Source organism: Chrysoperla carnea, chromosome X, assembly GCF_905475395.1.
Source record: "Chrysoperla carnea chromosome X, inChrCarn1.1, whole genome shotgun sequence".
Lineage (NCBI taxonomy): Eukaryota > Metazoa > Arthropoda > Insecta > Neuroptera > Chrysopidae > Chrysoperla > Chrysoperla carnea.
In genome coordinates this window covers 12,918,500-12,973,663 of record NC_058342.1, presented here as the reverse complement: position 1 = coordinate 12,973,663, position 55,164 = coordinate 12,918,500, and the positions used below count along the sequence as shown (strand labels likewise).

At 29.2% G+C, this 55,164-nt stretch overlaps 1 protein-coding gene across 1 annotated transcript; it reads left to right on the top strand.

Annotated features, from left to right (window-relative positions):
* Positions 1-11,631: 11,631 nt before the first annotated feature.
* On the top strand, positions 11,632-21,329 carry LOC123302409 (ADP-ribosylation factor 6). The gene is made up of 5 exons (XM_044885334.1): positions 11,632-11,778; positions 12,147-12,259; positions 12,344-12,507; positions 15,782-15,920; positions 20,904-21,329. Exons 2-5 carry the CDS (start codon positions 12,178-12,180, stop codon positions 21,044-21,046), a joined length of 528 nt encoding a protein of 175 aa, XP_044741269.1. The 5' UTR covers positions 11,632-11,778; positions 12,147-12,177; the 3' UTR covers positions 21,047-21,329.
* Positions 21,330-55,164: the final 33,835 nt, after the last annotated feature.

Sequence of the window (55,164 nt, the reverse complement as noted above, 5' to 3'; positions counted from 1 at the left end):
TATCTGACTTTGTTTGATTATTAATGAATATTGTTATAATTCTGAGAATCTAGAGACTATCTTTTGCTATAAATAAGCCACATACTTTTATAGAGTAGGAGTTGCAAGTATTTGAGTTTTCAAAATATGAGGGCCGCATTTTATCTTTTTTTTTGTTCTGAAAAGCATATAGATTTATATTCCGAATGTTGCCCTTACTGCTCCAATTTTTTTATATCTCTTCCTTCACAGGAACATACAATTATTAATTTTTTGAACCAAGTAAAGCTACTTTAGGTTTTTAAGATATTAACAGTTTAATGTTTGGAAAAATTCCAAAAAAGCCATTTTCAAAGCTGAAAAACGAGGATAAAAATTAAATTTATGAACTTATCAAAATTCTAAAGGTATCTTTGAACATCGTTTAATAAAGTTCTGAAGAAAATTACTGGTTACTTTATTCTAAAAGCTTATTTTTCAATTCTTAAAAAGATGTTTAATTCCCATGAACAACAATGTGTAAGACAGAGATACTAAGCATTTCAGTCTTACACATTGTTATTAACGGGGATTAAAACATCTTTTTAAGAATTAAAAATTAACGCTTTAAAATTAAACAATCTGTAATTACCCTCCAGAACTTTATTAAGGGACGTTCAAAAATAATTTTAGGATTTTGATAATTTCAAAAATTTAATTTTTACTCTCGTTCTTCAGCTTTGAGAACGGCCTTTTTAGTGTTTTTCCAATCATTAAACTGTAATTTTCTTGAAAACGGTCAACTTGAACTTGTCCAAAAACCTAGAGTAACTTTACTTGGTTCAAAAAATTGACATTTGACTGTATCTGTGAAGGGGGAGATATAAAAAATTCGAGCAATAGGGTTTCTGGTCACATCCGGAAAATAAATCTATAAGCTTTTCTCGACAAGAATCAATTAATAAAATTCGGGTATAATATGTTTTAAACTTAAATATGCCGGTGGATAACCCGGTAGGATATTGTTTTAACTAATTTTTTAAACAAATAAGTAATATTGATCGAATTGCTTTGGAAAATTTTATCATATAATTGGGGTCAAAATTAACAAAAAATGTTCTTAGACCTTTTTTGAAGCCCTTTCGAGTAAAAAAAAATTCGGCAAATTTGAAAACACGCGATTTTAGGCACAAAAATTTTGGGCCTAATTGCAATTAAAGTGCTTGACTGTTAATCGAGAAGAGAGTGCGCGAAAAACCTCCCAACAATAACGATTTTCCATTCTATACATGCTAGAAAGATGGAATTTGCACAAATCGACTCGAAATAAAGTTAAATTAACAGAAAAGTTCGAAAAATTACATTTTCCACAATACAGCCTCCCGCAAAATCGTTTTTTTTTTTTTTTCAAAAAATCTGATTTTTTCAATCACTTTTGAAATGTGAAAATCGTATAAATCGCGTTTTTTCAAATTTTTTACTCGAAAATCAGTGGGGGGGGGGGTTTAGAGAAAAAAGTCTAAGAACATTTTTTGTTAATGTTCACAATTATATGATAAAATATTAACAATATCCTACCAGGTTTCCCACCGACAACTTGTACTTTTACGTTCAGAAGCATGTTTTATAAAGGAGCCTGCAAAATTTTTACATGAAAAAATTAATCATGCTCAATGGCGGATTTTGAAGTATCTTATGTTTTTGTAGTAAATTTGCGTTTAAGTCACTCCTTTCCTTAATCCATATGCAATATACAGTGTACTGTATGTATATAAGTGGTATATAATTGGATAAATTTGTTGATTTTTGTTAAATTGATTTGTTTATTTATCTCAGAAAGTACGCATCGAATAATCAAATCGGGAAATTTTTTCCTGACAGATTCAGCCGTATATGCTCTACTACAAGATATTAAGATGCAGGAAAACTGTTCACAGTGATTTACTACCTAGCGGTTTAGCTGGAGGAGCACTGGAACGATATGACTAAGGTTGAAGGTTCAGCTCCCGCTTAAGTATGGGGATATTTTACAAATACGTGCAAATATTTGTATCGTGTTGAGAGTTATTTATTTCTATTCTAGAAACCAGAAATGAAGTAGAAATGTCTCCTTCACTTGTAGTTTAGCGAAAACTGAGCCGAACGCAATTTATTTATCGATTCAGAATTTTAAACTCCAAAAAACTCTAGAATCTTTTTAGTGTTTTTGTCTGATCTCTAATCTGGAATCGATTCAACTCGGCTATTTACAATATTTACAATTGAAGAAAAATGATAATAAGTGTCAAAAAAGTTAGCGCTAACCATCACCGTTAGAAAAATGACAACTTGTCAGATAAAAACTCTTTGAGTTTCGCGCTATTGATAACGACAAAAATACACTCCAAAGTAAAAAAAAGTAGTTTCGAATTCATTAAATTTGTGAATAAGATGAAAATCAAGAATACGATTAGAAAACCAAATCTATTTTTCGAAATATCGACGATTGAAATGAAAATTTATACATGATTATAGCGTTAAATGTGAATATTTGAGTCGAGTTACATTAAGTTTAATAATGTTGGGTTAGGCTTAGTCGCCTCAAAAATTATAACCATTATAATTTAAACAACGCTATAGTTAATATTTAAGAAATTTTTATGTAAATATTCGATATCTCAAAAACGACGAAAGCTTGAAAAGTTTATTTTTGATTTTTCTCAAATGGAATCTTTACTAACAATGGATGAATAGATGACATAAAGTATAACATAATTATTTGCTAAATAAATTTGGTTAAAATAATCAAATTTGAAATTTAATATCTAATAATAAAGAAATTAAATTATCCTTAATAATATATTATTGCATAAGAATATTTACCTGAATTGAATAAAATTCCAGGCATATCAAGTTGAATAATGGTCATTTGAAATAAAATCCAATGTTCCAAAAAAAATTTCTTTCTAAATTGGTAGACAAAAATATCACAATCGAATTAACTATTACTAATAAAAAATCTGTTTTCACCTAAAAACGCACTAACATTTCATTATATTTTGTAATAATTCCTAAATTTACATTTTATTTTTTTAAGTATAAAATTATCTAATATATTTTTTAAAATTATTGTATATAAATTTTAAACACATATTTTGATATTAATTATAACATTTTTTATTATTATTTAATATATAAAATAATGTTTTATTCACTAGTGTCAACCGGTCGATAAATATTAAATTAGGGTCAGTTGATTTTCCATGTATTGTAATACATACAATTACATATATATGTGAAATTGTTTATTTGGGGGATGAAAAACACATTTTCTTTTTTCTTTTTTTTTTATTATTTAAAACACATTATTGAAAAAATCAATTTGATTGTAAGGAGTTATTAAAATAAAATATTTTTAACAAATATATGTATATGTAAAATATATATTTTTAAATAATTTTGTTTTATTTTTTAATGTTCTTGTATTAAAATTGTATTTAAATGGAATACTGTTCCATTTAAAGAAAGCCACTATGTTTTTTAGAAGGAATGGCAGTGTGCGCTGCGACGGTATGCGTCGTTTATCCACTCGGTGTACAAATATATACGCGTATTCCATCTATGCAACAATTAATGTGAATGAAAAGTATGGAAAATCGTATTTGGTTACGATAACGAGCATGCATGGAGGCGGAAATTTGAATTTTTTCTCATAAATATTAAAAACAGCAACGGTGAGAATCGTTCGAAAAAAATGTAAACAGGCCAAATATTTTTTTAGTAAAGAGAGCTCACTAGAAATTTGGTAACAGCGAAGTCAAAAATTAATTATTGTAGAAACCTCTTTAAATCGAATTACATATAGTCGTGTCATTTTAGCATTTCATAGAGAGTTTTTTGTGCCTCATCCTATCAGGCCAGTTTTTTTTTTTATCAAATAATCAGGAAGATCCATATATCAAAATCTACATCTAATTTTTTGCCGCCAGAAAGCTTTGGTATTTGCTATGGGCCAAATGGGCCAATCAATACAATTCAATCAATACAAAATGGGTCAAAAAAGTATACTCAGTTGTTTTGGGGGTCACTGATCACGATTCCGTAGTAAGAATGGGGATATACTTCCATCTCCCTCTCAGAATTGTTCACAAAAAAAGTATACTCGGGTTTTTTGCAGTCGCTGATGATGATTTTGAAGTTAGTATAGGGTTATACTCCCTCCTCTTGGAGTTAGTCGCGATTCGATGGTTTTGTAATGTACACGTCATGCTCTTTTATTTGGTACTCCATTTGGGTATATTTCAAAATATTCGATTTTTCATCTCCATTGCTGTGTTGGGCCAGCGGGAGGGGAAAAAACGTGGGGGGGGGGATATTCGCATTCTACTTTCAGAATCGTGATCAGCAACCCCAAAAACCCCCGAGTATACTTTTTTGGTCTGGCCCATTTTGTTGCATATTTTCAAGGGTTTAAAATTTTCAAAAAACACCTCAGAAATGGATTATAACTTAATGGCTTATTTGGCCCATAGCAATGGTCAAACTTTCTAGCGGCAAAAAGTTAGATGTAGATTTTGACATATGGACCTTCTTGAACATTTTTTGTACATAAAAATTCTTTATTTTAGCCTTTTTTGATTTGTCTAATAGAGGAAGACTACAATTTGTGTCATTGAGTTTTTCGAATTATCAAGGTCTAAAGCAGTGGTTTCCAAAGTGGTGTGTATTTACCACCAGGAGTTCACGATGACCTATAAGAGATCCATATGAAGGAAAAAAAGTATTGGGATCTTTGAGATATAAACAGGGCTCCACGATAGTCGATCAAATTTAAGCAAATTGCGACTTTAATTTTCACTTTTCATTACTGGAATGACCCAAATACTCAGGCTGGTGAGCCGATTTTCGTGGAGAATTAAATTCCACGAAAACGACCTATGATTTTCCGAGTATTATTTTCTGTTGAATCCGAAAATCAAGGTCATTTTTTCGAAATATGGTGCAGTAAATTTTTATAAGCTATTTAATTGTTTATAACGCTACTATTCATGCTAGGAAATGATTTTTTTTAACTAAGAAAAAGGATAATTTTATTCTCCAAAATTAACCACTCGAAAGAACTTTCCAAAAATATTAATTAGATTAAAAGTTATTCAAAATTTTCGGGAGAAAACCAGGAAAATAGCTCTACGACGTCTCATTTTCCACCTAAAAGTCTAAAAATTTATTTTAAACATCATGCCATACCTAAATATTGTTTAGTAGTTACACCGCTTAAAAATCATGAAATTTTACGGAAAAATTACTTTTTTAATTGTTTATTACGTATAGTTTAGTAGTAAAAGCACCAAGGCAATTTTAGGTTTAGGGTTGAAATGGTGAATTTTTTAAAACTTTATGAATGTAGATGAAAATTAGGATTACAATTTTTGGATATCTGCCTTGGTTTTTCGAAATATCGAAAGCTAGATAATGAAACAAAATTTTCAATTATTGATATTTTGAAAATTACTCCAGATGTCGAATAATTTTATTCATACTTTTCGTCTTATATTTTCAATTTAAAACATAATTCGCCTTAAACAAAATTGCCTTAAAATAAAAAGAAAGCATATTTTTGTAGCACTTTTCTTATTTCTTTAGACTGTTTTTTTCAGTTCAACGCGATATCATCCTTATTTCTTTACCAAATCCCATGATTTATCCTCCGTTTTCAAACTTATCATGCTGGGTGCTGACGAAAAAGAGACTCATTATCTAAAAATGTATCGCTTAAGAAAAAAAATATTAGAGAAATACTATTCATTTAATTTCATTTCATGAGTTCATTATGTAATTTGTATGTCATATCTGTAATAAATTTTCCTTTAAATAAAAAGAAAGTAAATTTTTTATCACCTTCATATAGTTTCTCTAACCTGTTTTTAGCCACGGGAACCGTACTCCGAAATTCTGCTCGGGTCGAGCTGGATTTTACTTATTACTCATTATGTAATACCTACTTGGGGATACTTTTATTTTGATATCAGTCTGATTAATAAATCTATAAAAATTAATGTGTTTTTTTATTGTTTTTACTCCTTTTCTTTTAACTCGTAGTGTCTGCCCGTCTGTTTGTCCGCTTGTCTGCCGAAAAAAATTTGAAACGATTTTAACTCTTTTTCCCATGATCTAATCGAGTTGAAACTTTGCAAGCAAACATTACAAATAAAAAAAAATTGTTAAAAAATATTTAAGAAAAGGAAGCGAGGGTAGATTTTTTTCACATTTCACTACAAATTTCACACAAAACCGAAAAACATGACAAATGGTCCCCGAGACTTCTAAAAACATCAATTTCAAGGTGTAAAGAATCCAACCCTTTCTATGACTCTAGCAGAAATATTTATAGAAAAATTTTGCCCTATAAAGTTTTTACATGGCTATAAAAAAAAAAAAAACCTTTTATTGGGATTTCTTATATCTTCCATGTAACATACATATGTAATATATATAGAAGTTTATATATGGCAAGTATTTAAATTTACTACATATTTTGTTAGTCAACATAGAAAAATTGAAAAGACCTCGCACAAATTAGATGTAATCTGCATTTTGGTAAAACTTTTTCAAATTTTGGCAAATGATAGTTCAAGTCATTCTAAAGAAAAGTTCTCATGGTCACAGGTCAGGAAAATGATAGGATTTCATGTTATAGCTAAATTAAAGTTGGAAAATGTACTTATTTATACAGGGCGTTCTGTTATTGACTGCAGATCGTTATCCTATAAAATAAGCTCATATAGACGAAGAAAAAAGTTATTTTCCACTTTTGGATATGAGGCCTACTTTGCGAGATAATTAACAAAATAAATTAATATATCTTAGGGAATCACAGTTCAATAACATTTTGAATGAAACCAATAAAACACTACTTAAAGAGAGGATGTGTTTTATCATAGTGGAAGGCGTCTCTAAATGCAAAATTATTACAAAAAAACTCTATTTGGCTACTTTTGTTATTATAAAAACTAACCCATTAAAACCCACACTACGTTTCTTGGTAAATTAAATGTTGTACGCAACTAGTCGTGCGTATATCACATACGTTAGGCATATATTTGGCAAGACGGACAATTGTCCGTTTTGATAAATGTATGCTGAGATACACATACACCGACACAAACCAAAGTATGTATGTTGTGTGTTGAAGTTGTAAAGTAATACAATGTTTAAGATTTTGTATTCTGTATTACACTATTTATTCCCCCCTGCCCCGTACCTATATTAATATATAATTTGATACCTCCCACATCTAACTGGCTATTGGTGATTTATATTTTAGTTTTCTTTATAAAGAATAACAACAAAATATTTTTTTTAATATTCACTACCCAATTAAATCAATTATTGTTTTATGATAGTCTCCTCTAAGTGACACCTACTAATTTAATGAATTTGATAGGTTTGTGAATTCATAAATATTTCTATTTTCCCATAGGCACATCGCCCGTATCTGGCCTCAAATCGAAATTTGGTAGAGAGTTATTTTGTTCGTCTTTATGAGCTTATTCTGTAGGCCAACGATCTGCAGTTAATAACAGAACGCCCTGTATAATATATGCCTATGAGTGTATAGGCAAATATGTATACAGATTTGTATAACTACATGAATACGTGTGTTTTTTAATATAAGGGTGTTGTTTTTTAATTCTTGTTTTTTTTGAAGAATATGTTACGAAATTCAAAGAAGAAATGTTAAATGTTCAGTGGATGGTTTTTGACAATTAAATTACAATAATTTTTTATATAAATGAGTACATTTTCCAATTTTAATTTAGCGATAACTTGAAATCCTGTCATTTTCGTGAGTGGTTACTGTGGGAACTTTTATTCAGAATCACTTAAACTCAGTGGCGGATTTAGAGATTTGCCGCCCGTAGGCTATTCAATTTTTGCCGCCTCTAAATTTTGATATCTTAGTTCACAATCATATCAATTATCTATCAATAAAATTGCAACTTTATGATTTGTGCTCCATTATCCTCATTACATCAACTTTTCCCGTATGGTTAGTATCATCGAGAACTATGGTACCGTGTTAGATCCTTGATTATTTTTACAGCAAAGAATTATCAAAAAACAATATTTTATGCAAAAAATATCTCAAACATGTACCAATTTTAAAGTAAGTTAAGGTATGTGTTAAAACTATACAATACTTATGTAATAGGAATAAAGCTTACACAAAAAATCTAGATTTGGCCTAGTTGGCTTTGTGAAAAAGTTAACAAATGTAAACATTCAATTTAAATAATTCGTGTACGACATAAGCGCTTAAGGCATGATCATTTGGATTTTCCAAACTTTTTCTTACTACAAATAAAATGTATCCATTTTCTAATCCGCAAATTGTCTAACTTCATATTTAGTAGAGGGAATTTTTTTATGGTCATGTTGCAATCGTTCAAATATCAGTTATTCGATTGATTTAAACAAAAAGACTATACTTATTCTGAATCTCTATAAGATATCGAACTAGTTTTTTATTTAATAAAAATTAGTCAGTATTTTTTACGCATAAAGAAATAACTTTCTGGAATAGAATTTGACAATTTGCAAACTTGCTGCAGCAATCATGATTAGACCATCGATATTGTATCAAGATTGAATTGTGTAAGGAGATCTCATAATTATTAGGTACACGGAGAAAAAATTATAGTAATTATCAGTGAAGAAAATATGTAAAAATAACTAAATTTCGACTATAATATGGAATCGCTATTGCGATATTCTAAAAATTCATTATCATTACATTATAATCAAAAGCGTTTAGCAATTGTTTATGCAGAGATTTTGAGATATTTATTATTTAGCACTGTATATAGGACTATATTTCGGTTTTTGTTGAATATTTTAATTCCTCTATAATTTTTGAAATTCGTATTTTGTGTGTGTAATATAATTTTTTCTAAATTTTGTCAATCGAAATAAAAAATTTATGAACTAAATTTGCCGCCCCTTAAAATTTGCCGCCCTAGGCTCCAGCCTACTCAGCCTGCTGGTAAATCCGCCACTGCTTAAACTACCATTCCCCAAAACTTGAAAAAGTTTGACTGCAGATTACATATAATTTGTGAGAGGTCTTTTCATTTTAAGTTTGGGGCTATAGTTGACAAAAGCAGATTTTTTACAATAAAAAACAATTGAATATCGATTGTGTTATAACCGGATACTGTATATCACAAATAAAAATTTTGTTGGCGATGGAGCCTTTTTTTTTTAATTTGAATAAATTTGAATAGGTCTAGATTTCGGAGAGTCTGAATGTAATGTTTAGAGGCAAATTGATTGAAAATCGTTATATAGGTTGGGTTAGACTCAAGGATGTGCCTATTGTAGGTGTCAATTTTCTAGTAGTACTTACCGCTCTTTTATGTGAATATTGTATGCTTTTAATTTGAAAAGATATTTCAATAAAAAACATAATTTAAAAAGTTTTAATTTTTTGTATAACGTAATTATTTTAATTTTATTTATACTACGAAACCCTCTCCTCACTTGATTGAAGAATCCAACTCACTTTGGCCAATTTTAGGGCTCCGTAGCATTTCCAAAAACAAAATCTTTAAAATATCGGTTTGTATGCCTGTCGCGTTGGTTTTATAACATGTTAAAACTGTTATAACTCTTTTATATATCAACAGCATTTATTGAATCGCACTCCGCCGAGGTATGGTTGAATAAGTTTAATAAATTTAAGAAAATATGTCAAGTAACTTTTCTCTTCAAACGAATATTGCAAAAATTGTGAACCACTTCTTATATTAAAATCATGTGAGGAGTAGTATGTAATGCTCGATAAAAAGTTTCAACCAAGTAAATCTTATATGAGGAAAAAACCCAAAAATAAGTGAAGCCGTACTTTGATTTTAATTATGTTATCAGTAATGAAATTTTCATGTAAAACATGATAAAACTGATAACAAGATAATATTTAACATTCGCAAATTTTTATACAAAATTTACACAATTTATACAAAAAATGAATTCAAAAAATTATTTGTTTAACTCAAAAATTGGAGTCATATTTCTTTATATAATTTACCACGTTTTTGTGTCTAGTATTTTGTACGTTTTTTGTATTTTAGAGGTACACTAAAAACATTTTCCAATATATTATTACGTATCTTTTTTGAAATGTTTTTGTTCAATATTCCATAACAAAGTGTCTCAGTGTGTATTGAGCACTATATTTTATTTATGGTATTGAGTTTGAGAGCATTGAAACCATAGATATAAAACCATTGAAACACACTGACACATCAAATACCTCTAAAAAATGTCACATAATTCTAAAAAAATGTATATTTGGTAATTGATAATATAAGTTTCAAAATTTGCCAATAGATGACACTTAACAACATAAAAATTTCAACTTTTTTTAAAAAAAAAAAGCTGATCGATTTCAAAAAAAAACAAAAACAAAACAAAAAACTAAAAAAAAATTATGTAGCATTTCTTCTTCTAGAAACATATTTTAATTCAAAACCAGTGAGAAATTTATAGAAATTACTATGAAACTGTCCTTTAGGTAATATAATGGATTGAACATTAGAATTTTAATTAAATAACCGGATACAAAAGTAGGTATACGTAGGTATTTAAAAAATAACAGTTAAATATGACAAGGGCTGAAAACTCAAAAAAAGTTTTTTTTTATGGTAAAATTATTTTTGTTTTAAATAATGTAGTAAAAAGGAAAGTTTTTTTCTACAAAATCCCATCAATATCGGTTTTTTTTCTTGAGGACATGAAAGTAAATAGTTTTATACCCTCGCCCATGAAGTGATGAAATGTAGGCATAATTATTTAAACTATTAAAAATCAGTAATTCATTTTTCAAATACACCTTAATTCATTTATAAAATAAAATTGGCAGTTTAATCGAACAAAAAAAAAAAAAAAAAAAAGTTAAAGAAATTTGATAAATGGTATTCGTAAAATGTTTAAAATAACACCCATTTCCACCTATATAAAGTATATAGACAAGGACTTCATCGTATCAAAATTATAAGCCCTTTGCTAATGTACATTTTTATATTTCGTAAACGTCGAACTTAGATTGGTTGAGATAATATTCACAAACTTCAATATACCCTCCAAAATAGTTATGTTATTTATCTTTACAAGTTAAAAACAAAGCATTATTTTTCTATGCTATAAAAAAAATGCTAACAAATTTTATATTAAAGAATTAAAAAAAAAAATTAATTAAAAGAAAAGTGGTTTCTCGCTGATTAAATTTGCTCTATTGTTTTCTAAAAAAATGCGTGTAGGGTGAGGAAAAATGCGAGGAGTTTTTGGGCAGATCTTCGATAAACGCATTTTTTAGAAATTAAATTTTTTAGATTTCTTGGTTAGTATTATATAAAGTATTACAAAGTCGTTTTCGTAAGGATAATATGGGATCTTTTAACGGTGGTAGCTTCATTAACATAGCGGATATTATATAATTCGAGTGTTCTTATTTGAAAACGCTTTATGTGGAATAAATTGGATAAATGAATATACACATAACGGTAAAAAATAATATCTAGTTTTGATACAATGAGCTCCTGCTCTAAGATCTTTTAGAAGAATTGAACTACACCTAAAATGTACACACAATATTATGTGAAGTATGCTGCTATTACACTAAAAAGATATTCGCGACCATTGCACTCTAACTTCAGCGATGTGCGTCTGTGAACTATGTGTCATCAACGATCAACTCAAATGATTTTTTTAATCGAAATAATTCTGTTTTTATACAATATAACTAAATTGCAATTTTAATTAAATTGTCAATGTGCCAATGCGGTAAGTGTAATAGTCCACAATTATAAAAATATAAATAATATCATCAAATCAAATAAATAACTGAATCCGCATATTCAAATGTTTCAAATGGATCATATGCAATATAGGACCGCCCCGGATATATGTATTCACTTAAAAATGACAAAAAAAATGTTTTTTTTAACATATATTTTGTAAATAATGTTCGTTTCTAAGTGTGATTTTCATTTGTTGATACATTGAATACAATTATAATTGTCTAAACCTACCTAAAAAATTAAATTCGTATTTAACCTTATTTCGATTTTTTTTCTCGTTAATCTAAAGAAATTCTTAAATATTGTTTTAAAAATTATACAAATTTGTGTTAAATTTTGTGGTTATTACAGATTACTGCTTTGAGAGCAGAGTGCAAAGAATATGGGGAAGCTGTTGTCAAAAATTTTTGGCAACAAGGAGATGAGAATATTAATGTTGGGCTTAGATGCAGCTGGAAAAACTAGTATCCTTTAAAATTTTGTGAAATATGTGTTTTTGTTTTTGAAATTAGTGATGAAATATTTATTCCTTAATTCATTGTTTTTAGCTATACTTTATAAATTAAAATTAGGCCAATCTGTGACAACAATTCCAACAGTAGGTTTTAACGTAGAAACTGTCACGTATAAAAATGTCAAATTTAATGTTTGGGACGTTGGAGGCCAAGATAAGATCCGTCCTCTCTGGCGTCATTATTATACTGGAACCCAGGTTAGTATCCATATTTTAAAAATTCATTATAAGTATAAACGATTGCGAAAAAAAGACGAAAATAAGTTTGAAAACACTAAAAAACCTTATAATGCTGATTGGTTTATGCTAATTACTGTTATTTTTTTAAATTAGATAGAAATGTATGATTTTTTTTTTTGCAAAATTGATGTTTTCTTGTTAGAAAATATTTACAAGATGGGTACTTTTTCATTTGATTAAATGAGCAAAAAATACACCATTAAAATTGACAAATCTCGGTCACTTTTGAAGATAGAAACTCGAAAAAAAAAATGAGAACAATTAAATCAGCTAATTTGTAAAAAAAAAAACTGATTAAAACTATCAACTACACTACCCCCCCCCCCCACCTCCCAGGAAGGGGCCGATTTTTTGGTACGAGGTTTTCACAATCTAATAATCAACTGTATCTATTTCGTATAAAAATATTGAAAGCCTATTAAAATTCTGTTGATAAACCTTTTAAAGTGTTTTTTCTTTTGAGAAAGAACCTTAAGAGTATCGAAAGGCTTATTAAAAAATTGACTAATATTCGTTTAAAAGTGTTAATGTTTTTTAATACGATTAAAAAGTGGGTAAGGTTATACGGACTTTATCGTTTGTTAATCGCGAATCTCACTTTAACATAATTTGGAATAGATATTTAGCTTGAACAGACTCCATCCCCATTAAAACCATGGCCAAACCGTGTACCAGTGAATGAACGCAATCACGGGAAAAATTATTAATTTTTCCTCAAAAAAATTAAATAATATTCTGCCCACGTTAATTATCTACTCCAAATTATCATAACGTGAGACTAACGTTGAACACACGATAGTATCCGTACATCCTTTTCGTTAAAAGATTCGGTGTTTTTTTTTTTTGACTAAATCAATGTTTTTATAAAAATATCATACAAAACTACTCCTTATTTAAAGAAAATTTTTTGAAATTTTAAAATATTAATAAACAATTGTTTGGTTAGTCGAAGCTTTCTTAAGTTGGTTTTGATCTAGCTAATTTGTAAAAATTTAGATTATATAAATGGCTCTCGATAATTACAGTCTGAAGAGTCTTAAAAAAAGTAATTGGAGTTAAAAAAACTTGCTTTTTAGGTTAAAAAATTGACTTCTACTTCTGAAATATTCAATAGTTTGTCTATTTCAGATAAAATATTCTCATCTCATAAGTTTTCCAAAATGGATAAATATTACTAGTTTCCTACTGAAAACCATGACGTATATACTCACTATAAATTAAAAAATATGTATGTTTGCATACGAAGCTGCGCTACTATTTGCTTAAAACCTGAAAATTTTTTTAGTAATAATATCCTAAATACTATACAATAATAACCTAAATACTACATATAGTACAATGAAACTAAATACCTAAAAGTAAAAAAGTGTCGCATCTTTGAAATAGATACAGTTGATTATTAGATTGTGAAAACTTCGTACCAAAAAATCGGCCCCTTTCTGGGAGGTGGGGGGGGGGGGAGTGTAGTTGATAGTTTTAATCAGTTTTTTTTTTTACAAATTAGCTGATTTAATTGTTCTCATTTTTTTTTCGAGTTTCTATCTTCAAAAGTGACCGAGATTTGTCAATTTTAATGGTGTATTTTTTGCTCATTTAATCAAATGAAAAAGTACCCATCTTGTAAACCATTAGAGAAAGAATAAAAGTTTAAATGTAAAAGTTATTCCATATAAAAAAAATTAACAACTTTCATCATTCGGAAAAATAAGATTTAATCTCCAGTTTGTGGTTAGCCACGGATATCGCACTACGAAATCCCCACGAGTCGAGCTATGCAAATTTGTATTTTAAAATAATTTACGATTGATAAAAAATACGAGTTTTTGTTGTTAGCTAGAAAATACCATTGAGAAACTGGTGTTTTTAATGTATTCAAATTTTTAAAAAGTTAATTAGTAAAGGAAGCTTTTTCTGAAATTCTGACACAATACCAAGTGTAATAAATATTTTGAGTAATATTTTTGAAGAAAACATTCTGTTAACCTCATGTGATTTAGTTCCATTCATTTTTCATGTAATGATTATATCGATTAAGAACCACTCCAAATACATTCGTTGAATTTACTAAAACTGATCATTTGAGGATTGGTTATAGTAGTTGTGTTCACACACATACTGCGGTCAGTTAAGCATACAATAGAACAGGAGTCAGATATATGCTATCGAAACGGTTATGATTGCCGTGATATTTAAATAAATTTACGAAAGCTGAAAATTTCTTAATATCCAATTTTATTTCGAGTATCTCTTACCACTCAGTTATTTTTGTGTAAAAAAATCACAAATATTTGTATATTACGAATTTAATATAAATTACAAATGTAATTGAAAATTGTAATCATTTTTTCTGTCATAAGTTCTTAATTAGATACTACAAATCGAAACAGGAAATGATTACAAATAATGATATTTAATTTATGCAGAACAAGATACGAACAATGAGTAAAATATAGGGTGTTCCACTTAAAGTTCATATTTCGATATTGAAAAATTATTAATTTATCGCATTATCGCAGGTAATCTTTTAATAGAGAAAAACCGTGAATTATCAAAGAATATGACTCAACAGATAATTATAATGGAAATATTAGAAAGTTATTTCTTATCATGGTATTTTAATTGTAGTTAAATTTATTTCATTAATGATAATTATATATTTGTTACCCAACCTCTATTTAATTAAAGTTGTAGCAGATATTTTTTTGTCTTTTTTTAATCTCGTATATTAAATTTAAGGTATTTCCAACATTGAAGCACATTTGACAGATTTTTTTCATAAAAAAAAAAAAAATTAAATCATTTTAAAAAACTTTCTAACTATAAATAAGAAATTATAAAATATTTTGATCTTCTCCTAAAAAAGAAAATGTTTTATGTTTCATGGCATTTTCATTGAAAGTTGTTTCCTTTTTTATCTATTTTCTTGAAGTTTATGAAAAATATGATTATTTAATTTTGTAAAAGCTCCACAGAAATCCACTCCAACTAAAAAAAAATCACTGAAATGTGTTTTTGTTGCTTTACCAAATGGATAGTTAAAAAAGATGTATGTCGTTAAGTGTACATCTAATCGAAATATTTTTCAATCCGAATCTTCTGGATTTTTCTTGTTAGAATTCTGTCCTCTAGTATTGCCCAAACACTCTTTGTTTAGAGAACATCCTAATCGATCAAAATTCAATATCAATATTACCTTATTTATGAATTATTAATATTTTTATTTATAATTTAGGGATTGATATTTGTGGTGGATTGTGCTGACAGAGATCGTATTGATGAAGCGAGACAAGAATTACATCGTATTATAAATGATAGAGAAATGCGAGATGCCATTATTTTAATTTTTGCAAATAAACAAGATCTTCCTGATGGTAAATATTTCACATAATTTTAATTTATCAACGGCAATCAATGAAAACTCAAGGTATTTGAAATAAAATTTTGAATTCACCCACATGCCACTTTCATCCAAGTGTCATCAAATAAATGACAAGTAATATAAATCTATAGAGACGAAGAATGTAGAAAATAATTACGATTAGCTGATTTATACTGATGATATCTACATTATAATCGAAATAAGTAGTTATAAAATTGTTCCAGGATAGGAATGATGAACCTTTATGTATCAACGTGCCACTTTGTCTAAAGCAAGTGCTTAATGAGGCCATAGACATTTTATAGAACCCGACTCGGTTGATTAGAAAGTGTGCTTTTACTATGCGCGCGCATAGAAGTTCGCTCAAGCTAATTTTGATGAAATATCATAAAATATAGGAAAAAAAGTTATTGGATCTTATATTTTAGGGTATTCTAAGCATTTTTTATGTCGTTTATATATTTTTTTCTAAAACTCACCGTTTCTGAGATACAAGTGATTGAAAAAAAACCTAATTTTGATGAAAATTTGATTTTGTCGAAATTAACGAATATTGTGTTATTTCGATCAAATATTTGAATAGACTTTTTTTCATCTCATCGTTTTTGAGATATAAGCGCTTTACGCTTTTTTTAATGCTTATATCTGGAAAATGGTGAATTAAGGTAAAACATGACAAGACACAAAAAGTTCTTGGTTCTTTTAAATAAAATATTTGCTCACAATCATACGATAATTGACAATTTTGTTGATGAAAAAATTTTAGCTTAAAAATGCGTCTGTTTTTTACAACGCTTATATCTCAAAAACTTTGAGGTAAGGCGAAAAGATTCAATGACAAAAACTGTCTAAAATCATCCATAATATAATGTACAACAAGTTTCAAGATAAATATATGATCCAAATAACACAATAACCGTTAATTTCGACAATATTCCATTTTCATCTAAATTAAGTTTTTTTTTTTTTTTTCAATCACTTGTATCTCAAAAACGGTGAAACACACTCATCCGAACAATTTAAGCCGGGTACCATAAAAAGTCATATTGTTTCATAGAATTGCAACCTTAAATGCTTCATTTCCTACAGTTGACGCAATTTCGAGTCAACCAAAAACAGCTATACATGCAGATTTAGTGACGCCCGAGCTTTCATCAAGACATAGCGATATAATCAGACCGGAGTTAATGTCAATCTGATGTTGGTCTGTTAAATTTTTTTGATGCGTTGACTTATATTATAGAGTAGTCATTTTAGACGTAAAAAGTGTAAAATAAGAAATTTTTGTATGCCGCAACCTTTTAGGCCAATTAAAAAAATAAAAAATTTTCTGGAATGTCCATAGATCAAAATCTACACCTAAGTTGGTGCCGCTAGAAAGTTTGGCCACTGCTATTGGTCCAATAGGCCAATTATTGGAATCCATTTCTAAGGTGATTTTTGAAAATTTTGAAACTTTGAAAATATTCAACAAGTCGCTGATCACAATTCTGTAGTCAGAATTCCGATATACCACTCCCTCTTGGAGTAATTCGCCTTCTGCTAATTCAAATCAGCAACATTATGTAAATATTCAACGAATGGGGCAAAAAGGTATGCTCGGGGGTTTTTGTGGTCTCTGAAAACGATTCCGAAGTCTAAACTCGAATATACTCATACACCTTCCAGAACATTAACAGAAATTGGCTCGATTAGTCGAGGTACAAAAAAATTCATTTGAAATGCTGAAATGACAGCTCTATTCATCAAAAAGTGAGGGCGTGCATGCTAACTAGACTTCCTTCAATAACTCTTCGTCTTGAAAATAATACTATGTCAAGCAATGAAATTTGCAGCCCAATAACTTGCCGCGCTCGTATGACAATTTTTGCCAACATATTTAATCATAGACGTTGATTGTTTATTTCTGTCTTTCATTGCATTTACAATTAATTCCTTTTGCCAAATTTCTGATTTTCTTCCAAATGCCAATTTTTTTCACGATGTAACTAAAATAACAATCGAGCGCGCGTTCGTTCGTAATATAATACTTCATAGCAAACTTTGTGATCGGTGGCGTGAAATTTTATTCTAGTTTTTTCAGTTTTAATTTACAATATTTTTAAATTAAAATCGCTGCCAATAGTTGCGTTCTTTGACCAAATCATTTGAAAATAACCCTAGAAATGATGGATACTGTCTGTTATCAATTCATTTTATAACTCCATAGTTATTATGATCAAAATGATTTGGCGTAAGAAGGCAACCATTTAATAAATTTGAAAATTTTGAGTAAATTATGGAGTCTCATTTTTGTAGTAAATAGTTTATTTATTTTAAATGTCACACTTAACGCAGTTAAGTCTCGATAATCAGGATTCAGCAAAAACTAGAGATGTCCCAATGACTGGGCTTTTAAGCGAAAATTCATTGTAAAAAAAATTAAGAATTGCAAAAACAGCACATATTAAGGTAGTACGAGGTCCAAGGCAAATTTAGACTTGTGATTGAAATTGTTTGATCCTTATTTTCAACTTAGATGATGAATTTTGTTATAATTTTATGAATGTAGACGAAAAATAAGAATTTTTCGATATTTGCTTAGGTTTTCGAAATATCGAAAGCTTCATAATTAAGCAAAATTATCGATATTTTGAAAATTACTCCAGATATCGAAAAATGCTAAGAATTTTTAATCAATCTTCACCGCTTTATGATGAAGATTGAAAGACTGATAAATATCATCAATCAATTTTCAATGAAATTTGGTAGCGTAAAAAAATTATAATTATTCTACAATAAATCCAATTCAAGTCCTCGAATGCTTATTGTATTTTTTTTGAAAATGTGCCCAAGATTTCCGTATGAGCTTTTTTGATGAATATTAATTAATAGCCTAGCCTTTTTACTAAATGTTCAACACTAGCGACCTGAATGATATTCAATAACGTCTAATACAACATTTGATGAACCGACTGGCTGATGTTTTGGCCATTCATACAACAGTGCAAAAAAATTAAATATCAGACATTAGAAATTGTTTATTTAAGGAATTTTTCGGATCTAGAAGCCTCAGTTGTAAAAACTTTTCATATGATATTGATTAATATTTTAAATTAAAAATTAAAATTCTTCGAGTGACAGGAAGTAGGGGCTATAAAAAAAATTACACGGTACTCTGATTGATACGATTCCAGCCCTTTTAGTGACCTGAATTTAAAAAATTATTAATTATTAAAATGTGGTTGTCATAAAAAAAAAAAAATTCACAAAATGGCGTCGAAATGAAAAAATAAATTTTTTTAAACCCTCTTTTTTACCTTTTCGAATTTCTTCAAAATACACAAAATTGAAATTTTTTTAAATACGAGGTTCAGGTGATAGAGAGATTTATAAGGAAGAATCCCACCAAATTTCAAAGAAATCGGTCAAGTAGAACTGACTGAAGTCATGTCAACCACCACCAAAAATGTAGTTTCAAGAAAACGCGTTTATAGTTGGAGAGACAATTCCAGAGAAAATCCGCTGTATCTCCGAAAATCTGTTAAAGGACAAATTCTTAAGGATGAAACCTTAAAATCGACTTTTTCAAAAAATTTCTAGGCCAGAATACTGCCATAAGTAATTGTAATATTAAATTCGCGGGATAGGGAGTTTCGCAGGAAGTAAAACCGGGATGAGCTTTGTATGCATCACTTTACGTAAAATCGATACACATATTCGGTAATCAGCGACCTAAAAACCTTCAGAAAGCACTTTAACTTGTCGAAAAAATCGATCAAATAAAAAAATTATTTAAAAAATCAAAACAACCGACTAAAAGAGTTAAATATAAACTGAAAAGAAAAAACAAGTACAGCAGTTTACATAGCGACTTTAACTGTCGGGACCCATTAAAATTTACCCCGGCTCGAATTTTCACAATAATGGGTCTCGACTGTTAAAGTCGCTATGTAAACTGCTGTACTTGTTTTTTCTTTTCAGTTTATATTTAACTCTTTTAGTCGGTTGTTTTGATTTTTTAAATAATTTTTTTACTTGATCGAATTATAAATTGTCAAAGCAAAATTGGCACTTTTTTACTGTCATTTGCTGCATGTTCTAAAATAAATATCGCACACAAATCTTCCTGGCCTAAGTTATTGTTCCAAAAAATTTTTGTCAACGTATGTTAAGAAAAATATAATAAAATAATAAATTCTCCTGGCCTAAGTTATTGTTCAAAAAAATTTTTGTTAACGTATGTTAAGAAAAATAAATAAAATAATAGGTTAAGAAAAATGGATTGACGTCAGAATCCCCGAATTCGGTGGATGGTTTGGTGTCCAATGTTCCACTCATACATTTTCACAATATGGCGTCTGGTGGTCGCCATATTGAATTGTTTTTACTGCCATATCTTTAGTAGCACTCGCAAAGTTAACATAAATCGACTGACGTCAGAATCATCAAAATCGGTCCAGGCGTTTAGTCCCTGGTGTGGCACATAGAAACACATATACATTCTTTTTTCACAATATTGCGTCTGGAGGTCGCCATATTGAATTTTCTTTACTGCCATATCTTCACTAGCACTCGCAAGGTTAAGATTAATCGATTGACGTAAGAATCATCAAAATCGACCCACGCGTTTGGCCTCTAATATGTCACATAGGAACAGACAGAGACTGATAAACACATTACCACTCCTTTGCGTTGCCCAGTCAAGTAAAAAGGATCATAAGGAAATAACTGTGGGCATTTTTGATAAGATTTCAAGTGCTTTTATTGAATTTATTGTAAAATTTAATTTTTTGAATTTTTTTTCAGTTCCTAATTTCATAAAAAATTAAGGGATAACAGAAAAACCGCAATTTCTCGATTGTTTCAACCTTCCATAACACGTCTTAAATCTTTATTCATTTAAAGTTGCATCGGAAGTTATTTATGAATGAATTGAATTTAATCTTTAAATAAACTTAGTATTTGAAATAATAAAGTATTTTATATATTCTAGCAATGAAACCCCACGAAATACAAGAAAAACTAGGCTTAACTCGAATTCGAGATCGAAATTGGTATGTTCAACCATCATGTGCAACAACTGGCGATGGCTTATACGAAGGACTAACATGGCTCACTTCAAATCATAAGTTATAGTTAAATGCTGTACGAGAAGCAAATCAAAAAAACAAAAAAGTAAATATTACAATTAGCCTCATCATTCCTAGCACCACTGGTTTTTTTCTCTTTTTTGGCAAAAAAAAAAAAAAAAAAAAAAATGGATCAGCTGTTGGTATCCTCCTACCTAACTAAATCGTATATAGTGATAAATGGAATTATAAATTACAAAAAAAAAAAAACAAAAAGTGTGTGCTCCTATTTTTTAGGTTTATTTTATGTGTAGTTAACAAAACTAAAACATTACAAAAATTATAAATATTACAAAAAAAGAGTAAAAATACAAAAATAAAAATCCAAATTCACACTAGATGCGTGAATTCCAAAATTATTTCGAGTTTACAAGAAAAAAGAATCTTTTTTATTCTGTCATCAAATTTGTGCAATAATTAAAAACAAGATAGATTAATACCAGAATAAAACGTTTCAAATATTTTTCGTTAATTATTTATTTATTTATTTTGGAAATGAATCATAAATACAAAAGAAAAAAAGAAATGAATTCAGGATGGCGAACGATCTGGAAACATATTGAGAATATGCAATTTTTAGGAAATTTTGGTCTCAGTCAGTAAAAAAGATAAAAATCTAACCATGAGATTAGACTCTAAAAATCGCCAAATCAATTTTAATCACAAAATCTTGATTTTTAGTTTGATTTCTCTTAGCGATTTTTATGAAGAATCGAAGTGAATAGAGCATTTCGTTAGTTTATGTATGCACTCATTGGTATACAATTTGGCCCAAATATAAGCCCATTGCAACCAGGGACATTAGAGTCAGGCCATTAGTAGTACTCAGTAATGAAAGCTATTAATAAACTGTCTCTCTAGAATTGCTGGGTGCAGAAAAACAATCTATAAAACATTCAATTGACTACCGACGACCAATAAAGTCAAGCAGGTTAAATCTGTATAATGATCATGTGATTTACTGGCAGCTGTTACTAAATGTAGCTAAAACAAAATACAAATGTCGGTGCATATATTATTATTATTAATAATATAAGTTTAAAAACAAGAAGTTATATTAATTTACATGAATTGTAACGAATCTTTAATTTAAACAACAAAAATGTACCCTCGAAAATAACTCCTTGGTCTATTATAACTTTAAAATCAATAGACTAACTAATTGAAGCTACACTTTTTACATCCTGAAAACGGTAAAAATATTTCAGTAGGATATTTCTTTTCATTTTTGAGTTATCGTTATGGCTATATCAAAATTTTGTTTGTAGCATCAATATTTCTAAGTGTTATATACTCCAATATACAGTGTGTGTGTGGCATTTAAGATGAGACACCCTCACATTTTCGTTATTTATAGGAATGTCGATTTGAAAATTTGCAGTCATATAGGGACGATTCTTAATATTTTGCCTAGCGTCAAAGTTGGTTAGATATATCGAAAAAAGTTACTTATAATATTTTTTTATACCCATATACCGATTTTCATGACAAAATTCACATTTTTAATTTTTTCATTATTTTGGTCTTTACTAAAAATTATTACAAGTTTATTGAAATATTTGAATACATAACACTATGAAATTATCAATTTGACCAGGTTTTACATTCCATAAAACACTAGTTATAAAAGTTTATTTTTTAATTTTATGACTAGTGTGCTAAGGAATGTAAAAACTGGACAAATTGATAATTTAACAGTGTTATGCATTCAAATATTTTAATAAATTTGTAATAATTTTGAGTAAAGACCAAAATAATGAAAAAATTAAAAATGTGAATTGTGTAATGAAAATCGTTATATGGGAATAAAAAAATATTCTAGGTAACTTTTTCTAATAATTTTTTTCGATAAATCTAACCATCCCTGATGCTAGACAAAATATTAAGAATCGGCCTTATTTGTCAATTTGTAGTAGGCAGAGTTCGGTTAAGTTCTGTTGTCGGTTAAGTATTTTTAAAAATGTGATACATAGTATGACTGTGCAAAATTTCAAATCCATATTCTTATAAATAACGAAAATAAGAGGGTGTCTTTATCTTAAATGCGACACACTGTAAATCATATAAAAATACATTCAGTCATATGGCTGTCAGTAAAAATTAGAATACGATAAAATGGCAAAACTTATTCCAAAATTATATATAAAACTACTATAAATGAAATAAGCTTCAATCTTCGTGTGTATTCCAACCTTCCGGCCAATCTTCTCTCGCTTTAATAATTAATAACGAATCATACAATTTTTGGAGCTTCTTTGACTGAGCTGTGGAATATTTAAATTTGATTATTTTTTGCGGAGATAGCTGAAATTTCTTTATAAGTATGGAATTTTATGCTAAGAAAGCCTACCTAGCGATAGAAAAAAGATCTGTATGTGTTGGCTCACATAGATACATATTATTTAACGGAAATGTTGTTTACAATATTGTATATTGCCTACCGTACATGCATATCACATTTAAGATGTGTTAATAATACAATTTTCGAGAACAAAAATTTTGTAAATGAATTATATAAAACATTGAATAATTTTTTTAGTTTAATTTGAGTCACTATGCCGTTTAAGTATCGTTGTAGGGTGCCAATGTACAATTCTTCTTAAAAAAAATGGCACAGCACATTAAAATGTAAAATGAAGTAGGTATCTTTTTTCTTTTCATTCAATGAAAAAATCAGCTGAATTTATCAAGTGCGGTTTATATTTTTTTTTATTCGTGGAGCTGTTAGCGTTAAAATCCCATATATCTGTATCTTTGGTGAGTGAATTAGGGCTCAATTATGTACCAATGAGTGTAATTATGATACTTCAAAAATAGTTCGAGGAATTCTTTCCTGGTAAAGACAGAGGATTTCATAAATATCAATTCGAACGCCATCTTGAAATTCATTTTTAAATCATTCCATTTTTTTTTTGTTTTATAAAGATCATTTTTAATTCAATATCATATAACGCACAATTTTGCATTCTCATAATTTTGTTCACTAAAATAATATAAAACAGAACTCTTTCCTGCCAGAGAGTGCCACTTTAAAACATGACTATTTTGTCACGGTTTTATAAAGAAATATATTGTTTTTTGGAAAACATTTCGATCTTTTAGTATATAAGGTGGTCTATCAAAAACAAAACGGTTTTTCACATTTAATTCTCTTGTGAACTTTACATCCATTCTCATTATATAGGGCTATGTTAGATTTCGGGTTCTTGGGCTTGAACATATAAGTTTACATCCCCGACATCAATACCTGATATGATGAAACATTTTAGCGAGAATCGAACCCATGGTTTTTTGTTTTTAAGGCATATATTGCTGAAAAATTTTTTTCCTTGTTGAAGAAGGAATGCTTTGCTTTTTTTAAACTCTTTCTCGATATAATAATTTGATTTTTTGAAGACATTATGCTAGAAAATGAAATAGCTTATCATCTGATACGTTACAGTGGGACAGGCCGCACTGCGTCCAACTCAACGAGGGCTAGATACATTTAGAATCTGCTGCAGTCAGTAAGCACAAATTCTTTTCTTGGAAGTGAAAGGGAATAGGGAAAACAATATTTCGCAAGATTGCATTGAAAAACCAATGAAATCAAACCAATATACCTTCAAATTAATGTTCTAGATATAAGCCACCAACTAATATTTTTGACTCTAATATCTGTCATAAAGAAATATAAACAACTTGGCAGGGTCGAAACCATGCCGTTTGGTATTTCGGATTAGCACTTTAGCTTTGAGAAACAAAATGTTTGCAAACGTGTATTTTATATTAAGTAATGATGTCAGAAATATTTGTTTTCCTAATGTAATTCAATTTCAATTTGTCTTTCTTCGAAATATGATTCGAGTTGAAACTTGCTGCTTCATTTGAATCCCTCTTAATCAATTAAAAAAATGAAAGGCAGTTAGTTGTTAGTAAGTCGTTTAATTTGCTAAAGACTTCTAGGGCACCGTCCGCACGTAGAATATTTATATAAAAGTATACAGCTAACCAAACACTATGGGATTTTAATTCTAAGAAAGACTATCTAGCGATAGAAAAAATAATTATGTGTCGCATAGATATATCATATTTAAAAATATTGTTATTGAATTATACAAAATATGAAAATAATTTTAGTTTTTTTTAAAAGTTTGGTCACTATGTTGTTTAATACCGTTTAAATGTGCCAATGTGCAATTGTTCAAAAAAATAAATAAATAAATCGTGACTTAAGTATATAAAATTATATATGTACAAAATTTATATACGAACATAAACTACGAAGTGACAGCTCATTAAAATGTAAAGTTAAGTAGCTATCTTTTCATTCAATAAAAAAACAGCCGAGTCTAAACGGTATGGTTTTCATTTCTTTTACTCGTAGCGCTGACATTTTAGTGCTAAAATCCCATAGCTAATATATTTCGAATCACAAATCTATCGTTTTAGTTCATACATTGCCATGTTTAGTTGTAACAAACAATTTCTTAAGAAGGTCTTTTTGTATCCAATATTTGCATTCTAGTGTAAATTTTCATCTTAAGCAACGGAAACTTCTTCTAAACGTTTTAATTTTTTGATGGATCACCCGCATATATAAGAGTTTATTAAAGGTCACTAGAGATAATAATTGATAAAACTGTCACGTCTCGTAACGTTGTATCGGGCAGAAAAAGGTTTAATAAACTAGAAAATCGAATATTTTGGAACAAATTTTAAAAAGTAATAATTTTTTGAAGCAAAACATTTGGGATATTTTTTAATGACAAAAATATTTTTACAGACAAAAAGAAATCATTTTGATAATCGGGTTAAAAAACAGAGTGGCCACAGACTAAGAATAATTAGAAAATTTGATTCAAAACGGGGAGTTGTGGAAAAATTTTAGTTCGATTTTATTAACATTAGTTGACTTATGTAGTAAATTGTAAATTTTTTTTCATTATTTTAATTAAGATTGTACGGTCTAAACAGAGTTTTCCCTTAGTTTTCGGACATTCAGTATTAGATACAGAACATTTTCTCCTATCAATTTTCTCGACTCATTAATTGCGCATAATAAAAAATAACTTCATTATCATTAAATCATCATTATCGTGCTAATTCATCATAATTATCAAATAATAAAAAGCTGTCACCTTTTTCATTCTTTATCCTTGCATTTACCATTTTCAATAGAAATTTACGGATCTACAGGAAAGAATGTGGAACACAAAGCCTGCAAGAAAATGTATGAGACAAGGCCAATACACGCCAAAATTTTGAAAGACTAGTGCCCCAAATATATTGGTTTGTTATTGAATTTACAACCACCACTTGCAAGATTTCTAAATTAAATTGACGGCTAATTATAACCGTTAAATACTTTGAGGTGGATGTAACTGCAATATATATATATATATATGGCCTCTTCAAAAGACCATGGAAATTAAAGCTAGCCACCATATGTTAACACTGTTTCGCAGTGTGCATTCATGCTGGGGAATCCTCAAGTACACAAAGATCAGGCAATAATCTTCAAAAGACATAGGCCGTAAAATACGCACGCAAATATTGGGAAGAAAAAAAGTTTGCCGTCACAATTCGTAAAAGAAGAGAGACACTCCCGAAAAAAATTGGCACCAAGTTAAGGGGTTTTTTAGACAAAAAATAGACGTCTTTTGAATTGTTTTTCTGGAGAAACTTAATTTTTTTATGGCAACAAAAAAATATAAATAATATTATGCAAGTATTAATTAAGGAGTTTTAAACTTTTTTGTCGATTACAAGCCCATGTTTACAGCACGTTGAAGATGATAGCTCTAAAATGAGTTGGTTCCAGTCGTTTTCCATTCTAGCTTTTCTTTCAGTGCTCTGAAATAAACAAAAATTTAGTCAATTGTATCAATATCGTCTTCTATCCCTCAAGTGTCAAAATTAGTCATAATTAAAAAAAAAAAAATAATAATTGCATATTGTATTAGTGTGAAAAATGAGATTTTTGTTCAAAAATTACTTATTTTTTGACTGATTTTAGACATTTGGGGGCTAGTTTTAGCTATTTTCAACAAGTTGTCTAAAGATTAAAGTCGATAGGTGAAAGAATTATTTCAGAATCGTGATAATATTTTTGTAACGTGTTTTTTATGTTGTTTTAACATTTTAAAGTTAAAAATTTTTTTATTATTCAGACAATATACTTATTTATCATTAGTTAGCTATAGCTGGAGTATGTATTAACCTAAATAATTCCTCGTACGCTTCTTCCTGTTCTGCAAGTTGCTGTTTTGTAGAAATAATTGTTTTTACGTGTATTAAATATAACAATCTAAAAATTGGTATATTATTTATAATTTCAAAAATAATACAAATTTTGATTTATAATTTTTGGGAGTGTATTCTAAACACATTAAATAATACAAAAATGAAAAACAAAAATTTTAACTGAAAAACGTCTTAATATTTTTCTAGAAATCAAAATACTATGACATATTAAAACTATATACACTTCCACAGTTCTTAAAATCGGTATAAAAATTCGCAAGTGTCAAAAACTTTATAGAGAGCGATTGTAAGATGCAAAATAATGGATCATGATCACAGTCTTATAATATATACAAGTCATGTAACTTTTGAAAAAACCATGGGTCTCTTAATGAAAATGTTTTAGTTACATTATTAAACACTAGACAGCGCCACATATTTCCAATCCAATCGATGTTAGTAGAAAATTTAAAATAAATAAACAAGTTTTAATTTTGTATAGATTCTTTTTATTTGCATTAAATTAATAAATAATTTTAATTAATTGATAATAAAATTTGTTGAAATAAATTTTAATAAATAAATTAATAATAATATGACAATGGTTTTGAATTGATACTGGTGGCGTTGCTATGTAGCAGTTTTGGGAACTAACTCGTACATCAATAATAGAACAAATGTTCCTAATGAATTTTATGTAGACTTAATAGACTTTTGTATACATCTGTGATCATGAGAGAAGAGAATGCTCGAAAATGGCGGATATAATTTATTTTATGTAATTGATTGATTACCTATCCTAAAATCCCCAACAATTTATTCTCTACTCTGCAGTATACAATAAGGTCGCGCCACAATACATTGCGCAAGGCTTTCCAATTGTCGAATTTGCTTTTTTTAACCTTGAAATTTCCACACGAAACAAAACGGTATATGCGATATCTTTTTCTTTTTGTACTTAATGACCCTTGAAATACCTATGCTGTATTATAAAAGGTTTCGGAACAGATAAGGTTTGGATCTCTACTATATTTGAGGAGAAAATGTACAAAATAGGGGAGGGAAAATGAGATAAGTAGGTTTTGGTCATACGAGCAACGATTTAAATGCAGGTTTTACATACGTCTCTTAGAATTACGTGATGTTAAATAAAGTGAGATGTATCATGCCTCAATAATTACATTCGTGTGAACTACTCTATTTAACACAATTGGGTTGCTGAATAAAAAATAATAATCGATTTTTGTATTTTATTTCAATTCTTAATCAAGCAATGTTGAACTTGGCTAAGAAAACTTTTTAAAAAACTACATATAAGTTAATTAAAATTTATAAAATATACAAACAAATTCAGTGATTACACATTTAGACCAAATGTGCTATGTTCGTGACGCAGTATTGTTAAAAGCTTATGTATAAATATATACATATATAATTAAAATTATTACGTAACGATGTTTTACAAAAGTTCCTTCTTCGGGCGCTTTTGTTTCTCTTTTGAAAAGTTTTTTTATAACTGTATATAACTGTCAAATTATTATGAAAAATAAAAATAGTTTTGTTATAAAACAATTGGCGATCTTTACATTTTTGTAAAAAAGAAATTTTGTTCGACAATTCAATTGATAAATCTTACATTAAAAACGTGCGTTAATTGACGAAAACTCGATAGACTAGAGAGTTATTTCTCAATTTTGGAACAAGCAACCATAACAAGAAGAAATTTGTATTATAGCGAAAAATAAATCTGAATTGTAATTGTAGGCGAAAAATGTCTGGAAAAACGTTTTTCAGGCAAAAATATGATGTCTGACAACTCTTCTTATACTTAATATTACAACTTTAGGAAAATTCCAAAAGTTCATTTTGATGATACAATATTAATTATTTTTAATAAGGATCACACTCAATTGTACTAAAAAATCGATATTTAGAAAATTAAAAAACAAATATATTTTGTGACCATCCTGTAAAAGTTTTATTTATCATTAAAATAAGAAAATTGTTAGGTAAATTTGTATTACAAATAATTTACAAAAAAATATATATATATATAATTAAGGGCTAGGGTTATTAAATTTTTTAATTTCTAGTTTCATTGTAAAGAATGTAACGAATTAGTAAATCGAATTGAACATGTTTTTTTTATTTTTTAAAGAATCAAATTCGATTATTTTATATAAATTTAAAGAAAAAAAAAAGTTATTAAGTATTATTAGCGCAGACGCTGGTGGAAGGTTCTGTGAAAATTAGTTTAATTCGAGATATTGGTTTTTTTCTATACTATTTTGGTACGTAAAATTGATTTTGGATAATATCAAAGTCATCCGCATTTAATACGGATTACGGAAAAGTAATCGGGCAGCGTTGTGTGTCTTGCGTTTCTTCAAAGTGTCGCAAAACATACTTTAACGAAGTACAAAGAATTTATCTCAGATGATTAAGAAACTACGAAAACAAAAATCCATTTTATGGGTAAAAAAACATGGGAAATTTTTATTTTGTTACATTAGATTTTGACGTGTTTAATCCAAATTCAGTTTCATAATTTCACTACCAAAACAGCTTTTCAAAATATTTTGTTGTAATAAAAGAAATTATTTTGTAGAAATTGATTTAAAAAATGAAAGTAATATTATTTTCTTTCAAAATTCGGTTTGAATTTTTTCTGGTATCTTTTTCATCTTCAAGAAATGATACAATATTTATTTTAATTATATGAATGTTTTATTATTCATTCTACTTCTTAAGAAAATACAAGGTATTGGAAAAATTCAAAATGACTTTTGAAGAAGAACAAATCGTTCTCTCTGATATTGTAAATCATTTCAAGTGAAAATATTACAATCTGATCTAGTAGAGCAATCTTGAATTAAAAATCGGATTTAGCATATTAAAAATCTCGCGAAAAGTATATGTAACAAAATGTGTGCCAATCCAATGAATTCTTGATAGTTTCAATTCCGCCAGTTTCCCGCAAACGAATTTTTCTAATGAAAAAAGTATAAAAATGCGGATTGTTGAAAACCGTTGTCAAGTTTTTCTTGAGTATCGATTATTTCCTATTTTTGTTAACCCGCAAAGGGTTAAAACAAAAAACATAGGAAATGATCTCAGTCCTGAGAAATAGTTTCAGATTCATCTACTTGGTAATTTTTGCTCAATCCACGTTTTTGTATCGTTTTATAATCCCAACAGCGGATTCGGAAAATTTATCGATCGGATGAGCCTCAAACATTAGAAAATCAATTCTACATTCTAAAAAATCATAAAAAAGTAACTTATGTCTCGAATTTTTACTTTTAATTAAACAGCATCTCTGCTAGAGTACATGCGCAATATATTTTAATTTGAAAATATATAAAATTGTATATTATCGATTTTAAAATTTAAGAAAATAACAATTGTATATCTGAAAAACAAAACAAAAAATAAAATAAAAAAAACTTAAATAGTATTTATTTATAATAATTGTAAATAATATGTCTATTTATACGCTTACGTGCAAATTTATTTCGAAAAATTTATGATTCACACGTTAAATTTTTTTTTTCGCATTGTTATCATACAAACTATACATTTATTTTTTAGAAAAAAAAAATGCATACTTTAATATTTATAAATGCGAAAGTGTGTATCGATGGCTTACTGACGAGATCTTGTATGCGAATGTTATACGATTTCGACATAATTAGATATAAACGGTAAAAATCGGCTTTTATTTATGACAGGCTATTTTTAAATATTTATCAAAATAATCATAAGCAATAACAAAACCTGATATTACAATATTCATTTGTTATCGTTATAACTTTTATCCTAAGAGAAATAATCAAAACATTTCAGTTTGAATACAAAAATTGAGAACCTTGTTGCTCCGTGCATGAGTTTTATTTCAGGGAGTTACCATAGAAACAATACACAAGTTTAATTAATTGTTATTTTTCAATAGTTTCAATTTGACATATACCATTTACATGTAAATAACGTATCAAGTTGGGATGCTCATTCAATTTCTATTACAATAACTTGTTCGAAACCTGTTTGTCTAATACGCAGAGTTTAGTTTTCCTTTAAATCGATAAAAATGAGTATTGAAATTAAGTAGTTAAACTGAGCTGTGCGTACCACCCTGCAGATTTAAATTGATTTTTGTTGTAATGACGGGAATCGAACCCGCAACGCTAGGAAAATCGTCGTAAACTTTAACTAACCGAGCAACTTGGATTGCCATTTACAAGGATTTTTTTTAATCAAATTGAAAAAATCTGTATAAAATCGTAAACATTTGTAGGTGGTTTTGATAGTATAGGACTTTATAATCTACAATCTTAGCCTTAAACTGTTGCTGGCTTATTTAAAAAAAAAGGGAATAAAAAGTGATTTTTCTTGATTTTCTTAGTATATACTAATTTTAACGATAGTTTATAATTTCTAAATTTAATTTATAAACAAAAATTGCTACTCATGATAATTTTGGATAAAATGGATATTTGAATTTAGGAAATAGAGAGACATCGTTTTCCAACCCTCTTTAAGGGTTCGAAAGTTTTGTATTCTCATTAAAGAAACAATTTAAAACGAAGACGACTTGTATATCAATTTTTGCAGGTGTAATGTCTATTTCTCTTAGGTTATAGTCCAAATTTGTGTTTACTATTGCTCTAATCATCATCTTTTATTTTTTTACAAACAAATAACGGGTGATTTAATTTGTGCTTTATCATAAAATTTTCAAATTATGGAAGATTAAAAAAAAATTTCAATAATGGAATATTATGAAAAATTAAAAATTTACTAAGTGGCATGACGTAATCGCGTTTATCAAAAGTTTACATAATGCACGGAATAATGCAGACAATAGGTTATTTTGTCTTAGTGGCTAGCGGTAAGGAGCACATTATAACTCAAAAATCCACCAAAATAGCGCTAGACGAAGCATTTGGTAATGATATGAATACTTCTCTATCCTTCTCTAACAGCTTGTTTAGATCTTTATCTTACTCTTATTACTCTGAGCACTTTTTTTAAACTTACACCTTTTCTACAACAACAATTAAATCAGTTGCTAACATGGCGCCACCGATTTGACGGCCACTTTATCAAACACGGAGCTGTACTCTCCATATTAGTCTTTTTTGTTTATTTTTATATATTGTGCTATTGAAACAACCTTGGAAAAAGGAAATCCTTTGGAGTTAAATCTTGTATTATTAAGAGATGCAATTTTTTTGTCAAAGTTATCTTCGTAAAGTGAAGTACGTAATATTCGGAACGTAAGTGGTGGAATACGTTAGATTGCTTCGATCATCGAAGAAACGATGTCCTGAGCACCTCAATTCACGGACCATAAAATTTTTTTGACTTGTACAAGTATTATTTTCAAAAAACCAAATATACAAAATATACAATATACAATACAAGATATACAATTTTTATCGAACGTTCACTTTTATAAGTGGCTTTAATAATCTTACCACGTTCTACCGCTGTTCGTTGATCTGTGAATAACCTTTCATAGGTCTAATTTCTATAAAAATCTCCATAAGATTGAATGATTCATTTTTTTTTTTAAATATGCAGAACTTTTATCAAGAAACTAACTTTGAATCACCCGTTAATACGTTTCAAATTTAATTGAAAAATTTTTCGTCGTTAATTAAGCCGTTAATAAACACAAAATCAAAAATTATTTACAAAGTAAAACATAATGGTGTAAAGAGTGCTTCATAAGTCATGCCATATTTCTGGAGAATGAATTCGTCAAATCCAAATTAGATGAAAGCATTTTGATCTGATGAGACATTAACGAGATAAGTCTTCGTTAATTATATATTTGATTTAAGTATTTTTCGATTAATACTAGGAAAACTAAATTTTGTATTAATATTTATAAAAAATATCAGATGATAAAGTGTAGTAAAATTTATTTTCTGTATTTTTACTTACAATAAAATTCACTATCAATCAAGAAATTCGCATTGCTCGCAAGGAGAGTGGCCTCTATGACCTCCGTGGCGGTCTTAGCTTGGCTTCGAATTAAGTCATTCATCAGTTTTCCCTATTTTAAGGAGGTTGCGATGTGGGTAATGAAAATTTTTAAAGTATTCTGTCGACTTTATTTAGGGTCGATTGTTGAAAATCCCATTTTTCTAGCTTGTAGAGAACTGAAAAAAGTAATTTTGGGGGGTGGAATGAAAAATTGAAGTTTTCGATTTTTCCTGTAAATTTCAAGTAGTTATACGCCGAATACAAAAAACCGCATCTATTATTATATTTAACCCCAAAAAAAACTGACTGACATGCTGACTCACTCATCTATACAAATTCTAAGGGACTTATAGACTTGCTAGAAAGATGCGATTTGTTTGTATTCGACGTGAAATTTACTAGAAGAAACGGAAAAATTTGCATGTCTAAAAATTCCTTAGAATTTGTATAGTTGAGTGACTCAGTGTGTCAGTCAACTTCATTTGGGGCTACATTTTATTATAAATTATGAAAAAACGTTTCAGAGTACACAAATTTCAAAAATGCAAATTTTTTATCCTTCAATTTTTCAACAGATAATTAACGAATTTTTATGTCGTTATATGATAGGTCGTATCGAGAAATTTCCTAAAAATTTTCAACTGCTTTTGACTTGATAAATTCATTATTCAATAATGGTGCGTGACTAATGACACATTCTGTATATCAAATAAAGTATCGATAGTAAGAAATGATAAACTTATACATCTACAAACTCCTCCTAACCGTGAAAGTTACTTAAATGTCTAGGATTCAATGCCTAAAGGATGTGTAATTTTTCCATTTCATTATTATTTCTAAAAAAAGTCTTTATTAAAGTTTTTTATTTATTTTTATCTCAAAAAATGGTAAATATTGAACAAACTACTTTAAATTAATCAAAAATGATTATTTTTATCGATATTGATCGCAAGATGGGCTATGTTTATCAAATTTTAATAATTTTTTTAGCTGTAACCTCGTATCTAACAAAAACTACCTATATTTAATTAATTAAATAATTTTTAATTGTTAATTTTTACTTAAATAAATGAAAAAATATTAATTGTATGTTTTAAAAAAGTTCAACGATGTTTTTTGCCCTATCCTGAAAAAAAAGCATTTTCCAATATCCGAGGTCCTGTCAGTTAGCCAACAGTATTTTTCATTGGTTACGCTGATTTACATGAAAGATAAGGCGATAACCGGAAACAATTTTTTCCTGGGAAATCATCTTAATATTAAGGGGAAAAGTGAAATTGTCAAATGAAATAACCAATCAACAACAATGCAATGAATGAATTTTATGGTTTAATACGTCATTAAGGATGTACGAGCACCGATGCAATTTTAAATAAAAAGCTTGATTTTTTTTGTATATGAAGTGGGACTAAGTCTAAATCAATTCTGAAAATTTGAGGAGGGTTGCCCGATTGTTGAAACAAATAAATTACTTCTAAAGTAGGCGTATTTAACAAGGATTTTATGGTAAAACGGTAATTGGATTTTCATAGATTTCTCCAAAACTAATCTATAATAATTTATTGAAAACAAAAAAAACCCGTTGCCTTTTTTAATTTTAAAATTGCCTTGGTGCTCGTACTACCTTAAAACATTTCTTAAATTCTATCACCCATTTTATACCATGTATATGAAATATACCGTGGTATACTTAGTTTAGTCGAAAGTTTGTAACGCTTAAAAATATTTAGGTGTTCATAAAATCACCTAATTAGTTCATTTCCGGTTGTCTGTCTGTCCATCTGTCATCACGATTACTCAAAAAAGAGATATCAAGCTGAAATTTATTGCGTACTTAGGACGTAAAAAGCGAGGTCGAGTTCGTAAATGAGCAACATAAGTAAATTGGGTCTTGGGTCCGTAGGATCCATCTTGTAAACCGTTAGAGATAGAACAAAAGTTTAAATGTAAAAAATGTTTCTTATAAAAAAATAAACATTTTTTCGTTAACACCAGTGTTTACCCGTAAGAGCGCAAATTGTATAGTATGTATTATATGGGTATATCAGTTATATGTGTGTGGCATGTATGTGTGTGTAATATGACAGAGTAATCAACACTGCAAATACATGGTATTTCAACAATTAACTCAGTCAATTGTTTGTTTTCACTTGTCATTATTCATATTAGACTGACTTGTCATTATTCATATTGACCTCGCAACGTTTTCGAGAGAGAATGTTGTTCTTCTTGCTCTTTCAGTTAGAGCTTGGGTCATCTGGCTGGCGGTAGTGGTTGCGTTTAGTACTGCGCAACCCAAATGTACAGGTAATAATGCTTTTAAAAGTGTTTTAGTATGTAATATATAATATATATATATATATTATATATAATTACAGACATACTAAAACACTTTTAAAAGCATTATTACCTGTACATTTGGGTTGCGCAGTACTAAACGCAACCACTACCGCCAGCCAGATGACCCAAGCTCTAACTGAAAGAGCAAGAAGAACAACATATCATAAAATCAGTAATAATAAAATTCTCTCTCGAAAACGTTGCGAGGTCCTATACTAATATAAAGCACTGTAATGAAAATTGATGAGGGTGTAAACTTTAACTTAAACCATATAATTAAAAGGGAAAAAAGGAAATTTCTTCTATCTAGAATTGTGAATAATATAAAATAAATTATATGTTCTATGACTTTTTGTTTGTTTATACCATGACCATGAAGATAAATGTTGGAACCTCTACAACTGCCGTTAATGGACCAATCTATGGTATCTTGGGGTTGCAAATAATATTTTACTAACAAAGGTGGTGATAAATTGTATAAAATAAATACAATTTACAATTTTTATTATTAATTTTTATTATACCATTAATTCTATTTTTTATACAGATAGATAACTTTTAATAAATAAATTATGCTTAACCTAGTGACTGAAAAAGAGATTGAAAAAATTACACATTTTATTACACATTTCCTAAAATCGAATATATTGCATTTTTAATTTTTCAAAAATCTTTATTTCGAAAACTATATCTCTATCTATATCTAGAAAAAAATCGCAGTACTTTTTTTCTTAAAACTGATCAAAATACAAAAATATTATTTATTTTGAAAAATTCAAAATTTTATACTTTGTGCGAATATATCGAAAATCAAAACAACTTGCGGAAAAGTGGAGAAACAGCTCCGATTTTAATGAAACTTTTTGTAATGTGTTTAAAGGACCCCAAGGAAACCAGCCAACGTAACTTATCAATAAGAGATATTTTTAGTCGCTGATTACGAATATGATGTCAGATAAACGTATTCCGGAATTCGAGCCATTTTTGGCCAAGAATTTTAGTTTTGTGGCACAAAAACGGCAAACTAAGTATTTATGGTCCAAACTTTGCTCTAGGGTGTATTTTTGATTGCTGATTACGAATCTGATGTCAGATTATACGGATTTTGTCACATCTTCCAAAAATTCCTTAGTTTACCGTTTTTGTGCCAAAAAATGAAATACTTGGCCAGTAATGTCTCGATTTTCAGAATACGTGAGATAATTAGTTAATCTGACATCAGATTCGTAATTAGCGATCAAAAATACCTCCTAAATAAGATTTTGGACGGTAAATACTTAGTGTTCCATTTTTATGCCAAATTTGAAATTTCAGGTCATATGGTACGATTTTTGGAATTTGTGGCAGATTTCGTGTTCTCTAACATTGGATTCGTATTCCAAAAATACCTACTAGATGACAATTTTAAACCAAAATAAGCATTTAAAAAAAATTAGGGCTAGATATGCTCACCTCTGGGGCCCTATATTTGCTTCTTCTGTCGTTCATTTTCTTCTAATCGTACAATTATTTTGTTTTGCATGTCATTATTGACTTCCTAAACAAAAAAAAAAAAACAATAGTATTTATTAATAAATTACAAGAAACGTTCTTCAATGCAGCACTTAACAATCAATTTTAACAATGTAAATAAATTACTTTGTGGAATTTACTTCATTATTGATAATTTTTGGAGTGATAGATAAAAACTGCATATTTTGGTATACTGATGGATCAACCTAAAAAAATATATAAATACACCAATGTGGTTAGCAAATTCTTATTTTAATTAAATACTTTTTATTTTTCGGCTAAAATTACTTTTTAACTGAAAATAACTTTTTTTAGGGACTAAAATTAAAATTAATGAATTCATTCATGCTTGCGTGAGAAAGAACAGAAAAGACTTTTTAACAATTGAATATGTTTGAAATTTATATACATTTTACAAAAAATATTGTCAGTGATCATCTATCTATAATCTATATATATAAAAAGAGAGTGTTTGTTTGTATGTCCCCGATTTTCCCTAAAACTAACCATTGACATTCGGTAGGGGATTATGTCATTGGGTAGCCCTTAGGCTCCCATTGTGAATAAGGGAGTTTGGTGGGGGTGGAATTAAAAATGATCTAGGAATTCATAGAAAATAGATTAAAAAATAGTTCTAATATATTTCAATAGATGGCACCACTGTCAATAGTACAATTTTCACTAGATGGCGCTACTGGCGCAAATGTCTTTCGATTTTTTAGTTCTAATAATTTTCAATAGATGGCGTCACTGTCAATAGTACAATTTTCACTAGATGGCGCTACTGGCCCAAATGTCTTTCGATTTTTCTCGAAAATTCTGGAATGTTCCATGGATTTCTATCGAATTTTCTAGAACATTCTGGAATGTTCTATGGATTTCTATCGAATTTTCTAGAACTTTCTCGAATGTTGTATGGATTTTTATTGAATTTTATCAAACTTTCTCGAACAATCTGGAATGTTCCATGGGTTTCTGTCGAATTTTCTCGAACATTCTGGAATGTTCTATGGATTTCTATCGAATTTTCTAGAATTTTCTCGAACATTCTGGAATGTTCTATGGATTTCTATCGAATTTTCTAGAACTTTCTCGAATATTCTGGAATGTTCCATGGGTTTCTATCGATCTTTCCCTTCCTTTTCCGTACACACAGAGAGTGTAGACATAATATTGGGATCGGCCAAAAAAATCTTACTGTTACTTACAGAGAGAATTAAAAAAAAAGTCTTTCATTTAACAATTTTGATATTTAAATGTGCAAAAACAACCCAGCGAAGCGGGTTTAACAGCTAGTTTTAATTTATAACCAAAAAAACTTTTTAATTTGGCGGGTAAAATGCAAATCTAAAGATTTTTACCAACTTATTATAATATTAAAATGTTGTTGTTCATATTTAAAATAATTTTACGTTATATAACTGTAAATTAAGTTTTAATGCTGTTAAATATCCATTATTGCAGTTTTTTTTCATACATATATACATGTTCAATATAAATTTTTTCTGTGCATATTATAGAACTGTCCCTCTTATTATCATGCGTTAAAACACACGTTTTTGACGTGATTTTCACTTTTTTTGACGTACATTTAAATCGCACTCAATATAATATAATCTAATAGATTTTTTATTTTCTATGAAGGTCTAACATTGCTCCAAAATATAATAATATATTAATAACCGTGTTTTCTTTACCCGCTTTCCTCAGACACTAAAGATGCCTTCTACCTAATTTCGGAGAGCTCTGCTCGTATTATGGTATACCATAAGACGAAAACTTGTACATTGATGTAGATTTTTCAGAAAATATAAAAAATAAGAAAAAGTTTGTATATACAAATCCATCGGAAATTTAAGGCCCCTTAACTTTGGACTTATCTATTTTTTTCTATAAAATGCATAGTTTTTGAGTAAATTGCAAAAAATTGTGGAAAACTGTAAATTTCCCGAAATCACTCTTCTTCATAAGCGCATATGAACATTTTTATTCTGCACGTAAAAAGCTACAAATTGGCATAGCTTGCATTGCTGCGCCCAAAAACTTAAATTTCACCAAATTGATGGAATCATGTATAAAGTTGTTCAAAGATTTAAATTATCGGTCTTCCATATTAAAAATATTTATTATACGATTTTTATTGAAGATACTGTCGATAATCCATAATTTTCCAGAAAGTTTTTTTCTTTTCGGAATAATTAGATTTGTAATTTTGTCACTTAATGAAAAAAAGTCCCATTAAATTCCAATAATGAAGAGGCATAAAAAATCTTAAAAATACAACAAGCGCTATACTAGCCATCTTATTTAATTCAATTATGTGAACACTTTCTTAATCAAACTGCCATGAGAGATTGTGTTCCTTTACCTCTACACTCCATATTTAGATCTATCCCCGGAAGATTGTAATAGGGTATTATCGTTAGTCAAAAATAAATCATGAAATTTAAAAAAAGTTAGAATTTATGTAAAAATATACCTAAATATTCTGATTTCGAGTCATAAAAGCACATTTTTCTTTTAAAATATTTAAATTAAAAATCGTAATTTTTAAACTGTATATCACGTGACCTAAAACGTGGGTATGCCTTGCTGTGATGTCATAGCGGTATAAGTCATAGACTATCATTTAGTTCAGTGTAGACAGCTGGGTATAATATATACATAGAAAATAAGTATTTATATTTATTATAATCAGATGTCTTATGAATATATCTGTCAATATTATTTGTGTTATTTCGTATAGTGATACCCATATTACGTCGTCAAATTGGATGCCCGCGTTTTCGACAGTTTAAAAAAAGTTTATATTAAATTTAATTTAAGTTTTTGGCAAGAAAGCGTGTGTATTTTTCTGAAATAAATTTTTGGTGGCTTTTTATTATCAAAATCAACATTTTGAAGTACTTTTTATAAAATAGTGGAATATCCTATTTCTAATAGACTGTAAATCGAACACCAAAAAGCACGCCAACTAGCGTTAACTCAATCTATTTTAATAAAAAACCGTCTTATTGTGTGTGGTGGAGTTGTGGTAGTTTTTTGGGCGTTATTTTTAATGTTGTATTTACAATATTGCTGATCCGTTTACAATCTGACCGAAAGTACGATCTTACGATTGCACACTTGTTGTATTACAAACTAATTGAAGTCCTGCGTATGTTTGTGTAGTTCGTGCGTGGTTTGCATATTGGGTACGTCCAGTCTACAAGAATAATATCTATAATCAGTAAGCATTTTTATAGTCAGCCAATCATTTGTTTGATTCACTAATCTCACATGTTTATTTTGTATATTAAAATGGTGTGATACTTTCACGTAAAAATATTTTTAAAACAACTGTAACAATAATTAAAATGTGGTTTAAATTATACAATTAATAATAATTAATTTTATAAACTGTGAAAACGTTTTTAATTTATAATTAAAATGACAATAAATTTTAAGTATGAAATGGTCTCCAAATGTGTTACAAATCAGATGTGATATATATAAATTTGGTTTAAAGTTTAAAAGAAGAAATGTCATAAAATCAATGTGTATAAAACAAATTAATATTAATCAATTTTCAAAGAAATTATAATAATTCAAAAGTAAAATATTTAAACAAGATATTATAATATTTAACATACCACAACCATGTAGTGACTTTCCTGGAAGGTTTATTCGTACGCAAGACATTTGTTATATTTATAAAATGTGTTTTTATCGATATGGACGAATATTGTTGTTTAATTTTCATAAGTGCATTAATTTTGATTAATTCAATTCAAAAATGTTATTATTTGTGGAAAAAAAAGTATAACAAATTAGGGTTTAACACATTTATCGAAAAAAAAGTTAATTTTATATGGGCCGAATACATTCAAAATGAAAATGGTGACTTCAAATAATTTTTCCGATTGTTTTTTTGTGGGGAGCAGCAAGTGTTATACATTGTTATCTCAGCTCAACGATGAATATGGATGAAAAATTGTTGACCTTTACTGAAAACTTTTGAAAATTAATACGAATCAGGAAACGAAAAGTCGTTGTCTACCAAGATAATCTTTATTTAATATTAATTTTCGAAGATTATTCAGGTTAATTGAAAATGAAGGTTCAGGTTAATTAGACTTTTTCAACAACAAAAATTGTTATCCGCTGTAGCTGTTGAATAATTGGTGCTCATAAGTAGGGGAAGTGGGGATAGTTTGTGTTTCCAGCGAAAGTTGAACATCAAAATAAAAAATGGTCAATAAAAAAGTTGTATGTGATGAATTTTGTTTCCTCGAAATTTCCAGCAAATTTTCCAGTTTTTTAGATTTTAATTTTTCTTTTCCGCAAAAATTGCCCAATTTCGCTAAAAGTTTTGAAAGTACATCTTTCCGTACCGTACAAAAACACAAATATTTGTCTCTTATGAACAAATCAAAAAGTTTTCGACATTTTCAATTTATCTGTAAAAATATTTCAAACGAAAGTTGTACCTGCAAAAATCATCGTAGAAGGTTTTATTTTAAGTTTGGGTTGGATTTATTTGTTTTTTTTTCGGGGCTATTTCTTCCGTTTTGATATGCATTTTCATTTACACGATTTTTATTGCTTAGGTATTTCAACTGTTTTTAAGTTGATGAATAAAAATTACTGCCCATCACCATGAAAGTTGATTCAAATAAAGGAAAATTATAAGCATTTTTAAATATGCTGAAAAATGCGAAAATAGTAAAAGATGCCTTACAATAATAAAATTTTCAATACTTAATTGTTGATAATTGTTTAAATACTAAAAAAAATTTTAAAAATTGAATTCAATTCTACTGGAAAAATAGAGTTTGCATTTCATTGTTTAATCCGAAATTTTATTTTTACGCACTTGTTTTGTTGTACAATCGATTATATTTAAATCAATCTTATTTTTTCTTCAAAACCACTGTTTCATTTTAATTGATCGATTTAAATTCAATATCTTCATTATTTTTTCCGTGTCACTGTTTTGTTCGGTTTATTCATTTTTGAGTCTCAAAAAAGGCTTGGTTGCTCTTATTCATTGAATGCTTGCGGAATCACGAAATTTATCTGAAATTCTTTTAATATTATGTACAAGCCCGTACATTTCAGGCCATGGTTACATCATCCGTACCTATGACTTGTACAATTGAATCTGTCACTTCGAAAACGTTTCTTGTTAAAAAAGTTTGCAGTTCTAAAGAAATGGAATATAAAGGTTGGTAAATAAAAAATACGTTGCCTTTTGTGATAATTTTGTCTTAACATATAAAATGCTTGTTCTGAATGACGTATCAACGCACAGCCTAAACCGCTGACCGTAGCGATCTGAAACTTGGTGGGTGTTTTCTTAGTATGACGAAGGCATCCGATAATAGGCGAAGAGCCGGCCGCTGAAAAAGGCACCTGATCGGTTAAAGGACATACATTATTGGAAAAGGTAGTACTCAAATCAATGAAAATAATGATATAGGAGTTTTAGTCCCCAGTCAATCGCTTAACTAGGCAACCATTTTTTGATTTTTTTAATTTTGGTGTAGTTGCTTAGCTTATTAGTTAAAGCATAATTTTGGTATCAAATGAAAGCTTGAACTTTCTAGTTTTCGAAAAAAAATGGTTGCCTAGCCTCTGACTGTTAGAAATTTTGGCAGCCCACTTTAAAGACCGGCAACTCGAGTGTATACTATGAGATACTACATAAGCAACTCTGTGAGAACATTATACTTCAATTTATCCCTTTAGCTACTATCGGGACTTCAAAGTCCCAGTTTTTTATGTTGCGAAAATTTTGCTTTTGAAAATATTAAAAAATTCTCGGTTTTGTTGATATTATTTTACTATTTGAACTTCAAAAATACACTGCGTACTAAAATAAATTAATTTTATCTTTTGAAGAAGAAAAAAAAATTTTTGGACTTAAAAGTCCCGATAAGGAAATAAATGAATAAAACCAGATACTTCTTTCAAAATAAAAATTTATTCTTATATCACAGAATATTTATTGCAAAATTGTACTCTAAAGATTACTTAAATTCAAAAAAATAAATATAAACTCTCATCAGTCTTGTAGAAAACGTTAAAAAAATTATAAAATAAAAGAAAACAATAACTCTCAAAAATATAAAGAAATTATTTCGTGTGATAGTCCACAAAACAGTTTTTGGTCTTGTTGCAACATAAGAATGTACCACAAGTAGTACATTTTGAAAATGGCCGTGATTCGGCACCTAATCCACGACACATTTCACATCTTCCTCGAGTATCAGTAAATTCGGGCCAGTGGGCGCCTACATTTCCCAACCTGACATCGGTAGGCACTGAATGTTGATATTTTTTTTTCCTTTTTACAAGTTTTTGGTTATCAACTTTTCTTTTTCTTGGTGTACCCATTGCTTTATTTTTGATACACAGGTCTCGCGTAACATTTCTGCGATATTCTAGCATAGGTATTTTTTCCACTGTTTGCGAATAAATAATATACGAATTCACAAAAGCAATTTCTAGAAAACCGAAGAAAAGACGATGCCACCATTTTTTGCTTCGTCGATTAAGCCCGTATAGACTTCGTAGATGATCTGCCTTGTCTACACCGCTCATGAACATGCCATAGTCTTAAACCACCTGCGGGCAACGAATTGGTTCTTTCACGTCCGTTTTATTCTTTCGTTCCACTACACTTTCTTCGTCCCCATGGCAATTAGATGCCAGATGAACGACTCTGTTGTCCTTCCAGACGTAATATGTTATTCCCGTATTGCTCGCGAGCATCTCAAAATCTCCCCTCTTCAATTTTTTTTCATTAATCTTATTTTGTGGTAAACCTTTGCGGCCAACACGAATTGTACCACAAGCATGGGTATTTTGAATTTTTAATGTCTCTAGAAGACGAATAGATGTGAAAAAATTATCTATAAAAATTATTCTGTTTTGATTTCTGTAACCTTCTGTCATTTCCAAAACTACCCGTTCACCAAGCGAATAATTTTTATAATTTGATTCGACAATGCTTGATTTGCCTTGGTATACATCGAATTTTTGTATGTACCCATACTTATCTGCTAGTACCCAAAGCTTGTACCCACGCTTGATGGGTTTCATTGGGTTATATTGCTTCAAGCTGGATCTACCCTTGAAGAGAATCATTGCTTCGTCCACAGTCAGCTGTCTTGTTCCATCATATAGACGTGCAAATTGATAATTTAACTTTTCAACCATTGGACGAACCTTATAAATTTTGTCCTTATTTTGTTTTTCAATGAACTGATTGTCGTTTGCATGTAAATTGGCTAAAATAAATTCGAACCTTGTTCGCGTCATCACTTTTGTAATAAATGAAACGTTTAAGTCGTCATCAGTGGACCAATAATGTTTTATTCCGGGTAACACATGGTAACCCATAAAAAAATTAACACCTATAAATGCTAAAAACTCATTTTCAGTCAGTTTCAGTGTTTTTCCTTTTTGTGTTGCATACAAATTGGATTGATACGTAATATATGAAACAACGGGTCCCAAAACTTTCAAAAAAAAATCAGTCGGTGTTTGACAATCTGCTACAGCACCCGTTTGTACACCTAGAAATATAATGATAATGATAAAATAAGAGAAAAATTATAAAGGTAGTTTGTAATAAATAATACTATAAAATTTTTTTATCTTTGTAATACCTTCAGGTAAAAGATAATCTCCTACGTTGTTTTTCATGGCTTTCTTAATCCATTTTCTTTCAATATTTTCCGATGAGGATGTAGATGGTTCAGGAACATTTTCTTTATTGTTCTCATCCCCGCCTTGTTCATCAAACAAAGCATTTAATTCTTCTTCAAAAATGTCATCGAACACTGAAGCCTCAATCTCCTCATCATCTTCATAGAATTCCTCGTCTGTGTCGACAGAATTGTCTAACGGGAGTTCTTCTTCCAATATACTTAACAATTCTTTGTCAGAAATTTTCTTTTTCTGATTCATTATCACCGCCTGTTATAAACACAACAATCAAAAATAATTTGCTTCCTAATTAAAACATTCAAATTTTTATGCTCGAAATATTTATCGGGACTTGTCAGCCCGGATTAATAAACAATGCATAAAATATAAAACGTACAATATATTTTAATTTTGTTTATAAATTTTGTTTTTAAAACAATTATTTAACAGTTAGTTAAAATTAGAATAAAAAATAACAAAATTTACTTACTACAATTGCACACGTCTAAAAACCTACAAGTGTCAAATCAGCAGAATTCGCTAATTTTGGGCATAGGATTTAGTGCTAATTTAGTGCTATTTTGGTGCTGCATTGGCGAATTTAGTGCACTTTTTAGTATTGCAAAAATACCGACAATGCTAGCTTTTGATTAAGTGATCAGTGTATTCATTGGAAATCATAGATACTGTCGTCATTTGGTCCTACATAACATGTCTTTAATTAGTGCTCGAATAGTGCTAATAGCAAAGGCAGAAAATAAAGTCACAAAAGAAACAGTACACCGAAATCGAAAAATTATATTTTTTTCCTAAAGCTACACTGCTACCTTAATAGAAAAGCAACAGGCAAAAGAGACAAATCTGAGAAATTTGATCACATCGCTTTTGCCAGTGCGTATTAATTTAGTGCTCATTTAGTGCTTTCGATACCGATCAATAGAAACCGGAAATAACTGAAGCCCTAAATTTGCGACATCCCTACAATGCTCGCTTGACACCAAGTGAGCATTGTAGGTCCCATACGAGGCTATCTGACAAGAAAAGTGCTAATCAAAGTTCACTACAATTTAGTGCTCGTTAAGCGCTTTCGATACCGATTAAGGGAAACCGGAAATAACTGAAGCCCTAAATTTTTGACATCCCTACAATGCTCGCTTGATACTAAGTAAGCCTTGTAGGTCCCATATGAGGCTTTTTATCGAGAAAAGTACTAATCAAAGCGCACTACAGCACTATAATCGTACAATGTTTTTCCGTATAAGTCATGCATACTATTCAAATCGATACGAATAATTCGTTCACTCGAATTTTTTCCACACCCCTAACATTTATAAAAGATGTACTGAAATTCTTGAACACGACATTTTCACAAAATCCAAGAGGTTTCGATGAAACTTAGTAGGCGTTTCTTCGGTTGAATATCTTGAATAAGTTCAGAGATGAACAAAGTTCATCGATCGTTTGACATTATACATGGAATCTACCTTCTATTCCAGCAGTGACCGAATGGGCTTTATTTTGTTTGTGTTGACCTGTGTGTCGTGTATTTTATGTGATGAATCGAATACCAGTGAAAATAAATTAACGAAAGTATGCACTTGTATTCCCGACAAAAAATAAATTTGATCTATACGGAAATCTACTTGCCATAGATCTCCGTATATCAAAGTTGTGGCGCTAAGTACAGTCTTTATTATTGTGTAAATTGTAAGTAGATCTACGTATATCTACGTTTAATTACTTAGGTCTGGAAATTTTTTTTTGACTTTCTTGAGAACGGTTTGACTGGTTTGGTTTATTTCTGTATCTTTGTGTTCACGTTTGTCAGGAGAAGATCGACATGACTTTTTTTGTGACGCTGGACATTAGCGAAATTTAATTTCATCAAATTTTAACTTTAGAATTGTAAGGGCGGCTGTAATAATTAAGAACTTTGAACAATAAGACGTCACGGATCAAAATTTCTTAAGTGCTCGAAATATGTTATATGAGTTAAAAACGAATCCTACGAATTTGGAAACTCAAAGGAAATCACGAGGGCATTGAACATTTCCGCCAACTGTGTAGAAATCAGTTGATTCATTCAAAAGTTATGGCATTTTGAAAATTAAAAAAATAGTGTTTTATTAAACTTTCATTAGACTTTTGAGCTCGAAGAGCTCAAAAGCATAAAACGGCTATCTTTTTGAGCTCGGAGTGCTCAAAATATTAATATAATCATATTTTTGAGCTCGAAGAGCTCAAAAATAGGATAAAACGCTGAATTTTGAGCGCTTAAGTATTGAATTAGCGAGAGGTTACAGGGATATCCTGAAGGGTGAACCGTCTCACTAATTTTTTTCTAGAACAACGTTGACTGAAATTTCGTTAAAGGATTGTCTTTAAAAAGATGAGAAAACTATATAAACCTTAAGATTATTTCAAAATTATTATTCCATACGAACTTTGTAGTTTATGCATTCAATAATAATACTATTGAGAAATTTTTATACCCATCACATGAAGATTAATAATTTATTTTCTTTTAGACAATCATTTTACATTAGATAACATTATATTGTGCTATAAGATAACGTTTACAGTTAATATACTTAGTGATATAGTTAGAGAAGACTGAATATTTATTGTATTTTTATCTGGACTCATTCATTGATTTTAGCGAATAAAACTTCATACTGATGTTGATAATTATTTTCTCTTTTAATATAATAAAATTTTATCACTTTATTAAGATTTGTTTAATACTAAAAGCTATTAATTAAATCGTCGAGGACAACAAAGTTATCATTTTAAATAAGACATCAGCAGTTTATCCTCACATTAACTCTACTCTGACAATAATATGAAAACTAGTGAGCGTAGTTGGGTTACATTATTGTTTATCATTTGTGACATTAATTATAATCATTATTTTATTCAATAACAACAAAAATATTAAAGGTGATTTTTAAATGTACGAAACTCTCAATTGAGTCGTTATTTGGCTTGACGGGTTTTTTCATTGACTTTTAATGAAATGAAAGCTACTTGTCAAGAACCTGATGCGCAAGAATAAAATTAAAAACAATAAAAGTAATTAGTAAAATAAAATGCAATCCAAACAAACATTCAATCAGTACCAAGTCTCCAAAAAGTAAAAAAAAATTCAATATGACTTCAATATTATTATACTTTATAGAAATTATTTCTAAATATTTGACTATCTCTCATTTCAATTATCTAACAAGCTTTCATGCATTTCTGTGTGTACTTATACATACTTATAACGTTCATTTATTTCATTTTAACTCATTTTTTTCTTGTCCTAAAAAGATGATATGTTTACAAATACTCTGATAAAGTGGTGCTAGCATGGTTAGTTTTTTACATTTCTTGATATTTATTAAATATCCCGCGTAGCTTATTGATATTTGTGAAATTGGAGATTTATGATATTTCTCTTTGTAATAGTTGTAGTAATAATAATCAGAGAATTATCAATTGAGAAGAAGAGTTTTTAGTCGTGAATTTAAAATTTTTTTTTCGTATTTGTTATTCAAATAAATAAGTCACATGGAGCAAATTTACGCAGCACGTAAAATTATATGCCAACCTATGTATTTCATGACCCTATTTGAGAAGTCCTTTGCAAAATCATAGAAGAAAAAATATAGATGATTAAAAATTATATCAGCTCTTATTCGTATTATAATTATTATTGTAATTATATTGTATTAAAAAAAGTTTGTTTTTGACTCCAAGGCGACTAAAACCCGCTTACAAATTTTGGATCCCAAAGATCTGTTTTTAATCTGGATAAGATCACAAACAATTTAAATAATGTAACGAATCAAGTCTGATTTTGATTCAGATTCAATCGAAAACAGATTTCATTTAGTATTAAAAATAGTCTAATATTAGTCTGAATAAAGAATGGTACGCGCAAAATCAAGTCAAATCTCTGCATAAATTAGATACAGAGAATTAAATTGATCTAAAGAAAAATCCAAAAAATTAAAAACTCATTACATTTTTTGACCTAAGTATGTAAAATATGCCAACTAAGGAACCTATCATTTCTGCACTAAATAAAAAAATACACTGTTTATCACAGGCGATACAGATAGTCACGTCAGACTATAATTATTAATAATTTATTCATATTAACACAAATTATTTGATGATTGCGATTTCTAATAAGGTGTGTAATAGTAATTATCTATGCCTCCTCAAAAAATATCATAATTATTCATTTCGCAACTGCATATACTAATAGCGAAATTTCAGCCAGGAATTTTTTGCTTACTTGTTTTTCTTTAGTTTTTCTATCATCGTACATAACCCATAACCCGTTAGTTCTTCTACCAATAGCCACGTAGTGACCGATCGCTTTAAGATCACTTTCTCCGACTACGTTTTCTTTGTTTTCTGTTGCCACATCATTTTTCAATTTTTTGCCGTCTTGTCTCTTATCATTCAATTTGACTCTTCTTTGTTTACTAATCGTTGGTGGGTAGAAATGCACTACCCTCACGATTTTCATTTTCTTTCCATCAGTAGGACGGGTGAATTCTTTGCAAAGATCATCAAGCTGCTTAATTACCGCTGCTCCACTTTGAACGTACGGCTCGAAAAAAACAATGTCTCCTGTAAGTAGAGGACGATATTTAAACATTCATCGATATTTATGCATTAGTATCTATATAATAATCATGTAGAGTTAATTTTCTTTACCCTATACTTAAGGATAACAAAAGTTTTTACAGTACCTATGACTATGTTGTTGTTTATTGTTTTTTCGGTACATCCATTACCATTGCACCGATAACGTTTCCCCATATGGTCTACAAACACTTGATCTATGTCATGTAATGAATCATCTCGGATGCTCATCACTGGCAATGATACAAATCGAGATGGGCATTTTCGAGGACATGTCAAAGTTTCTGCATAACTTGACTCACTTTCAAACAGTTTGGCAGCAAAGCCTCCTACTGATGTATGACACGGTATCAAATCTACATCAGCTATCGACTTTAATACTTTAAAATGCCTCATCAATATTTCTGCTCGAGTTTGATAAGTCTTACTAGTAAAAGAAGTTTTTAAAGCATCACAAATGGATTTGTAAAGACAATTATCTTTCTTCTTTTCAATCTGTAAAATAAATCAAATTAGGTTAATTCAATTATTAAATTCTGTAAATTTCACTTATTTAAAAAAAAAGTTGACTATTTTTTTATACCTTTGTTTTAAAAACGGGAAAATCACAAGCTGCGACCAGCAATAATTGATACAAACTGTCAAACGGGCAGGTATTGTATAAACTTATGCGGCGATTGTTGATGCGAACGGCTTCCAAATCTGGGGAATCACCTCTTTTTAAAATTGGTAAGCCCTTAGGTTTTTGAAATTCAAGCATTTCAACTATATTTTTTGATTTATCGCCTATGTATAATGAGCGAGATTTTTTCTCTACTTTTGGTTGGCCTAGTCCCCTCCAGTTTTCAAACTCTCGCTTCCCTAACATTTCTTCAGTTGCAAGTCGACCAAATTTGCTGCACTGAGAACAAAGACGGTATTTTGAATAATCAGGGTCTGAGTCATTTACCGGGAAAGAATCACAATAATTCAAAATTGTCTCACAACGAACACAGTTAACTGGTGATTTTTGTTGTCGAGTAGTCGATAATATCAGACTCTCATTGCTTTCGTTCAAACTAATTTTCTTATTGTCATTATCATCATCTTCATCAATTTTTTCAGATTTGATAGAGTTTATTTCCAAATCTTTAACACAGGGCGATTCTTCACTTATATTAATATCTTGAGTAGTAGTGTCATCAGTCTCCAAAGAAGCTTCCTCGCCCAATGAATTATTTTCCTTATTTTCCAGTATTTCATCTATGTTAGCACCGACTATGTTAATTCGGCCAAGAAGATAATTTATGTGGTTCTTTACAGCCTCATCTACTCGTTGTTCATTTTTGTGCTTATAGATACCTTTTTTTAGACGACCCACTTCACCTTCTACTGGCGCACTTGAAGCTGGTATTCTTCCTTCCAATGAAAAATCGTTATAACAAATGCAGGACCACAATGGAATTTTTTTGATATCTTGAAGTAGTTTTTTCACCAGTTCTGGATTATAGTGTGCGTTTTCTTCTTTACCGTGATCATTTAAATCACGTTTAGCTTCTTCGAAAATTTCTACACCCCACTGATAACATGAATTTTCTTCAGTAGTATCTTTCTCAGCATTACTATCATCAGGATCGTCCGAAAATTCTTCGTTTAAATCATTCTCGACTTCATTCATTCCTAAAATAAATAAATAAATAATTTTATAATATTACTGAACTAATATGTAAGCTAAATACAGAATTTGAATCTTTCAACTTGTCTTTGATCGAAAACAATCAACATTAAACGTATACATTTAGAGTAATTGAATAAAATTATCATATTTAGTAAATTTATGAATAAAAGTTGAATAAATAAAAATTTTTTAATTTTTAAATTACTACTAGTGTTTTAAATCAACAAATCTTAAAAATGGAATTCCCCGTATTAATTCTATAGTTTAAACTAATAAATTAATTACAAATATTCTTATGAAATAGGTATGAGAGATATGAATTTTAGTTTACCATCCGTGAAGTTTACTTGTGTCAAAGAAAAATGATTTTTTGAATCAAAAAAATTACTTGAACTGACAATAATTTTTTTGGACCGAGTCACATTTCTTTGTTACTTTATTGGATCTAATTTTTGATTAATGAATGTAATTTTTGAAAAATATAATATAAGATCAGTTTGTAAAATGATATACAAGAATTTTAAAGAACAATTTTTCTAAAGGCACTTGAGTTCATTTATAAAGAAATGTATTTTAATTAATGGAAGTCTCCAATCGAATAAAATATTTGAATAACTTGAAAATTCAATCTTAATGAAATTATTTTTAATGATAATAATGTATACCTGTGATTGAATTTCTCAAAAAATCTTTAGCTGCTTGACAAGGTGACGGTCGTCCCGAAGGTAACTTTCCTGCTCGTTTGCTTAAAGCTATAGTGAAAATAGCTTTAAGGTATTTCCTTGCTTCATCCTTATCGGTCATACAAATCAATTTCCCCAGACATGCTAAGTAAAAAACTTGAACCAGTCTGCTTGATTTACTCAAAAATTTCGCATAAATGTGAGTAAAGTGCGCTACGTCGATTCTGATATAACAATCAGGAGTTGACTTCGAAAAACAAGCGTCAGCATAAGTTCCGATTGTCTTGAATGGAGTAAAAGCTGTTATCGTCGCAATTAATTGTGCTAGATTCGAATCCATAACAACTTCTGCTGGTTGAGTAAACCTATATTTAATCCATTCACTCCAAAAATTCAAAATAGTGCTTGTATCTTGTTTATCAGAAATCATTTGGCCTACAGTAAATTGTTGACCGGAAAAATTGATAGCGATAAGGTATAAAAATAAGTTAGCAGTAGGCACTTTATTAAGCTTTGTGAATTTTGGGCAAATCTCGCCAGTAGCATCTATATATACACAACTATGAGCGTTTTTAGCATATTTGAGGTATACGTCTCGTTGATGTTTCGTCCAATAATGTACCACAAACGGAGAAAAAGACAAAGTATGTATAGTTCCTGGTAAAATTTCCTCTTGTATTATTGCCAATGAAATAAATGGATCGATATGATGGTATTCTGAACGGATGTGATTAGACTTAGCCGTTCGGAGAACAGAAGCCTCCGGTAAGTGTGGAGGTTTGGGATCATTTGGGCGCATACCTTTCTCAAGGGCAAATTCAGCTTGATATTGGTCGGTTGTCGAAGATTTCATTTTTACAGCAGCTTTTTTCCGATGTTCATTACGTAAATACGTTCTTTTGCATTGTTTGTTCCCTTTAGGGGTAGCTGTACAAGTAAATGTTGCTTCGCCATCAGCAACTTGAAAAGTTGCTTTTAACAAACTCCCACAGTTGCATTTACCTGTAAAATAACATGGTTGAAAAGTACTTTATGGAATATTTCTTAATTAATATTAATTAATTATGGACTATTGATTAGTATGGACTATTCATCAATTGATGTTAATTTAACTGTATTAATATTTAATGAAATTCGAATAAAAATTCTGGATTGTTTAAAACTTCGTCCCTATTAATTGAGTATACCAAAAAAAATGTAATGATATCGATATAAAAATAATGAAAATTTAACAGCAAATAATTATTATCAAATCATTGCAGTTTCAAAAAATTTTTATCAATTTAATGAAAAAATTTAAACTTAAACATCAGAAATTTTTATTATAATCGATAAAAAAAATTTTTTCACATTAAAATATCAATAATTACCTTGAAATGATCCTGACATCTTGGTTTTTGACACATAATGATTACTAAAATTATAACCACATTTCCTGTGCGTGGCAGCCCAAATTTTGTCGGTCATAATTGTCTCCCAAAAATAAGGTTTGAAAACCGTTTGCTGAAAAGTGTAATCACCATTGAGTTTTCTTCGTTTACGCGTTGCCGTGATAATTAAACTGTCCAGTTCGTCAAAACTCATAGAATACGTGAAATGAATAACACCATTTTCATCAGAATCTTCTGTTGAGTTATGCAGCTCGGATGCGTTTCGGGAGTCTACACTCGACACGGAAGTGTTAAAGCTTTGGTCATTCGCTTTTTTTCTTAGATTATATTTGTTGTTTACAACAATAGAATACAATGATTCAGGCAATAGCTTGTTGTCAAGCTCGTCAGCTATCTGCTGCCAGATAGCATCATGTTTATTTGTGACTTTGTTGTCACTTGTTACTAGGGAATTAATGTGTTTTTTGATTGCCTCAATCAATTTTTCGCGCTCAACATTCGGTTTTCGACCGGGTTTATGTTCCATTTTAAGTAAATATATAGAATATTGATGTAACTGAAGTTTCAACTAGTTATTAACTGAAAATTATTAAAAAAAAATGTAAGCCGCCGTCCACTTTTTTGGCTAAAAAATGATTCTTTATAATGTACTGAATAAAAAAGTATCAGGTCATTTTCCAATTCAAAGGGGGGGCACCCCCTCAGGGCACTTTGAAAATTTTTAACATATACATAAAACTGACCCTTATTCACTTCCGCCGTCCACCGATTTTTTCAAAAAATGATTCCTTATAATGTACTGAATAAAAAAGTATTAGGTCATTTTCCAATTCAAGGAAAGAAACACCCCCTCAGGGCAGAAAATTTTGATTTCTCTTTTTTGAATTCGTAATACTAAATTTCTTACCTTGTAATAAAATTTTCCTGATTTTCATTCATTTATTCCTTGTAATAAAATTTTCACTGATTTTCACTCATTTCACTTTAATCACTTTCAACATTTAAGAAACAATGCTTTTCACAGATTTTACAAATTCACTTAAAAAAAACACTCTGAATTAATTCAAAAATTACATATTCTATTTATTAAAACTTTGAATTAATTCAAAAACTACATATTCCACTAATTAAAACTCTGAATTAATTCAAAAACCTAAAAAATTTTCACCCAAAACACACTGAATTAATAACATACTAACTTAACTCATCATAATAATTTTAACAACTGCAGAATATATCGAAAATCCATATAAAAATGAATCAAAAAAAGAAACATTAATCAAAGAGAGTAAAATATATTCAAAAAAACAATAATTCTATCCTTTTGTCCATATTATTAATTGTATCAACACTCAACGATATTAAGATATGTTATTGTAAATTTTAATCAAGTTTTTACATGTTCTTCATAATATCTTTTAGAGACTGTACTGTGGATGGACAAAAGGATAGAATTATTGTTTTTTTGAATATATTTTACTCTCTTTGATAAATGCTTACTTAGTATCAAGCGAGCATTGTAGGGATGTCAAAAATTTAGGGCTTCAGTTATTTCCGGTTTCCCTTAATCGGTATCGAAAGCGCTTAACGAGCACTAAATTGTAGTGAACTTTGATTAGCACTTTTCTTGTCAGATAGCCTCGTATGGGACCTACAATGCTCACTTGGTGTCAAGCGAGCATTGTAGGGATGTCGCAAATTTAGGGCTTCAGTTATTTCCGGTTTCTATTGATCGGTATCGAAAGCACTAAATGAGCACTAAATTAATACGCACTGGCAAAAGCGATGTGATCAAATTTCTCAGATTTGTCTCTTTTGCCTGTTGCTTTTCTATTAAGGTAGCAGTGTAGCTTTAGGAAAAAAATATAATTTTTCGATTTCGGTGTACTGTTTCTTTTGTGACTTTATTTTCTGCCTTTGCTATTAGCACTATTCGAGCACTAATTAAAGACATGTTATGTAGGACCAAATGACGACAGTATCTATGATT

Coding starts and splice junctions, on each gene's coding strand:
- LOC123302409 (XM_044885334.1), top strand. CDS start 12,178: ATGGGGAAGCTGTTGTCAAAAATTTTTGGCAACAAGGAGATGAGAATA. Junction 12,508..15,781: donor ATTATTATACTGGAACCCAG/GTTAGTATCCAT, acceptor TTTATAATTTAG/GGATTGATATTTGTGGTGGA. Junction 15,921..20,903: donor TAAACAAGATCTTCCTGATG/GTAAATATTTCA, acceptor TATATATTCTAG/CAATGAAACCCCACGAAATA.